Source organism: Capsicum annuum, chromosome 12 (assembly GCF_002878395.1).
Source record: "Capsicum annuum cultivar UCD-10X-F1 chromosome 12, UCD10Xv1.1, whole genome shotgun sequence".
Lineage (NCBI taxonomy): Eukaryota > Viridiplantae > Streptophyta > Magnoliopsida > Solanales > Solanaceae > Capsicum > Capsicum annuum.
The window spans coordinates 87,212,089-87,284,177 of record NC_061122.1 but is presented as its reverse complement, the minus strand read 5'-3'; the positions used below and the strand labels follow the sequence as shown (position 1 = coordinate 87,284,177).

General features: G+C 33.8%; 1 protein-coding gene and 1 pseudogene across 1 annotated transcript; both read right to left on the bottom strand.

Annotated features, from left to right (window-relative positions):
- Positions 1 to 27,478: 27,478 nt before the first annotated feature.
- Positions 27,479 to 40,097, bottom strand: LOC107851099 (DNA (cytosine-5)-methyltransferase 1B). The gene is made up of 12 exons (XM_016696016.2): positions 39,945 to 40,097; positions 32,089 to 33,592; positions 30,417 to 31,923; positions 30,064 to 30,228; positions 29,716 to 29,908; positions 29,529 to 29,640; positions 29,292 to 29,439; positions 29,021 to 29,218; positions 28,647 to 28,925; positions 28,327 to 28,488; positions 28,011 to 28,229; positions 27,479 to 27,761 (listed from the first exon to the last, which is right to left on the bottom strand). Exons 1-12 carry the CDS (start codon positions 39,976 to 39,978, stop codon positions 27,621 to 27,623), a joined length of 4,662 nt encoding a protein of 1,553 aa, XP_016551502.1. The 5' UTR covers positions 39,979 to 40,097; the 3' UTR covers positions 27,479 to 27,620.
- Positions 40,098 to 41,353: 1,256 nt separating this feature from the next.
- LOC107849018 lies at positions 41,354 to 43,916 on the bottom strand (annotated as a pseudogene).
- Positions 43,917 to 72,089: the final 28,173 nt, after the last annotated feature.

The following is a 72,089-nucleotide window of genomic DNA, read 5'->3' as shown; positions in this document are numbered from 1 at the left end:
TTATGGTGGTTATAGAAATTCCTTGTAGATTGTGAAAGGAAATGTTTAGATTTGCCAATAAGTTATAAGTAGACTCATTGTTGTTTGTGGAATTTGAAGGTAGTTTAAATGTATGCTTGGGTAAGTAAGTATGATATGAGAAAGTAGAATATGTAGATAAGATTGTATAGGGATATAATATAAGATTAAGGTTGACCATGTATATTATGTGACCTTAACCCCTTGACCTTCTTTTGTTTAGTAGTTGTAAACTAGTACTACTTGTGAGAAGGTATGTAGTAAATTTTGAGGTGTAGTAGTAATGTCATGGAGGTGATTTGGTTGTACGTAGTATCTAGGTGAAATGGGGTATTTGAGTAGAAATTCCCAATTTGATGGACTAGCATATTATGTTGCACTCTTCATTGGTGGTAGATGATTGATGCCAGACAATAGGCTTGAATTTTAGATATAGAATGTGGGGGTAAAAATAGTAGCTTAAGATTAATGACGTATGTTGTGTGGGAATGAATTAGTAGGCTTGATGTGATTTGTGAAAGAGCCTAGGTTGATAATTGATGAAAATTTTAAGTGGTAATTGTGGGGTATATGTGTATATGGGGACCAGTGTTAAAATGATGAATTGTGGGTGAGTCATTAAGTGGATAAGGGTGTAAGTATATAAGAATAAGTTGCACCCCCTGGTAGTTTGGCGTTACTGGTTAGGTAAGATTTTATGATATGAGTTATGCGATTAACAATCTAATGTTAGAAGGTTAAGTAGTGGGGAGTGAATTTTTATGTGATACGAAGTGAGGTTGTGTATGCTTGTGAGACTGCGTGTTGTAGGTTGATGACGATAGAGGATAACCAAAAATTAAGAGTAGCGTTCTGGAGAAGCAATGCCTTTAGAGCATACTTAAAAAGAAAAAGTTTAGCATTTATGTGGATAAGTGTTTTACGTACTTAGTTTGTGTTCTTAAAATTATAGTATGGAGAAGTCTGGTGAGTTATTGTTCGGTGTTCGTTAGAGTTGAATTGAGGAAATACTGCTAGGCAATATGAGGCCTGGGTATGATTTTACAAATTTTTTTAAGTTGTAAGTTAGGTGATTAGAGGTGTAATGCGAGTATTCTAAGGAGTTGAAGATAGAGTGTTTAGTGTTTGGAAGCGTGGATGCCCATGCCCATAATAGTATTAGTCATAAGTTGGTGACTTTGGGGGTTAGAGGAAGTTTCAATTAGTGTTCCTGAACGGATGTCCCAGAAAGAATTTAGTGTCCTCGTATTAGAAATAAATGAGAGGAGTTGTATTCATGTATATATTGATATCTCTTTTGTGATAAGGGGTGTGAATACGTACGCTCATGGGAGTGGGAGTTGTAGAGTGATGGCTATAGAGGTTAGCAAAAGTTAAGAGCTGCATTTTTTTTTTCGAAAGGCAAGGCCTTCAGAGTATAGTTCTCCAGGGAGAATTTAGAATTTAAGTATGTGGTGATGTATCTTTTATGTTGAGAGTTGTGGTTATAAAATTGGTAAGGGGATATGTCCGTAAGTCTAGGATTGTGACTTTGATCTAAGGGGGAGATGGAGAAGTAAGTTAGTTCCCAATTTTTTCTCAATGCGGGAAGGAGTCATAATGAACCTAATTCTACTCAAGCATAATCCTCCTACTTCAATTTACGAGAGTATCCTGCTAAATTCTTACGTCATCTATTCATCTCTTGATATGCCTAAAGTTTGAACTCTCTATGTAACTCATGTCATGTTCGGACCTCAAAACAAGAAGCAATAATGTCCCTCGGTGATTTAATATTTGGAGTATCCAAGCAATATGTCATGTTTTCTAAGATTGATTTGAGATCAGGTATCACCATTTGAGGATTAGAGCTTTGGATTGTCTATAGATGGTTTTGCAGACTCGATACAGTTATTGTGTGTTAATGGTCATGTCTCTTGAATTGACCAATGCCCCAAAAAATTTCATAGAGTTGATAAACCATGTGTATTGATTGTATTCCGACTCCTTTGTGATTGTATTTATAGATGACATCTTGGTTTATTCCAAGAATGAGGACGATCATGTGAGACATTTGAGGATTGTACTCAAAGGTTGCATGATGAGGAGTTGTATGCCAAGTTTTCCAAGTGTGAGTTTTGGTTGGATTTTATCTCTTTCTTGGTTATGTAGTGACCAAGGATGGTATTATGGTTGATCTATCCAAGGTAACAACAATTTATGATTAGACTAGACCTACTTCTCCTATCAAGATTCAGAGTTTTGTTGGTTTGCTAGGTTACTATCAACATTTTATAGAGGGTTTCTCATTGATTGTAGCTCCTTTGACCAAGTTGATTGATGAGTGAAAAATTTGCCACTCATCTATGTCTAAAATTTTGCACACTATAGTGAAATAATAGAATATATAAGACTAGTTCGTATAAAATGCACTAATTTTTAGTGTTTGTGATCTTACAGGTATATCTGAGGAAAAAAAGTTGAGGCAAAGCTAGAAGGGAAGGGAAATGACCAAATAATTGACAAAGGCTGAAGATAAGCTCCAAGTGATGACCCTCGGATATTGCTATCACAATCTGAGGTTCGCGATCGCGATCAATCAATGAAGTCAGAGAGTGGTGATCGCGAGATGACCTCTATGGTCAAAGGGGTCGCAAACGCGACCAAGAAGATGCGATCTCGACTATCGAGCAAGCTTTCAGGGGAAAACTTATCATTTAAGTTGCTCAGTCTCAAAATACAAAAGGCTCAATCTTCATGTTTTGAGCATCTAATTTTCCAATTTTTGAGAGAGAAATACATTGTTATTGAGTGAAGTCAATTTTTGGTGTTTCTTCCAAGAGAGATTTTTGTTTTTGTTTGAAATTGAAGTTTAGGATTATACTTATTTTGTTTATGATGGATGAATCGAATGCCAACTTAGGTATATTTCTTTCCTTTAATTTCATGAGTAGCCAAATTTAATCTCTTGGGGTTATGTTTGATTAGGTGGTGAATAATGTGTGGGTGTTGATTGCTAGTCCAATTAATTAATTAATTGTGAAGAATTTTGCTTTTATTCCATGTTTGAATTGAGAATTGGGAGTGAAAACTCCTATTGTGTTGGATCTCATATCATCCTTGAAAGAGGGATATGGGTGAGGAGTAATTGTGAACAACAACTTGAATTAGCTTAGTTCTTAGTATCATCTTAGAAATAAGGGTGTTATTTGAATTAGCTCTTGTCATAAGCATCATCTTAGAAATAAGGGTGCTAGTTTAGGTAGTGGATTGGTAGATTTGACATGCTCGTGGGGTGTTTGAAAGAATCCATGAGTGAGATTTGGAGTTTTGTTGAAAAATTGACACCAATACCCTAAATCTAGCCTACCCAAAACCCTTAGCGAAAATTTGGACTTACTATTGATTACCCATGCATGATTACCACCTAGGATAGCATAACCCCAAGGTCCTTCTCAACTTGGTAACACTTCTCAATTGTTGAATCTTGCAATAGCATCATTTATTATTGTGTTTGACATAGTTCACTTTATATCTCTCAATTTATTTTCATGTATTTTTTAAATTTTGCATTATGGGTTAATACTTAGTAACTCTCAACACACTTTGGCATTGAAAACTAAGTTTGCACTCCTCGAGGATTCGACCCCGACTCATAATTGGGTAATTATATTGATAACTTTTGCCTTGCACTTGATTTGATGTGTAAGTTCAATTGTCGGAGAGTGAAACTTAGTTTTCACTATTGTGGTGTTGTTAGTGAACTTGGGTTAGCCATAGCATTTTTGTTTACATTGTTTGTTGTTTTTGTTTTTCTTAGGTAGAGATAATAGCTTGCACGATACCATGAGCCAACACGGTAGTAATGCTGGCTCTTTTGATGGACTTGAAGACATAGACCATCTTAGAGATGCGGGCGAGAGAGTGCCATCCGTATCCTACTACTGAAGGGAATGGAATGTTTCATGTGACTAGCATAATGCTTCATCTACTTCAAATGAAGGGTTTATTTGGGGGCCAAGCCCATGAAGATGCGAACCTTCACTTGATAAATTTCATGATATGTTCTTTCCCATTGATATAGAGTCATTTTGGTTGAGTATTTTACTATTCTGTTTGACGGGAGAAGCGGTTTTATGGTTGAGGTCATTTCTCGCTTGATCCATCGCTTCATGGGCTAAGATTACTGAGGCTTTCTTGGATCGATATTTTCCTCCTTCCCGATTGTTACAACTAAGAGATGAAATCACCAACTTTCGCCAACTAAATGGAGAGCTATTGTACAAAGTGTGGAAATACTTTAATGATAAGTTGATGCAATGCCCAAATTATGAGGTCTGGGAGAAGATGTTTCTTCAAATATTTTATAGGGCATTGGACCAATTAAACAAAACGATGGTGGATAATGCATCCGATAGTTCTTTTGTTAAGTTGTCTTATGGAGTTGCGACAAATTTGCTTGATCAAGTGACAAAACAAAATAGAGGATGGCATATGAGGGACACCGAGGTAGCCATGGGGTCTCCCACAACATTTTTCATGAGCAAAGAGCAAAAGAAGAAGAATAAAGAAATGGATGAAAATATGGCCAAGGTATTGACCCAACTTGACCTTCTTATAAAACATGTGATGGGTTTCCCTCCTAAAACCATAATGTCATTGCTTCCAATAGTCCTAGGTCTTATGATGATGAAGAAGGGGCAAAGTTTGATGAGGAGATCAAATTTTTGTTAAAAAATTAGGAGGTTCCCACTCCATCTATCAACGGCAAGGCGGGAATCAAGGTTGGAAAAATTGTGATCGAGAGAGAGATTGAAGGGATAGAGACAGTGAAGGAGATCAAGAGTTGAGAGATAAAGAGAGAGAATACGATCGATATATCCCCCCTCATGATAGAACAAAAGGAAAGAAGTCAAGCTCCATTGATCCTGAAAAATTTAAGAATGGGGATGTCTTGGCTAGAATTCTAATGCGGGTAGAAGAGACTGACAAAATAGTCCAGAAAATGAAAAGTGACTTCTCGCATCTAAGCCTAATGGTGACCTCCCACCCAACCTCCATCAAATAATTGGAAACACAAGTTGGACAAATCTCAATGCAACTTAATGTTAGCCAAAAGGAGGTTTACCTAGTGATATAGTGGTCAACCCCAAAAATGATCCAAGTTGATTCCAAGTGGACGTCGTGCCGCAATGTTAAATCAAGCGTTGGATGGGATACAACCCATCATTACCATTAACTTGGTCTGTATCCTTTGAGTTTTGCTTGTTAGAATATTTTGTACTTTTATTTTTTATTAATCTATAAAATTGTGGCTCTGAAGGTGTATTTGAACAATTGAAAAAAAACAAATGGAATGGAATTAAGTTGGTGGTGAAATAGCTGAAAAATGGGGAAATTGAACTTAGTCTTAGGTATCGCGATCACGATCCAGAGGCTCAGGTTTTCCCAGCATAGCCTCAGGTATCGCGATCACAAAGCCAGACTGTGATCGCGACCCCTAGCTGATTGCGATTGCGGACTTAGCAGTTATAAAAAGGGAATCATCTCCAAAATGGCTCCCCTTGACAACCCCCCTTTACAACTCGAATTCCATCAAATTTTACATTTCCAAATGGTTTTGAAAGTTCTAGTCATCTGCATTTACATCCACACGTTAGGTATGCCCTTCAATCTTCCTTCTTAATGCTTGAATTTGAGCTTTAGAAGCATATTTAGGGTCATGGTTCTAATTTTTGATCTCTGTCCTTAATTAGTATTTAGATTAATATTTGTTGTATGGGTGATGTTATTGATTGGTGTGCATATCATTGGGGAAGTCTTTAGTACACAAAATTGTCAAAAATGAGTATGAAATTTAGGTGCACATCAAGTGTTTGGTAAAATGCCCAAATGAACTTATTAATAGTTTTCTATGAATTAGAGGGCATGGTTGAGTGTTTATGCAGCGTCTTCCATGTTTCTAGAGTTACTAATCTTTGATGAACACAAATTAGTGGGGAAATCAAAATTTCGATCTTGAAAAAGCCCGGGACTGAAGCCTCAGTATCGCGATCGCAACTCGCTAGAGTGCGATCGTGTGACCTGAGTCCTGTCTAACAAGACTTTCAGGTGTCGCGATCGTGAATCAGCTGAGTGCGATCACGAGATATGAGGCTTGTCTGACAGGCCTTTTAGGTATCGCGATCGTGACTTAACAAAGTGCGATCGTGATATCTAAGGACCGTCTAACAAGCATGTCCAAAATTTTGAATTTTTATTTTAAGCCCAAGTATGATCCATATGCCATCTCTTTAGCTTCTATCAGTCAGATAGCATTGTTTTCGTATGATGATCTTGATATTTAATGCTCGTGTGTTGTTTTCAGGTCTTTGAAAGATAAGAATGGCAGAATATGATCAAAATTATTTCCTCGTCATTGATTGTTGGATTGTGTACTATGAGGACCTAGTCAGGAGGAAGTCGCTCTCAGAGCGAGGCATTTTATTAGAACAAATGCCTAAGAAGATCTCGACCTTCTATGAGAGATTGGTGGCAATGGGCTAGAGATGCTTTGCCCCTGATCCATGCTGGGCCAATAAGCAATGGGTACGATAATTCTATACAAACCTCAGTGTTGTGAAAATCTTCAACCCAGTTATGAGGATTCGAGACAAGGATGTCCATTTTAGAGCTGAACAGATCAGTGAGGTGTACAGGCTATCGGATGTTGATTTGAGAGAGTTTGAGGCCAAGGACTGTGCTCCAGGAAGCTGGTTGGCTGCACAATTATGCCCAGGAAAAGAAGTCCCATAGGCGACCACAAAAATAGGGATAACATTGAATGAGTTCACGGTCGAAGCTCATATTTGGTTGACCATCATTTTTAGTTGTGTATCTTTGACCACTAACATAACACATGTCCTAATTATGCGAACCTTGATATTAGTTTGCCTCATGGACAACATTCTTTTGAATGTTGGATGCTTTGTGCTTGCGGAGCTTAGAAGTTACAAGAATAGAGGCGGTTGTGTTCCCCTATTTCCTTCTCTAATCACTGAGTTATGCAAGAGGGTTGAGGTTGAGGAATATTTAGGGTACAATTGGATATCCCCGAAGATACCTATTTACCCATCGAAGATGCGTAGTGAGGGCGCAGCTTCAAAGAGTAAAAAAAGGAAGATCAATTTGGGTAAGTCGGTAGATAATGATATTGATTCTTGTAGGCCATCCACAAGAGGGTAATTTGAGGATATCTCGAGCCAGATGTGAGTAGTGCGGGAGCTGTTGTCTAAGTTGCCCACAGGGCTGAGAGAATCTTCTATCAGTAATCACTCCTACATTGCCTAGAGTGATTCTGAGAGGTTCCTCGAAGATCAGAAGACACAGGGGCCACCATATCCAGTCTTGAGCGGGCCTACTCATTCTTATCATGATTTTATCGGGATCTGTTCAACTCCCAACACAAGATAAGGAGAAGGGAAAAGAAGAGATACAAGTTTTTCACCGCCATGTGGAAAGACGTGAAGGGCTTGTGGAAGGTCCTGAATCCCAAAGAGAGACTTCCCTCACCAAGAGTAGATGTTGATAATGAGATTCCAGCTAAATGGTCTGATGACGAATATCCAGATTTTGATAATGTCGATGAGGAGACAACGAGTGATAACAACACTTAATGCGGTTTCATGGAGCCCCTTAAACTCTTTCTATGCTTTCATGATATACAGTGAGGAAACTGAAAGCACTTTAGTTGGGGGTGCCCTTGTCTCCGTATTTATTTCATATTCGATATTGGGTCTGTATTATTTAGATATTTATTCGAATGTTTTATATTTTATTTGGATGATTTGATTTTTTTATTTGGATGGATAATTTGATGATTTGGGTTGTAATATTGGGTATCGTGATGGTGCCTATGTTTTTTGGATTAGTCATTTTTGTTTTTCATTTTTAGCATTTTATTTTTCGTTTCAATATTGATGTTGGATGAGCCTTTCCCTATGATAGATTGAGCGACGACATTCTTAAGGGAAAATCATTGTGTTGAGATGTTGGAGTGATAGATGTAGGAGAAGTCTGAGTATCCGTGGCATTACAAATTGGGATTGACATCGCAACTATGGTAAAGTCTGAGTAGTCATAAGTATTACCCTCATTAGATCCCAAATGTGAAATGGCAGTTTGATTGGTGCTAGCAATAGTTAATCTTGTATGGTGAAGTACAAAATGAAACCCCCCCCCCCCCTCCTCTAAATTTTTTTGTGAAAATTGAGCACATGAAAGTGAATGATTTTTTACAACGCTTTGCCTCTTTTTATGACTCAAAATTCTTTAGTTAGTTGTAGTGTGGTAAAGAACTCCTTTCGGACTTAAGTAGGAAATGCAATTGATCCTCCTAGAAAAGTTTGCATGCCATGTGTGGTGAGCTTTAGTTGACTGACTCTCATGCCTACTTGTGTTATCTAGAACTTATCTCGTTGGTCTTTTAAAGCTAATCTTGATTACACACAGATGGAGAAATGATCTTAGGCCATTTTTGTGATTACTGGAAACCACTTTGGCCTAAAAAGCCGACCCATGCTTGAATGATATCACTAGTCTCCCTTTTTGAGCCAATGCACCTTTCCTTGACAACTACATTACAAGACTTGAACCTTTTGAAAGATTACCCCTCTTTTGAACCTTACCCTCCTTGAACTTGAAAGTGCCAACTTAAGGCTAAAAGACTAAGTTAGAGATGATGGATCTTGAAAGAAGGTGATCATGGGTCATAGTCTAATAAGTGAGTGTTTAGGAGAAAATCATTGATGGCAATTAAAAGAGAAAAATGGTAGAAACGAAAGAAAGAAAATCATGAACTTACAAAAAGGAAAGAGATGAAAAGAGAATGCTTTCAAAAGATGAGTAAACTAATCTGGTAAAGATAGGCACATGTGTGATTGAGAAATGAATTAAGTGGCTAATGATCCAAAGTTTGATCTAAGTTAGTGTGTTATATGGAGTTTAAGGAGGGTGTAGTCACTTTCATTCTAAACGTTTATCATACTGTCACCGGAGCTTATATTAGAAGCTTGAGAAAGCCCTTCAATATCTCCAACCAAGTGTCTTTGAGTTAGTAGCAATTAAAAATAAGGCAAGCATATGGCCTGGTACTTATTTGCATTGAGAAATTCTTTGTGAGTGTGAGTGATTACACATTAGTCCCTTGTTGCATGATTGAAACTATGGTGTGTTGGGTCTTTTTTTTGTGAGGAGGTGTGTAAAATAATATAGTTTGGTGATATGGTCATGTTCCGAAAATGAGGCAAAGGAGTATAGTTGAGTCACTATTGATAGAGTCGCCTCTTGAGAGTTAGTTGTTGTTACTTGATTTTCATCAAAGTCCTTTGCGTCCTTGAAAATGTGATTGATTTTGAGGGGATTTTTTCGGATACCACTTCTCGTGCTTGTTGACTAATTGTAAGTGGTAATCAAGTTTGAAATCATGGTGATCATTCGGTTGAAAAGTGTAGGCTATAAAGTTGAATAGTCTCATTGAGTGAAGTAATGTTGCTTGAGGACAAGCAAGATCTTAAGTTGGGGGTATGGATGAGTGGAAAATTTTCCACTCATTTACGTCTAAATTCTTGCACACTATGGTGAAATGATTGAATATATGAGACTAGTTCTGTATAAAATGCACTAATTTCTAGTATTTGTGATTTTATAGGTAAATTTCATGAAAAGGAGGTGAGGCAAAACTGGAAAGGAAGGGAATTGACCAAGAGTTTGACAAAGGCTGAAGGTAAGCTCCAAGAGACGACCCTCAGATATTGCTATCGCAATTTAAGAGTCATGATCATGATCAGTCAACAAAGTCAGAGAGTGCCGATCGCGAGATGACCATTATGATCGCAGGGGTCGCGATCGTGACTAAGAGGGTGCGATCGCGACTATCGATCAAGATTTCAGGGGTAGACTTATCATTTCACGCTGTCCAGTCCCAAAATATAAAAGGGTCAAATCTTTATGACTTGAGCATCCAATTTTCCAATTTTTGAGAGAGAAATACATTGTTATTGAGTGGAGACAATTTTTTGTTCCAAGAGTAATTTTGGTTTTTGATTGAAATTAAAGTTTAGGATTATACTTATTTTGCTTATGATGGATGAATTGAATGCCAACTTGGGTATATTTCTTTTCTTTAATTTCATGAGTAGCTGAACTTAATCTCTTGGGGTTATGTTTGATTAGGTGTTGAATAATGTGTGGATGTTGATTGTTAGTCCAATTAATTAGTTAATTGTGATGGGTTTTGCTTTTATTCCATGTTTGAATTGAGAATTGAGAATGAAAACCCCAATTGTCTTATATCCCTTATCATTCTTGAAAGAGGAATGTGGGTGAGGATTAATTGTGAACAACAACTTGAATTAGCTTATTTCTTATCATCATCTTAGAAATAAGGGTGTTATTTGAATTAGTTCTTTTCCTAAGCATCATCTTAGAAATAAAGGTGCTAGCTAAGGTAGTGGATTGGTAGACTTTACATGATCATGAGGTTTTCGAAAGAATTCACAAGTAAGATTTGGTATTTTATTGAAAGATTAACACCAATACCCAAAATTTATCCTACCCAAACCCTTAGCTAAAATTTAGACTAACTATTGATTACCCATGCATGAATACCACCTAGTATAGCATAACCCCAAGGTCCTTCTTAACTTGGTAACACTTTTGAATTGTTCAATCTTGCAATAGCATTATTTAAAATTGTGTTTGACATAATTCACTCAAACCCCCAATTTATTTTCATGCATTGTTTGAATTTCACATTACGGGTTAACACTTAGTTAACTCTCAACATACTTAGGCATTGAAAACTAAATTTGTGCTCCTCGAGAATTCGACCCCGACTCATAATTGGGTAATTATATTGAAGTCTTTCTTGCACTTAATTTGACGTATAAGTTGAGCGTTATCATTGACTCAAAAAAGGTTATATTTCAGTGGTTAGATATTTGTGAGAATAACTTCCAAAAGCTCAAAGAGTTGTTGACTTCAACCCCTATCTTGACTTTTCCTAAGGAGGGTGTGGTTTTACCATATTTTGTGATGCTTTTGCTATTGGTTTGGGTGAGATGTTGATGCATAAGGGTAAGATGATTGCTTGTGCCTCTAATCAGTTGAAGCCTCATGAAATGAATTACCCTACCCATGATTTTAAGTTGACACTCGTAGTGTTTGTGTTGAAGTTGTGGTGATATTACTTGTATGGAGTTCCTTTTGAGATTTTCTCATATCATCATAGCCTTCAATACTTCTTCAATCAGCGACACCTAATATGAGACAACAGTGTTGGCTTGGGTTGCTTAAAGACTATGGTCTCACTATTCTTTATCATTCTGTAAGGCTAATATGGTTGCAGATGCTTTGAGCCAAAAGATGACTAGTATGGGGAGTTTAGCTCATCTCTTGACTCAAGAGTGGCATTTAGCCTTAGAGGTTCAGTCTTTAGCTATACAGATGATTAGGCTTGACATTTTAACACCCGAAGATGTTTTAGCCTTTGTTGATACCAGATCTTTTTTTATAGAGTATATTCAAGCTCACCAGTTTGACAATAATAGTTTGAGGGTGATTCAAGATAAGGTGTTGAGTGGCAAGGCTAAGGCGACATCTCTTGATTTTAATGGAATTTTAAGGATTGGTGGCCGAGTTTGTGTGTTGAGGGTTTATGTATGAGTGAGATTGATTTTGGTGGGGCGCATTGTTCCGTAGACTTTATCCACCCAAGGATGACCAGGATGTATCATTATTAGAATAGCATTACTATTGGGGTGGTATGAAGAAAGATGAGGCAAAATTCGTAGCTCGTTGCTTGTGTTAACAACAGGTGAAAGTCGAGCATCTGATTAAGTGGTTTGCTTCAGAGTAAAGGTGTCAATCAGGCCAGTTTGACCCGGCCCATTTAAACAACCCAGCCCGGTCAGCCCCCGAACTATAGGGTATTGGATCCCGAGCTGGGCCAATTTTAAAATTGGGCCTGGTTAACCTTGCCCGGACCAAAATCAGAAAATTGCATGTCATAGATCCAAATATGAGTGACTTTAAATATTTGACCCCAATAAGAAATATCTTTAAAGAATAACCTTTCTTACTTTCTAAGTATAGTACAAGTACCATTTTGCCCCTGTACACCTCAAATATATTTTTTAAACTTTCTATACTTATTTGTCTCTCAAATTTTATTTTTTATTATTTTCACTTTTTATTTTTCCTTTAATTTTATTATTCTATTTTTATTATTTTTAGTTTTTTATTTTTTTCTTTAATTTTATTATTCTATTTTTTTTATTATTTTCACTTTTTATTTTTTCCTTTAATTTTATTTTCATGTTTTAATTCATTTGTCTCAACCTTTATTTTTTTCTCAAGCATTATCTATTTCTTTTTTTTTTATTCATTTGTCTTTAACCTTTATTTTTCTTTTATTTTTGGTTTTTATCAGTTCTCTTTTTTTCCCTCATTTTTCTCAAACTTTATTTTTATTTTTTCCTCTCATTTTTTATTTTCTCAATTTTTTTAATTCTTCCCTTTTTTCTTAATCTTTTTTTTTGCCTTTTTTTTTGGTCACTCTATTTTTTATTTCTCTATTTTGTTTGATCATTTTTTTCTTTTTTTAGTTCTCTTTTTTTTCCTCATTTTTCTCAAACTTTATTTTTATTTTTCTCAATTTTTTTTAATTCTTCACTTTTTTGTTGATCTTTATTTTTTTTTTTTCATTTTTTTTTCTCAAACTATTTTTTATTTCTCTATTTTGTTTGATCAGTTTTTTTTCTCAACTTCTATTATATTTTACTAATTAATAAAAAAATTGAATAATCCGCAAAGGTATCTTCTTTTTTTGACATCAAAATAAATTTAAGGGCATAAATTATTGTTACAAATTCTTTAAAAATTCTTGAGATAAGTCGTGTCTCTAAGGCGAGAATTGTAAATATCTCATAAATAAAGGCATAATGTGGTAGTGTTAACTCTTACCCGTGGGGCATAATTTATTATTTGAAAGTCCTTTAGCTAAGTCTTGCCTCTAAGACAAGATTTGTAGAACATCCCATAAATGAAGACATAACGTGGTAATGTCAACTCTTGTCCGTGGGCCATAATTTGTAATTTGAAAGTCCATGAGCTAAGTCTTGCCTCTAAGGCAATAGTTGTAGAACATCTCATAAATATAAATATAATGTGGTAGAGTCAACTCTTGTCCATGGGGCATAATTTGTAGTTTGAAAGTCCTTGAGCTAATTAAGTCTTACATTTAAGGCAAGAGTTGTAGAACATATCATAAATGAAGACATAACGTGGTAGTGTCAACTCTTGCCCGTGGGGCATAATTTATTATTTAAAAGTCCTTGAGCTATGTCTTGCCTCTAAGGTAAGAGTTGTAGAACATCCCATAAATGAATACATAACGTGGTAGTGTCAACTCTTGCTCTTGGGGCATAATTTATAGTTTGAAAATCCATGAGCTAAGTCTTGCCTCTAAGGCGATAGTTGTAGAACATCTCATAAATAAAAATATAACGTGGTAGAGTCAACTTTTGCCCATGGGGCATAATTTATAGTTTGAAAGTCCTTGAGCTAATTAAGTTTTACCTCTAAGGCAAGTGTTGTAGAACGTCTCATAAATGAAGACATAACGTGGTAGTGTCAACTCTTGCCCGTGGGGTATAATTTGTAGTTTGAAAGTTCTTGGGCCGTGTTTTGCCTCTAAGGCATAGTTCTAGAACATCTCATAAATGAAGACATAACGTGGTAGTGTCAACTCTTTCCCGTGGGGCATAATTTGTAGTTTAAAAGTCCCTGAGTCAAGTCTTGCCTCTAAGGCAATAGTTGTAGAACATCTCATAAATAAAAACATAACGTGGTAGAGTCAACTCTTGCCTGTGGGGCATAATTGTAGTTTGAAAGTCCTTGAGCTAATTAAGTCTTGCCTCTAAAGCAAGAGTTGTAGAAAATCTCATAAATAAAAACATAACATGATAGTGTCAACTCTTGCCCATGGGGCATAATTTGCAGTTTGAAAGTCCATGAGGTAAGTCTTGCCTCTAAGGCAATAGTTGTGAACATCTCATAAATGAAAACATAATATGGTACAGTCAACTCTTGCCCATGGGGCATAATTTGTAGTTTGAAAGTCCTTGAGCTAATTAAGTCTTGCCTCTAAGGCAAGAGTTGTAAACTATCTTATAAATAAAGATATAACGTGGTAGTGTCAACTCTTGCCCGTGGGGCATAATTTATAGTTTGAAAGTCTTTGACCCAAGTCTTGCCTCTAAGGCAATAATTGTAGAACATCTCATAAATGAAGACATAACGTGGTAGTGTCAACTCTTGCCCGTGGGGCATAATTTATAGTTTGAAAGTCCTTGAGCCAAGTCTTTCCTCTAAGGTAATAGTTGTAGAACATCTCATAAATGAAAACATAACGTGGTAGAGTCAAATATTGCCCGTGGGGCATAGTTTGTAGTTTAAAAGTCCCTGAGCTAATTAAGTCTTGCCTCTAAGGCAAGAGTTGTAGAATATCTCATAAATGAAAACACTAATTGGTAGTATCAACTCTTGCCCATGGGGTATAATTTGTAGTTTGAAAGTCCTTGAGCTAATTAAGTCTTACCTCTAAGGCAATAGTTATAGAACATCTCATAAATGAAGACATAACGTGGTAGAGTCAACTCTTGCCCGTGGGGCATAAATTGTTGTTTGAAAGTCCTTGAGCTAAGTCTTGTCTCTAAGACAATAGTTGTAGAACATTGCATAAATCAAAATACAATGTGGTAGTGTCGACTCTTGCCCGTGGGGCATAATTTGTAGTTTGAAAGTTCTTGAGCTAATTAAGTTTTGCCTCTAAGGCAAGAGTTGTAGTACATCTCATAAATGAAAACATAACGTGGTAGTGTCAACTATTGCCTGTGGGGCATAATTTGTAGTTTGAAAGTCCTTGAGCTAAGTCTTGCCTATAAGAAAATAGCTGTAAAACATCTCATAAATAAAGATATAACGTGGTAAAGTCAACTCTTGCTCGTGGGGCATAATTTGTTGTTTGAAAGTCCTTGAGCTAAGTCTCGGCTCTAAGACAATAGTTGTAGAACATCCCATAAATCAAAATAAAATGTGGTAGTGTTGACTCTTGCCTATGAAACGTAACTTGTTGTTTGAAAGTCTTTGAGCTAAGTCTTGCCTCTAAGGAAATAGTTGTAGAACATCTCATAAATAAAAACATAACGTGGTAGAGTCAACTCTTGTCAGTGGGGCATCATTTGTTGTTTGAAAGTCCCTAAGATAAGTCTTTCCTCTAAGGTAAGAGTTATAAAACATCTCATAAATCAAAATACAATGTGGTAGTGTCGAATCTTGCCCATGAAACATAACTTGTTGTTTGAAAGTCATAAGACTTGCCTCTACAATGTAGTAATGTCAACTATTGCCCATGAAACGTAGTTTATTGTTCGAAAGTCATAAGTCTTGCCTTTATAATGTGATAGTGTCAACTCTTACTCATGAGATGTAACTTAAATTGAAGAAATCAAAGCAAAGAATAAAAATAATAAAATTGCGGAAATAAAAGAAAATAAAGAAAAATATTAAAAAAAAACAAAATTCACAAAAAATGTAAAAGTTGAGAGAGAATAGAAAGAAATAGAGGTTGTTTAAAAAAAGAAAGATTAAATAAAAATTAAGGTCGAGAAAAATTTAAAAAGAAAAAATTCAAAGAAAAAAATTGTAAAAGTAGACATTGAAAGGTGTAAAGAAAAAAAGTGAGGGTTGAGAAAAACTAAAAAGAACAAAAAAAAAGGAAAGAAAAAATAAAAAATAAAAAAATATAAATAAAAAAAGAAAAAAAAAGAAGTTGAGAGGAAAAAAAAAGAGTAAGGGTTGAGAAAATTAAAAATAAAAAGAGAAAAAAAACCAAATTAAAATTAAAAAGAGAAAAAAAAATTGAAAGATATTAATATGGAGTTGTTATGCATTATGAGGATCATTTATGAAATTTACTCCATTGATTAGGGGCAATTTTGTCTAAAAAAATATTAGTTAATCGGTAAAGGCTATTTTGAGGAAGCTTTTTTATTTGGGGCTAAAATTTGAAAGTCACCCCAAATTGGGTCTATTTTTTAGATTCACCCGACCAAAACCAGTCCAGGCCCGCCGGTTAACTGGCTCTGCCCGAAAACTTTTTTAAAAAAAAAAGTCAATTTTTGACCGTTGGGCCCAATGGCTATATGGCCGTTTTTGGGTCCAAACGGCTACTTAGCCCCTTTTAATTAAAAAAAAAATCATTGAAAATATTTTTTTAAACCCAAAAAAATTTCTATAAATACCCTACACTTTCAAATCATTTTCCACACAATTTTCATTCTTTCAAATCTCATTCTCTCTCAAATCTCAATTCTCAAAATTCAAATATTCTATATATTTCCTAAAGTGCTCAATTTATTTTTTTTATTTTGCGATTACAAAGTACGAGTGTAAGTTTCTCAAGTCGCAACTTTTGGATACTTCAAAAATTTGGTATTGTCGTTCCATCTCTCACTTTTAATTTTAATTAGTGTATTAATTGTTAAATATTTAATTTTATTATATTTGTGTATTTTGAATTTTTTTTAGTTTGATTTATATTATGGATAAATTAAGAAACCTCGCCACTAAAGTGTAAAATTTTTTTGTTCCGGAAGTGGTAGTAGTAGAAAAAAGTGAATTACTGGCGGTAGAAGTAGTTCAAGTAGTAGATATACCTGTGTGCCTCCGCCTCCGATACCGCTTAGACAACCTTTTGAGGAAAAAGTAGGTGTAAGTGCTCACGATATGAATTACGTAGATACTCAGGAAAATTACAGTATAGAAGAATAAAATGAAGCAGATGCGGTAGATTTAGATAAAGATGCTGAAAATATTGATGAGACACCCGCAGTAGAAAATGGTAACGTTAGATTTGAATCGGTTAATCGCCCTTCCCATGCCCCAAAAGCTCGTAGAACAACTAGTATTGCATGACAAATTTTTACACGTATAGGAGATATTGAGGTGCAATGCAATATTTGTCAACAAGTATATAAGCATAAAAGTGGAGGCAAGCAAGGGGATACGAGTATGCTAATGAGACATATAAATGATAATCACGAAAGAGAGTTATTTATTGCAAAAGTTGGTGAGGCTGTTGGTGGACCAACACAAACTAGAATGGACCCGGCAACCGGTCAGGTAATTAAGAATTATAATAAATATAGGGACCGGAAAGAAATAACAAAAATAGTAGTTGTGGGTTGTTTGCCTTTCAGTTTTCCTTATTCGAATACGTTTATTCATTATATTCAAGTAATTTATAATCCTATGTTTAATGGTATTCCTACAAGTACTTGTCGGGACGATATTTTTAGACTTCATTCACAATATGTTTTTTTATTTATCTACATTGTTAAAAAATATTCAATGTAGGATGGCTCTAACTTCTGATCTTGGTCGTGCTGTTAATAAAAATAATATTTTAACCATTACTTGTCACTGGATAGATAGTAATTATGCTATGCAAAAACGTATTCTTGATTTTTTGTATGATAAATATATTAGACATACTGGAGAATTTATTGCTGATTCGATTAGTAAAGTTGCAGAATTTTATGGTATTGAAAAAAAAGTCTTATGTATTGCTTTTGATAATGCTTCTAACAACAAGACTGTTATTACAAAGTTAGAAGTTAAGCTCTCTCCGCCGTTACCTGAAATATTTCATCTTAAGTGTGCTTGCCATATATATAATTTAATTATAAGAGATGGTCTTGAATTTTTTGAGCTTTATATTAAAAAAATTTGGCTTTCTATTGGCTTTATTCAAGAAAATAATCGAAGAAAAAGAATTAGAGAATTTAAAGTTAAATGTCAAGAAAATAGACTTAGGCCGATATTGATGCCTGAAGAATGTGATACTAGATGGAATGCTACGTATGATTATTTTAAAACTTTTCATGCTTATAGAGTTCTTATTACACTAAATTTTAACCAACATTGTGGTTCATTTGCTGATTCGATTGAATGTATGATACATGATTCTGATTGGGCTGTAATTGATGATCTTGTTAAGTTTTTGGAAAAAATTTATATAGCTACGATTGAATTTTTTGGTGCTTATTATCCTACTGTTTGTAATATTTTAGCATATATAGACGATATTTCTGGTTTGCTCAAAGAATATAAGAATAAAGAAGGTTACAAAGAAGCTTTTGGTGGTATGTTTGCAAAATTTTAAAAATATTTTTTCTGATTCCCCCTATTTACTTGGTTAGTGCTATACTAAATCCGTGTATGAAATATAATACTATGTGCCACTTTAGTACTCTTATTTATTCTAACTTAGAGATAAATACTAACAATGATTCTGATAATGAAGAAAAAGAACAACCAGATTTGTAGACGACTATGAGTGATGCGAACCTTTACATAGATAAATTATATAACCATTATGCTGATTTACTTAATTTATCTGTACCGACAAATATCACTCCAACTGTCGCTCCTCATCCTCCCGAGGAGCCATCATCTTCTAAAAGGCCGGCACATTGTGGTTTTCCTAATTACGTTTATGATTTAAATGTCAACAACTTCTCAGGAAGAGTTTAAGTATTATCTTCAAAAGCCGATAGAGGATTGTAGACGACGGATCAACGCGTTGGATTTGTGGAAGAACAATGAAACATAATATCCTGTGCTTTCAAGATTAGCTAGAGATATATTGAATGTTCCAATGTCAACTGTTGCATCAGAGGGCGATTTTAGTCAGGGACGACAACCGACACTCTTTGGGAAGCAATGCTATGAATGTTCTAGCTTGCCTTAGAGATTGGATTAGAGCGAAACGAAGAAATCAAGGAATGGAAGTGGAGCCGAAAGACGAACAAAATCTTGAAAAAATTATGACTTCGAGGGAGAACTCAACACAATCAAGTCCAATACATGGTTTTGCCCCCATTGACTTTGACTATCCTATGTAAGTTCCCGTTAATGTTAACATGGATGAGTTGGAAAAAATGATGAGAACTTTGTAGTTTTTTCATTCATGTACATTATAAGTTTTGAATCATTTTGCAATCAATAAAATATAACATTCATTCACTCCTTACTTTGTAATTTTTTTCATTTAATGATTTAAATTGAATTTCTAGTTTAAATTAAATACTTAGTTTTAATATATTACTAATTTACTATCAAGTATTATTAATTTATTATATTAAGTAGCATAATATATTTTTTTTAAAGTAGTACATATATATTGAATGGTACGTATATATGTGTATATATTTTCTATAGACTCTAAAGTAGTATATATTTAACGTATACATGTGTATATGTTTTATAGTGTGTGTGTATATTGTAGTATATGTTTTATTTAAAGTAGTAAATATATTGAATGGTACGTATATATGTGTATATAATTTCTATAGACTCTAAAGTAGTATATATTTAATGTATACATGTGTATATGTTTTATAAATTAGTATATATATATATATATATATATATATATATATATATATCATTATATTGTAGTATATATATTGTAGTATATGTTTTACTTCAAGTAGTACATATATATTGAATGGTGCGTATATATGTGTATATATTTTCTATAGACTCTAAAGTAGTATATATTTAACGTATACATGTGTATATGTTTTATAAATTAGTATATATATCATTATATTGTAGTAAATATCTTGTAGTATATGTTTTATTTAAAGTAGTACATATATTGAATCTTACGTATATATGTGTATATATTTTATATAGACTCTAAAGTGGTATATATTTAACGTATATATGTGTATATATTTTATAAATTAGTATATAACTATATATATAGTGTATGTATATATTGTAGTATATGTTTTATTTAAAGTAGTACATATATTGAATGGTATGTATATATGTGTATATATTTTCTATAGACTCTAAAGTAGTATATATTTAACATATACATGTGTATATATTTTATAAATTAGTATATAACTATATATATTTTGTGTGTATATATTGTAGTATATGTTTTATTTAAAGTAGTAAATATATTGAATGGTACGTATTATGTGTATATATTTTCTATAGACTCTAAAGTAGTATAAATTTAATGTATATATGTGTATATGTTTTATAAATTAGTATATATATCATTATATTGTAGTATATATCTTGTAGTGTATGTTTTATTTAAAGTAGTACATATATGTTGAATGGTACGTATATATGTGTATATATTTTCTATAGACTTTAAAGTGGTATATATTTAACGTATACATGTGTATATGTTTTATAAATTAGTATATAACTATATATAGTGTGTGTATATATTGTAGTATATATATTGTAGTATATGTTTTATTTAAAGTAGTACATATATGTTGAATTATACGTATATATGTGTATATATTTTCTATAGACTCTAAAGTAGTATATACTTAACGTTTACATGTGTATATGTTTTATAAATTAGTAAATATATTATAGTATATATCTAATAGTATATGTTCTATTTAAAGTAGTATATATATTTAACTAACGTTTAGTCGTATACACGATTACATGTGTAATTGTGTATATGTATATATGTTTTTTAAATTCTAATGTAGTATATACTATATATATAGTGTATATATATTATTTAACGTATTTAAAATGTATATAGGTGGGTATATATAGTGTATATTGGTGAAAAATATTTTAAGTTTTTTTTGGTTTTAATCGATTTTGACCGGATTTTGGATCGGTTTTGATCTGGTTTAGGCTGGTTGGACCTGGTTAGGTGTAGTTGGCCAGTCTCGGGTTATTTCTTAAGATTTTACTATAGGACCCAGAACCAAACCGGCCCATTTAAACTGGCCCAAAACTAGATCGGCCCATAAACCGTTTAAATGTGACGAGCCGATTCGGGTTGACCCGGCCTATCCCCGTTAACAGGCTTACTGTAATACCCCGCTATTTTCCTAGCTTAAACTCGTCCGAAATAAATGTCAAGGTTAGCTCTTAGAATAAATGATGTTTAATTTATGTGGAATTCTCTAGATTTGAACTTTCCATGGCGTAGAAAATTGAATAAGCTTTCCAATGATATAAGATTCGCCTAAATTCGATAACCGGGTAAGCAGTTATGGTTATTTTAAGTTCCAGTCGTAAATCACCATCAGTTGAACCCTTAGTGCATCACAGAGCAGTGAAAAATACCAATTGTCATTTTTCAATGGCCCTCCGCGATTGCACCACACGCGGAGAGGGCCAATTTCCCCTTTGCCAAATTCCAGTATGACCTCGCGATACTGGCGCGTCGCGCCACTGGTTAAAATGACAAACATAAGGGCTCCGCAATTGTGGCACGTTGCGGAGGGAGTCCATTTTCCATTCATCTAATTTTCAGTGATCCACCGCAATAGTGGCGCGTCGCGGTGGCCACCCAGGTCGTAAAATATTGCATTTTTCAATTTCGTTTGGAAGTTTAAAGAGGACATTTTGGTCATTCTCTCAGACCCTAGTCCATCTTAAACAACAAATTAAACCCCTCTAAACCACTTTGCATTCAATTTTCATCTATTTCTCTCAAAGCAAAAACCCTAGTTCATCAACTTCCTCCCCAAGAAACTCAAATTCCTCCATTAATCTTCCAAGGAAATTCAAGATTTAGAATTCCCAAGTCAAGTACTCCAAGAATTCATCCCCAAAGCATCAATAGAAATCCAAGATTCAAGTTTTCATCAAAGATCATCAATTCAAGGTATGTGGGCTTTGAACAAGGATATATCTTCCATCCTTGTGCCCAAAGTTATATTTTTCAAGAAATTTCTTATGATTTGAAATTGGAGTTTACACCCATTGTATCTTATTGGTGATTTTGAGTAAGATACGATTGAATTATGAAATCCCGTGTTTTTTTTTAGTTAAAGAATGCTCTTATATGATTTTGAATACCATGAGCATGATTTGAGATATTGTTTACAACTTTTCAATTGAATTGAGCATGATATTGTGATTTAAAATCATTATCTTGATACTATTGAAGCATAGACTATTATCCAAGATTGATTATTGTGATTTCAAGAAAGTTAGTGTTATAAGCATCTTAGGAGCAAGATTGTTTACAGTTTTTAGTACAACTTTGATCTTTTGATCATTGGTTTAGCTTTGGAATCCACACTATAGATTATTACAATTTACAGAAACTCAGAAAAGTTTTGTATACAAACTTACTAAAGTCAGTGCATAAATGGTTTTTCATATAAATCCTTATGCTAGTTTTAAGAAATGGATTTCCAATGGTTTTGAGCATATAGATCTTAAAGGAGTAGTATTTAGCACCGAGTGGAAAGTGTGGGATTAGCGTGCCCTATCTTCCACAGAACTACGTAGCCAACGTAGGTACAGACTCAGATTATTCCCATTTATATGGATTACAGATTTAGCTTGTGATCGATCACCTGGATTAGGTTATACTCCCTAGCAAGAGTATGACACCTCTCCCCAATGTGAGGTTTCCTTCTTGGGAGGTCAAGGCATTGGACTCCCTATAGCTCAAATGATTTATGTCAGTTAAAAGAACCTCCCTGCTAGTAAAAGATACACAACTTCACAGATAAAGTATTTTTTCCTAAAGTTTTGAAGAATCCCCTGACAAAATAAATTTTCAGATATGATTTGAGAATAAGAACATAATTCAGATTTTAGAACTAAGTGTAATAGCTCACAAGATTTAGATTACATATTTATTATTCATGATTTGACTTTCAGATTTCAGATTTACTCAAGCTATGTGAGTCATTTACATTTAGCATGCATGATTTGATAAACTGTGATGATATTATTTACTTATTGCATGCACCCCCATATACTCAGTACATTCTCAAAGTACTGATCCACATATACGTCTATGTGCTACATTATCTCATGATGTAGGTTCAGATGCTCAGTTTCAGCAGCGACAGTGATTTTTAAGCATCATTTCTACATCCATGCAATTGGTGAGTCCTCATAGTTCGAGGGCTTAGTTATTCAGATTTCCCATTTATTAGTAGATTTCTTCATTATTCATTTCGGACAGTTAGAGTCAGTTGGGGCCTGTCCTAGTGGCTCTCTAGATTCAGCTAGTAGAGACTTGTCAGACTACCAGATTCAGTCTTAGATCTCAGTTGTCATATTCAAACTTTTCAATATTTGTTTAATCGGATTGATGAGATTGGTACTTTCAGATATATTCAGATTATTCAGAAAAATTTCCATATTTTATCATGACTTTATACTTATATTTCTCCATGTTGAGATTCAGATATGTTAGAAGGCAGCCAGGGTTAGCTTAGTACTACTTGTAGTTCAGAGCACCATGTGGCATCCCAAAAACTAGATTTTGGGGCGTTACACTTACTTCAGAGGTTACCCATTCCTGAGTGAAAGTGGGAGCAGACTTTGTAGGTAGGTTGCTTGACAGCATTTGGATCATCATGGATTGATTGACCATATTTTCCCATTTCATACTTATCAGATTTCCTTCAGTGCCAGAGATTGACTCGTATCTATGTTATGAGATAGTTCATCTTCATGGGGTACCCGTGTCTGTTAATTCAGACGGAGGCTCAGCATTTATTTCTAGATTTTAGAGGATGTTTCAAGAGGATTTGGGTGCTCGGATTGACCTTAGCACAACCTTCCACCCCTAGATTGATGGTCAGTCGGAAGGACTATTCAGGTTTTGGTGGATATGCTCCATGCATGTATGGATTTTGGAGGTCAGTGAAAGCAACATTTAGCCTTAGTTGAGTTTACTCATAATAATAGCTACCATTTGAGTATTGAGATGGCACTTTTCGAGGTGTTGTATGGTAGGCATTATCAAATTTTGATTGGTTGGTTTGAGACTTTCGAAGTTAGACCCCTTGGTATCGAATTGCTTTGCAAGTCTTTGAAAAGAGTTTGAGTGATTCTGCATAGGCTTTAGGCAACCCAGAGTAGGCAAAAGAGTTATGGAAACCTCAGACGTCGTGCTTTAAAGTTTGGGATTGGTGATCAATTTTTTCTTCGTGTGTCTCCCTTGAAGGGCGTAGTAAGGTTCGAAAAGAGGGACAAGCTTAGCTCAAGGTTTATTGGACCTTTTAAGATACTTCGAACAATTGGGGGGCTGCTTATGAGTTGGCCTTACCTCTAGACTTTTCAGTTGTTCATTTAGTTCTTCATGTATCTATGCTTCGACGTTATATTTCAGATAAGTCTCACGATTTCATTAGGACTCGATTCAGTTGTATGAGAGGTTGACCTTTGTAGAGAAACCAGTATCCCTTTTAGCTAGAGATCTTAGACGTCTGGATTCTAGAGATATTCATGTGGTTAAGTGTAGAGACACGTTCCTATTGAGGAGGCAATTTGGAAGGTCGAGTCCAACATGCGTAGTAGTTACCCTCAGCTTTTTACTAATTCATGCATTTTCTTGCCTTTTAGTTCAAAGACAAACTAAAGTCTTAGTGGTAGCTACCGTAATGACCTAATTTGTCAAGTTTTGCTTTTTATGTGATTTGACTATTTTGCCCTTTTCTTTAGTTACTACATGTTAATTTTAGAGTGTGAGATGTTTGGCACAATTCCCAATGCCTTTAGGAGGGTTTTAGGAGAATTTAAGATTTTTAGGTGCTTTAAAAGTCCTATAGTTAACTTCAATCAACATTGATGTTTTGAGTACCTGATGGAGATTTGGACAATTCATTAGATCCAAAATATCAAATTTAGATTAGTATCGGAGCTGGTTCAGGTTTGAAATCTTTATTTACAATTCTTCGTTTGAAAACTAATGAAATTTGCCTAAAAGGGATCCCGGGGGTTAATTTATTGAAAACAATTCTTTTTTCGAAAATCCAACATTTCCATAGAGTCCAGAATATCAAAAGTAGTATGGTAGCATTTATAGTTTTTTCCAGTGGATTTGTGAACAAATTTTGAGGGCCCATTTGAAAACATTTCTTCACATGAAAAGTCTATTAGTGCAGCATTTTCTGGTGCATCAAGCCTTTTGTTGCGATCGTGTGTCCACGTGTTGCGATTGCGGGCCTCGATGACAACATTCATCGTGATCGCGTGGAGGTGGTACCACAATCGCGATGGGTTAATTGATAGATCGGGTCGGATTGACTTATTGCGGTCATGAGGCCCACCCATGTAACCTTGATGACCAGTCCAATTGTTGGTAAAGGTTAGGGGTACGCAATAGCGAGACACTATTCAGAGAACAGTAGAAATATTTATTTTTCGCGATTTTACTTCATTTTTGAACCTCTAAGCTTCGGAAAAGACAATTTTACTAGGGTTTCTCCATCCTTTTCGTGTGGGTAATTTCTAAACTTGTGTTTTAATTATTTCCTATGGATTATGTCTTCGAAAATACCTTTTAATCTTGAATTTGAAATGGATTTTTGAAGTTTTCATCGGTAAAGCTTAAAAATGAGTTTTCTTTGATTCAGACCTCGTTTTTATCTTATTTTTGCATGGGTTTTCAACTGTAGACTTCTATAACCTTTGAAAATGTGTTTCTAAAATAAAATTTTGGTTTTACCCCTTTCATTTTCAATCCTTTTTAACTCGTTTTGGACCCAACTTAAATATGGGCTATATGGGTATCATTAGCTTTCTTTTAACGCATAGATGTTATGTTTGTACATTTTAGTTGATTCCAAGGCCTTTTGAAAGGGGAAGGCTTCGAGTTGAGGACTATAGGCTTGGATTTCGACGCTTTAAGGCAGGTTATGGCTTAACTTTCTTCAGACTCGGTTAGGTAGTTAATAAATAAGTAAAGCATGCTATAGGTTGGGGGAAATAACTATGAGCATTACTTTTCGAGCTATTATATATTGTGCGATGCCCATGTGGGGGCTTATATTGTTGTTGTTATTGACTTGTGATATTATAAATTATGTGTTGCCCGTGTGGAGGCTTTATTTGATATCACTGGCCTTACTGGTGCATTTAAATGCCTTTATTCTTAATGTGATGCCCATGCGGGGGCTTGAATAGATATTATAAGTCTTATTGAGCATTGTTTGCCTTCATCATGATCGAGTTTTAGGTTGATATGATATTACTAATGTCGTACATAAATATTTAATCCAATGGTGCCAAACTAGCATCGATATCATGAAATATTGACATACTTAGTTGATTTTTGGACTCACTTATACACGTATTGAATGGATTTTTTATCTTTAAATTTATTTGATTGTGAGCATTATATCCTCATTTATGCATACACATTTATGAGATATCGATACCTTTGAGGACATTAATTTTTGAAAGAAAACGAGACACTTTTAAAATACCTAGATCGAAGGATGTGTCGGTCAGATAATTGAGTTATGAGATTGAGATAGGTGGAAACTTTGAGATAGTATACGGATTGAATCCCCTGTGGGTCCTATTTTGGGAGCATTGAGGTTCGATTGGTGTGTATACTGAAAGTCATATGATGACTTTCAAAACCATTCATTTCATCATCCCTTCTATTGCATGTGCATATGCATTTCATGTGTTCCTTTTATGTCTTACTTAATGTGTAATCAATTTCTATGTACTTTTGTGTATGTTGTTTCCCTTTGATTTTCATATATATATTAGAACTATTAGTGAAGACGATGTGAACTACCGTTTGGAAACTTTTCTATTTGCAGGTGACGTGCTCATAGTATTTCTTTTCTTGTATTATTTTTCTACTTTGCTCTGTATCTACTGAGCACAAATGGATCGTACTCACTCCTGTTGTTTCATTGCAGATCCTAGTGCGAGTACAATGCGCGGTGATTGATTTTGTGTGGATCTGAGTTGGTGATTTCGAGATGCTGGCACGCTCTAAGTCTTTCAGAGTTGACTCCAAGCCTCCTCTAATCTATTTTAATTTCTTTATTAGTTTTCGAAGACACAGAGTTGTTCTTTCGATATTTTGTGTGTATTTATCAGATGCCCTATACTTATGACACTAGATTTGAAAAAATTTATGTATTTTGTTCAAACTTCCGGAAAATTTGTATGTGTTGACCTGATTCATTTTTAGAAGTCTCGTCTTGTCTTATATAATTTTTGTTTTCGAATTTTCCTTGCTTTGGATGATTGGCTTAGCTAAAAAATTGAGTTGAGGTAGACGTCGTCATGACCTCAACTTTTGGGTCATGATAGATGCCCTTTCAACAACTAAGGCAGAATCTTTATTAATGCATATTTTTCGATTGCTTCTTATTGTTGCAAGGCTGCTACATTATATTCATTCGGTTTAACTCTACAGTTGCTCAGAACTGGTTGTCATAAGTAACCTTTGTCTTGCAGGTTGATATAGCATTTCCAACCGTAGTAATGTCCAAACCAGTTTCTTGATTTCTTTGACAGAATACTTGGCGATGCTGAAATAATACAAGGTCTAGTGGTGCAGAATATGATAAATTTGTTGTAAATGACTAGTAACTGCGCATGTGAAATTATATTTTAAGCTAATCTTGTAACATTTGCTCCTTTGTCAATGTGAATGTTGTATTGACATATATCTAAAATTGAAAGCTTAAGTTGAAGTACAGTCTGAAATTTTTTATTAAAAAGTTAAAGGGCTTCTAAATTGGCCTCTTCTTGCTCTCAACAGCTTCCTTAAGTTTCTTTCCAAGTGCATATGCCAAAGGAGGCGGAACAGCATTTCCTATTTGCCTGTGCTTGTGTAAAATGTTGCCAGCAAATTGGTAGCTGTCTGGGAAACCCTGCAATAGAAAATTATAGTATTGATTATAATCCCATCAAAGGCATCCATCTTTAGTGAATACAATACACTTTCCGCACCTATTCATCAATTTTGAGTTGTTTAATCTTTATGTTTGAAAATGATAACTCTTATATCCTTAGTTAGCTAGGCACAAGTCCCATATTGTCATGCATTGATGAGAAAACTACATTCATTTTCACTCAACATCTACAGATATTCTAAAATGTGTTAATTTTGTAAGACTTACTTGAGAACGTGCACATTCACGAACTGTAACAATCCTGTTTTGCTCTGGATGAAAGCACATCCCCACCTTACCCATCGGCTGGGGGTCTGTAATGGAAGTGGGGAAGTTGCCATCCCAATCCAACCTTCCAAAGAGCCCCTTCCACTGGTTGTGCCTCTTTGCAGTGTTAGGAAGGCACCATGGAATCAAATCAACTAGTTGACCATTAGATAGTTTAACCTGCAACACAAAACGCAAAAATCTTATAGACCTACTAAACCCTCAAAATCACATAGCATATTATTTCATCAAAAGCAATGTGTGACTGCCACAACACCTTTTCATCCTGAAGGTCACGCCAATCAGCTCCTGGCCGCTTGGGGATTCTTTGGCACCTGATTAGGTTAAGCTCGTTCATCTCTTTTGAAATGTGATCTGATAAAGTTATTGAGCTGCCACAAATTTTCTTTTGGAACCAGGATACTGGGTCACCTTGATACTGCATTAAGAGGGAACAGCATAAATAACAAAGTAAGAACTAGGCCGTGGAATGATAGGGTAGTCTATTGAAATAAACGCAGTGTCGCCCTTTCTTTCCAGTTCTCTAGTCAATTCCTGGAAAATGGGAAGGGGTTCAAAGAAATTCTAGTTTATTACCTCTATACAAGTCTTGCATGCACCATTGCCAACAGCAGGAAGATCTCCAATTGTGTCTCTGACAGTAAGTGCACGGAATGGAGCTCCACTAGCAGTACTTCTCACAGCTGCATAGTGTGAAGTTTCAGATAATGCGATTTTTAGCTCTGGGGCAGCAAAAACATGCATTGGTTCTGGCCACTCTGGAAGAAGCTCCTCTGGGGAGGCAGCCCAAATAAATGCTCTCTTTCTAGACTGGGGAACTCCAAATGCTCCAGCTTCAAGGATACCAAACCTAACCTGATCACAAGAAAATTAATTCAGTTTTGATAATTAGCAATATGTAGGCATATACATGTGTATATGCATGAGAGAGAGAGAGCAACAATATGTACCTGATAACCCATCTCAAGAAGGGAAGCAACAGTTAAGCGAAATGTTTGTTTTTGGTTGAACGACACGAAATTCCTAACATTCTCCAGGAGAAAGAACTTAGGCCGATAATAATCAGCAAAGGACAAAAATGCCAGAATCATCTCACACTGAACTTTACTCCAGGTGCTCTGATTAAATCTATTCATTCCAGAAAATCCCTGCAAAAGAACACACCATTTAAGCTACAGGTTTTACTAAACATCAGGGTAGATGTGAAAGAGCTTAACAAACCTGACAAGGAGGGCCTCCATTTATGAAATCAACTTGTCCAGGCAGTGGCAAACTATTCAGTTCGTTCTCATCCATTGCTGTAGCTAATTCAGAAGCCTCTAAAGTTGAGATACAGTCATCAGAATCTCCGCACTTCTGCATGACAGCCCTGAATTGAAACCATTATCGGGTCATTACTGCTATGTACTTACATATGTTCATAAAGGAAAGACTAAAGATCGTATACCAGAGACCTACCTCAGAATCACATTGCAATTATGTATGAACACCTTTGTCTTTGGATGATTAAGTCTAAATGCATCTCCAGCAGGCTCTTCATATTCAATTGCCCAATTTGTATCTGTGACACCTGAAAGAATGAAACTTTCAAACAAAAGTTCAACCTGCATCCTTAAAACTGCAAATAAACAGAGAAGGATGTTACCTGAATGCTGCAGCCCCTCAGACAAGCCACCACAACCAGCAAAGATATCTAGTGTGGCCAAACGGTTCTGTGGAGAAGCTTCATTTAGTTCCCCAACTTCATCCTCTCCTTCTTTGCCCTTCCCCTTCCTCTTCCTAGATGCTGCATCATCTAGCTTAATTTTTGAGAATTTCAGCTTTATCTGAGCTGTTAACTGCTCAAAAGTATAATCAACTTAGACTTCACAAGAATAACAAAATTCAAAAACAAATAGGGTAGATATATGAAAGGTAGAATGCATTGTACTAAAAGGACTTTGACCAATTGCTGTTAATAAGAATGCACGAGTATAAATTATGAAATGGGTACCTTTTTAAGGGATCCATTCGATGGATCGTACAAACATTCACAAAAGAAAATGTGGTCGAAAATGGCAGGGACATCTTCAGACGAAATATCATACTTCTTCCTCACTTCACATTTACCTTTGATGATTTCTACAGGAACTGTACGTATTTCCTCACTGTAATAGATCTGGAAGAGCAGCAATCAGAAAATCGCAAGTGCAGGAAGGTTTGCATTGGTAGATAAGTAAAATTCCCAAATAATTACCTAGCTGATTAAAACAAACTTCCTAACATGACATAGTAAAAGAATTATATATTTACAACTCTAACCAGCTATTAGTATGGAGACAAGTCATATTATTGCGTAGCATATACCTCCCGAATATCAGAAGAGTACGCCTTATCTGAAGAAATATCCTCTGGTCTGAAGAACCTCCTGACTTTGACGTTTGTAGAATCTACTTTAGCTTGTTTAGATCCCTTGGGACCAACAATTTCTAGTAATTGACAAACTACATAGGCCATCAACCCCACATTTCTTCCAGCTTTGAAAGTTCCACTTCCCACTCTTTCTGCAGCAAAGTGATCAGGACTTACATAAACAAAGTCATCAATTGAATACTCAGTTCCCAGATATACAAAACTGGAGTTGGACATATCCAACTTGAAGGATTCCTTTTCCCGATCAGTTCGCTGCAACTCACAGGAGTAACATAAACCATTACCAAGACCCATCTTATCAAACGGGAGTCTGAAGAAAGCACCTCTTTCAGGGCGATAAAAGCTTTTGCAATAAAATTGAGTTGGCAATCCATTCCTCCTCCTATCTTCTGCTTTTGCCCTATCAAGCTTATCAGCATCAGCATTTGCTTTTCTATGCTGGTGTCCCCAAGGCATCATTCTGATATTGACAGCTATACCTTCTTTGACATCCCCTAGTTGCAGATTCATGCATTCGTTAATCAAAAATACCTCTCTCTCATTAGCTGCATTTCCAAGTACAGTGTCAGATCCTCGTTGCATCATTCTTCCATGAAGCATTTTGCTACCATCCGATTTTTCAAACATGTATTCAACAAAGAAAATAGAAGGAAGTTCATCCGGTTCATCATGTTCCACTAGAACTGAATCCCCAACAGCAATCTCATTTCCACGAACTCTGGCCCTTTTAAACAAAAGCTCACCAGAAGCTGTTTTACCCATAGATTCCCCATCCCAGTTTATTTCTTTGCTGTCAGAACGTGACTTAATCTGCCTTCTTGTAGAGGAAGGTGTATGAGTTTTCTCTGGAACATCCAAGTTCTCCTCCGGAGCATCATCCTCTTCATTTTCCTCCTGCTCATTTGCTTCCTCATCATCCTTCACCTCAGAATCAACAACCTCCTTTGACACCTCAGGTGAGTAATTGGAATAGTATTCCCCCCATATTCTGTTGATTAGCCTTGTTGTAGTAGCCTGCATAGCTTTCCTTTGTACAGATGGTGCCATAGATGCTCTAGGGTTTAAATTCTGTTCATGTCTCTGCATCACCTTCTTCTTCTTAATCAACCATTTTGTATGGTGCCTCTCTTCCATTTTTTTTGAGAGACCCATTGCAAATGCACAATTCCTAATGCTTGGATCAGGAAATTCAGAAAACTGCTGCAGAATAATTTGCCCATGTACAACCACATATCTTTCCACCTCATTTACATTAGATGATATATAAGCAGGATGGCCTTTCTTGAACTCTGAAACCCTTTTAATAACATCTCCAAAAGAAAGTCTAGCCACACGACTCTGTTCCTTTAACAAAGTAATGATGCTGACTGCCAGCCTCGCGGTCTTTATGACTGGTTCATACCAAGGAGCATACTGCTTCGATGGCTTCCCAAGCCTATACCTGAAGAATAGTATAGCATCTAGAATAAATCCACCGAGCAAAATAACAGAAAGAAAAACAGACAAGTTTATCAGAATATAAATGATAGCAGTCCTAGCTATTGGCATAACAAAGGAAAGTACTTGCAAAATAATTCAATCACTTGAAAGGGGTTAATCATAATACCAGGCCATGTCAGTCCGAATAGATATAAAGATCATCGAGGACCCAAACTCAATCATCCATTCTTTTATTGCACTCAAGTAAATTGGCATTCCATCAATCTCATCTGATCTAGAACCACCACCTGAAGAGGAATGATTAGCATCAGTGTCAAAATTGTATCCAGACCCATCATCAGCAGTCATCGCTCCAGACCCAAAAACAGTTACATCAATATCAGCACATGGTTTCATTGGCAGGAGCTCTAAAGAAATTAGCCTTGAGTCCGAGTTGTACAATGCCCAATTATGAAGCATACTGCGAGGCAACTCATCAACATTGTATGTATCAACCTCACTGTCAAAGACAATATACTCATCAGTCTCTTCATAAGATGTTTTATAATATGCAGGTAAAGGGTAATCACTTGCAATCTCATCCTCATTTATCTTGATGTAAAATTTGCTGGATGAGGAAGATGTATTGCGGCCTTTCTTTTGCTTCAAGGAGCGCCAGTACTCCTCTTCATGCAACAATTTTGCCAACTTCAGATCGTCCTCTTCTTGCGCTGGATCATTAGTCAAACCAGATTGATCTATCTTGTTTTCTCCATTGCCTGCTTTTGGGCCTATACGTAGAGCCTTACCAGATGATATAGGCTCTGGTCGTGCAAGCATTTTCTGCTTGCTGCTTTCATCTCTAAGGGAAGCCAGGACAGGTAGCTCAACAAAAAGTTTATCAGTCTTCTTTGAGGTATCATCAAGACCAATAAGTTGCTTATAGATGAACTCGCCCTGAGTAATGACAAAGTCCCTGATGGATACACCACCTGAACAGCATTTTAAACCATTCATCGCTCGGACAACCCCTGCAAGCAACTCATCAAGGCTTAAATCAGGGTTTCCTCCAGATGACTTTGAAAGCTTCTTATAAACCACAACACAAGCTGTTGCCTTGGCCAAGAAGTGGTCATAAAAATTCTTATAACTACCCAAGGGCTTTATACAGTCATAATCAGCTGTCTCAGTTGAGATCCATACTACAGGAGTTCCATCTTCATAGCCAGAGATAGCCCATGCTTCAATACGTCCAAAACCTTCACATCTAATTCTTTTTGCTTTTTGCTTGTCAAGACTGTCCTCAAGTGGTAAAATGAGACCACTGATAAACAGATCATCAACCTCAGACATTCCAAAAGGTTGTGGTGTTCCTTCTGAGTTATGAAATACAAAATCCATCAGTCTTCTACAGGGTCGTTGAGACTCTTGCAGACCCGCAGTTAACCTAATAGCCACATCCTCTTCCTCTACACAATGGTCCTTCTTAGGTTCAATGACTGAAGAATTTTTTGATAAATGTACAGATTTCTCTTTAAAATCTGAACAGGCAGCAGCTCGCTTAGGCCTTTTACGTGCAGCAGTGGGCTCCTCAATAGTTTCAGAAACAGGCCGTTTCTTTTCCTTCTTTTCAGTTGCAGATGCCTTCCTTTTTGACACAGAATCATGTTTGCTTTGGTCCTTTTTGCATCCTGGTTAATCAGCGAAAAAACGGAGACGAATAAGCCATAGCAAGAAGACAAAAAGCTATCGTTCTCACAACAAAGACAAAGCACTCTTAAGGAAATTTTTGTACAGGGTGGACCAGAAGCTGAGAAAGAAGCTTTCTGAACTTCCCTGTGAGTGAGAAAGAGTCTTTATTGAAAAGCATGAAGTGGAAGTGAACACCAAAAGAAGCAGCAAAATTAAGAAAATGCAGCACTCAAAGTTAGGCCAATACATTAATATCATATGACATTTCATGCACATAATAAGCAAAAAGGCATAAATGCTAAGGTGAATGATATACACGTGGGAAAAAACACTACAAGCTTATGAAATGGCCATCTCATACAAGGTGCATTAAATATTTGCCATTTCAAGAAAGTAGACCATTTGGGCATAAGATTGTTTTTGCGGACTCTAAAAGCTGTCTGCACCATGCAAATTTGTTAAGCTTTTTAATGCACCTTAAGCATTATTTCTAAGACGCCCAATACATAGATATTGTGCATACAAGTAACAGAACAAGCAATCCTACCCTTAAAGCAAATTCTTAAGTATGGACATCACAAAGAATCAATGAGGATATTACTCCAAAACTCATAAGGCATCAACTAAGAGACGGGATTGTGGGTATCTATGTTTTAGAACTGAGGGTGTGAATATGGTGTATATCACAAACATAAATTTATCATACTTCGTTTATTTTATATGTTAGTACAAAGTTTAGGATGTGGAATAGCTTTATAAATTATGTTGGTGGTAGTGGAAGAACGTTTTAAGTTGTTAAAAAGACTAGTTTGATAAATATCACATCAAGGCATTTTAAGTTGTTAAGAAGACTAGTTTGATAAACATCACATCAAGTGTTTAAACATTGAATGGTTAAACGAACTTGAAACCTTAACAGTTGTAAAAGTTCAGAGAATAACTGAATAACAAATCAATGTGATGGTGTCAAGCATGTTGGTGTTTTCTAAAATAGGAAGAATGACATATCAATTGAAATAGATGAATTTAATGCAACTGTGAGGATTTTATTAGAAACAAGCTCAAACAGAACCTTTTGCTAGAGCTTATAATCCATCCACATCATAAAAAACTACTTACAAAGACAAAACAGCAAATAATCAATCTATGAAAGGGCAACTCCAATTTTGGTAGTTCAATTAAGTAATTCCTGCAACAATTCAGCAACTAACAAACACAAATAACACATTTAAGGCATGATAGTGTCAACATTGCATCAATTTTGAGTAGTTCGTACAATGTTTCAGCAACTAGTAAGAGCAAGTAAAATGTTCAAGGCATGATTGTGCAAACTAAGTCTACCAATTTCAAATGTGGACATACAATTTCCTAAAATACTAAAGTCTACCAATTTCAAAATCCCAATTATTATGTAAATTTAATATTTCATATTATTTGACTTTAATGTACATTTTTAATACCGTGTTCAGATCTCCAATCATTATTATAACATTTATCTAACATTACAACACTACAATTTAGTAAACACATTCTTTCAGACTCCCCGAAAGTTAAGTCAAGTCATACAAACAGAGTATATTAAACCCGCTAGCCCTTGAAGAATGTGGATATACAATGTAAACCATCCTAGAGATATGGAACTCAGTATAAAGATTAAAGGAGCACTTTAGAATTAAAGTACTCAAGCACATATAACAAATAGAACATTGTCACATCCTCATAAAATGTAGCGTAAACACAAAAACTCTGCAAATAATGCTGCCAAGTTAAAGACACATGCTAAATGATTTCTGCTAGAACATAAAACCAATATAGGCAATGTATAAAAACAATGCCAAAATAGATTACCAGCCATATGATAATAGTTGAGGATAAAACTCTTCTTGCAACTAAAGAAGATATTGGAGGTTTGTCAAATAGGAATACAATAGATTATGGACAGTTTACGAGGATGACTCTGTGAATTATAGTACAAACAAATTGAGATGAGATCGATTTAGGAAGAATTCCCAGTATGTGTTGTCGCCTGTCGGTGAGACTGGAAAAATTGTTGTAAAATTTGATCTTTGGCTTAACTCACACCCCAAAAGCTGGCTCAAAGGAAGGAGGATCGCCAAACCTTACAAAGCGACCACTCATCTCATTAACAACCAATTTGAGCCTTTTACTAATTTTAACACCCCACCTCACTTGGGCCTTTTACTAATTTTAACACCCTAGCAATTTTTAATTCGGGAGCCCAACATTGGGTGAGATGGGTCATGCTTTGATACCATATAAAATTAGGTTGGCCTAATTCACTCCCCAAAAGTTCGCTCAAAAGGAGGAATATTATCCAAGCCTTGTAAAAAGACCACTCATCTCATTAACCACCAATGTGGGACTTCTAATTCTTTAACAGCTGTTTATGCCGTAGCTACTTCACTAGAATATTGTATTGGGAAGGATGTTCCTCTTTGAATGAATTTGGTACAAGTGAGAATAGTTTTTAGAAAGAAAAAACTTAAAATTATAACACCCATAACTAGGAAAAATTAAAAATTAGGTGGATATAATAGTTAAATCAACCAATATTAGACCAGTCTCTAGTTCAAGATCTCCAAATGAGAAACAAACTTAGTCTTACCAACACTCCAACAGTTCATGAATCAAACTAAATCTTACCGATACTTTTTGTGTAGAGACAATAATTATGGATTTACTTAACCATACAAGCCTCCTATTAAGTTTTCCTACCACCCAACTCCAGCTTATTTAGCTAATAAGCATTCATAATAAAAGATTGAAGAGATTTGTTGTCCATTTCTGTGAGAAAGAGATTAAGAAGTTGATCCTGAAGATTCACTTTTAACTCTAGAAATCTTATATCGATACTTAACCATACAAGCCTCCTAGTAAGTCTTCCTACCACCCACCTCCAACTTATTCAACTAATAAGCATTCATAATAAGAGGTTGAAGAAATTTGTTGTCCATTTTTGTGAGAAAGAGATTAAAAAGTTGATCCTGAAGATTCATTTTTAACTCTAGAACTCTTATATCAAACAGCATGCTCAAATTAGAGGACCGGCCTAGAACTCTTATATCGAACAGCTTGCTCAAATTAGAGGACCAATCACCAATCACCAGAATGTATAGTCCAGCCTATACATGGGTGAGGCAGATTCTTTGGAAAGTAAAAGGAGTCAATACCCTCATCTTTTGTCATTGTGCATACACCAACAGGGTCCCCACACGTAGGACTTGGTAAGCAGCACATGGACCGTCATCCCATAAACAACAAATTTATTAATGCCAAATTAAGAAACCGATCCCCCCACAAGGTATTGACTCTTTTTCACATCATTGTGGCAGATTGTGTCCCTAAAAGGGACCTCGTGAGGTAAAGAGGGGAGGAAGCTTATATATTGTACAAGGCCCTCATCTTTGGTCGATGTGAGACAAGGTCCCATACACCAATAATGCCAATACATCAGAACTGACAGTCACAGCTTCAGCTATACAGTCAAGTAAACATCAAACATTTGAGAGCAAACTATACACCATGACCTCTTGGAAGTGTGTACTCTAACATCATTCAAAGCTCATAGAGAACTATGTTGAATAAAACTTCCCCTTTATTTCCAAAAAAACTTGCAAGAAGAAAGCTTCCATATAAACTCTCACAATGAGATCAAGCTCATAAAATGTGAATACTCATACAAATGTTGTTTTGATTTGAACATGAATTTTTTTCCTTTTTTTCTTTCAAAAATCCAAAGCAACATTTTATTATATTGTTGGATTGATTTTGAAATTATTTTTAAGATAAATTTCAAGTTTGAAAAAATAGTTTTGACCATTTTTATAAGTGAATTTTTTTTTCATTCACAAAAAATTTAACTTTTTATAAAGTTAAATCACATATCCAAACAACTTCAACTTACAAATACCTTTTTCAACATTCTTTCAAAATGTACTACTGTATTTTGAAATAACACATTTTTTATTTCCAAACACTAAGTGACTAGAAGTCTTTATTTTTTAAGGGTGGGCACTCAGTTTGGTTCTTCAATTTTTGATTTTGTAAAAATGAGAACCCAACACCGAACCAAACTAATTCAATTAGGTTTGAATTTTTAAATTTCAGCGTTTCTAAATCGGTTTTTTCGGTGCAAGTGAGAAACAAAATTATCAAAAATTTGAGAACATATCCTATTCCTAAACTAAAACTAGGCAATAGGTAGTAAAAGTAAACTAACATCACTACCGCACTAGGCAGTAGGCACTGCCTTAGGACATGTTTCAACCAAAACTAATATCATTGTTAGAAGGGTTAGAATTAGAGTGTACCTAAGTTGAGCCTAAAAGTAGTTAAACTTAATCCAGTTAGGGTTAATCATAGGTCTCAAGACTGTAGGCTTCTTTTCCCCTTCCTTACTACTATAATTTCTTAGTAAAAATTAAAAACAAAAATAAGAAACAAGAAAAGAATAAACATTTGATCCACATTTAGAATATTCTCAGTTTCTAGCTTAACTATGTTCAGAGGATAGAAAATAAATGGCTTGGAGTCATGCACTTGGATCTTTAATTCTTTATTGGGCCGACATATATAGGAGATTTGGTGTATTTATTTTTAGAAATTTAATGAACAAAAGTTCAATTCTTTTGTGCACTGAAGAACCATTACCCTTAACCAAACACCAAACCGGAGAACTAAAATACCGAAAAAGAAAAACCAAAACCAAACTGAAGAACCGAACTAATTCAATTTGGTTTGATTTTTCAATTCTCCAATTTTTATGCCCACCAAAAATTTTTTGCAATAATAATAGTACGCATAGTTTTCTAAATTATGACTTGTGTGTAAAAGTCTTTTTTATAATAGTAATATCACTTGTCATTTTCTTATCAACACCTAAGTCAGAGTCTATCAGAAACAGTCTTTCTACTTTACCTAAGGTAGTGGTATGATCTGCGTACACTCTACCCTACCCAAACCCCACTATGTGGGAATACACTGGGTATATTGTTGTTGATGTTGTTTTCTTACTAACATTTTAAACTTTCACCTTCAATTAGTACCCACAAACCCAAAATCTTGAATCTGCCGCTGCTACTAGTGAAGAAGCAAATTCTAATAAACCACTCTGTGGATTCCCTAGACTAGGTACAAAATGTTCCAAATCTCATTCATTTAGTATAAATAATTCAATACGGGAAATCTTAGTAACTCAATTGATTGATTATCTAAACTTTCACCTTATTGGTGAGGGCTCAATTCCCCACCTTGTAATCCACTCCTCTATTTCCCCTTCCCCTACCCCCAACTTTTTTCTAAAAAACATAATTCAAACTCTCAACAAACCAACAAACTTCCAACCTTGACATGTAATTATGGGAACCAATCATATGAGCTTCCTTAACTAATCAACTTAAAACTCTAAGGGCACTAAGGGCACATTTGATTGAGGAACAAGCTATCCTAACATAGCTTATCATGGGATTAGTAATCTTAACATTGTTGTTCCACCTTCAATGCAGGATAAAAATAACACTACCATCTCGAGATAAGTTTGCTCACAATTTTGTCTCAAACAAACATGAGATAAACTCATCCTAAATTATAAATCTCAAAATTAGTTATCACTTGTCCCTCATACCATACAAGCCCTAGATATTTTCATGGAAAGTTAAGTTGCAAAGGAATCCTAGTCTCCTACCATCAACAAGAGAAAAACACAGAAATGTTTCTCTGTCCTAAACCAATAACATAAACTTCCCCGTTTTTGTCCTCATTGAATCTTTAAATAAAAATCATTTCATGTAGCCAAAGTAGCATAACTACTGCTATTCCTTGAGGCGTAGCCACACATACTGTGAAGGGTAGTGGTCAACTAAACACCCAAATTAAATACTTCCTCTGTGCCAAATCAGTTCATGAAGTCAAACAATTTAAGTTTGACCATAAATTTGGGTAGAAAATTTTCAACATTTTAAAAAATAAAACTTATATATTTGAAAACTACATTAAAAAAATACTAAAGTCACAATTATTGACAATTTAAAATAATTTAAAAATAACAATTAAGGATAAATTTATTTGAATCTCAAAATTCAAAAAAAAAGACATAAATTATAACAAAGGGAGTACGTCACAAATTACTTTTTATACAAATAATAAATTAATTCTTGAATATCGTCAAGTGAAATTTCTGATTTCACCATCGACTCCACGTAAATCGTCCACCCCACCCGATTTCGAAATTAAAAAGAAGGCAGCATAGTGTATTAATCAGTTACTCTGATATCGAAATAGATGTTTAAAAAAAAAACAAAGAATGTGAAAGCAAAAGGATAAAGAAATTACCAGCATCGAGATCCAACGCCTTCAAAGAACCCATTTTCGGAGAAGAAATTTAATCTCTAACTTTTTCATGAAACAATTTATAGGTATATCCGTCAATGTATTTGGAGGGGAAAATAGAAAAAGTGAAGAGGCGGGAGTCAATTGGCGCCACTTGCAAAATCTTTGTATGTAAATTTATTTTTTTTAATTCAAATCTCTATCTCTGCTAATATATATTATTTTATTTATCAATTTATATGATATAAATAAAATTTAAATAATTAATTATATTTTTAATATATTTTAAATTATTAATTATTGTAATTTATAGTAATTTTTTTGACATTGTGATTTACTATTTAAAATTGTTAGCTATTATAATTAATAATATTATCTTTGTCTAAATTTTTATGGCATTGATAGTCAATTATATTTTTAAAATAATTTAAATTTTTAATTATTATAATTTCTAATATTTTTTCTTCTATTCCAATTTAAGTGGCACATATAAATTCAACAATCAACCAAATATTACGTTTGCAGTAGCAAAATAGACATGTCTTAAATTACTCATAATAACGTATTAGAAGTGATATAACAAAATTACTATAAAAATAGTCATGAAAAAAATTTAAATGAGTCTCATATAAAATGTCAAATTAATTTAAAACATCAATAGTTAATTTATCTTTTTTTATTTATTTTAATGATTTAAATAATTAATTAGTGATAGAATAGTAAAATTACGATTGAAGCAGCGAAAGCAGACATATCATAAATGTCTATATTATTTTTTTAATAAATATTATTAATTCTTTATATATAATAAATATACATTAAATCATTGATTGTATTCTTATTATGTACTTAAAACTTCTTAAAATTTGATATATCTTAAATTTTTCTTATTCTAACTCTTTTATATTTATTTCTAGATTTTTCAACTGTTCTTAAAGTAAAATTTAGTCGATTCACAATTTTTAAACTAATGAAAAAGATAGTAGTTGTCATTAATTCTGATGACTTCTAATAAGAAAAGGTTTTGCCATAAATATATTTAATAAAATTTCAACTCTTAAAGATTAGGAAAAAATTAGTGAAAAGATGATTTTATCTAAAGCAAAATTTGTTTAAGAAGGACAAAAAGTTTAAACAATATTTCTAAGACCCTTCACACTTTTAAGAGTAAACTCCTTAAACTGTCACTGAAGTTTTACAAACATTCCACTAATGTCATTTATGATTTTTTTTTGGACAATAATATCATTGAACTCTATAATTATTCCAAAAAACAAAAAACTAACAGAAATGTTAAAAACTTAACAGCATGACCTATTTGACTATATTTGACCCAACACTTAATTATCCATAACCCATAACCCATGACCCATTTGACCCCAACTTTACATTAAAGAAACTTTTTTTCTTCCTTATTCCATCATTAGAAAATACCATCGGTAGTAGTTCAGTATCTCCAAAAAACGAGGAAAGAATTGGACTGTATTAGTGTTGGACTCCTGCTCCACTAAAGTAACAATCTTGGGAGATAAGCTTTTAACTATCCTCAGAAGTTTGTCTCTTGCTATTTTAAGTTCCAATGCTCTCATTAGGCATATGGTGCAAAACGAGAGTCAGGCCGAGCATTAAGATGCTTGATCTCAACATCAGAACAAGAAGCAGCCACGGGATGAAATTCAAAAGGTATGTTGCAAGATGCAATAACGCTTGATAACCTCCGATCTACAATTTTAATCCCCCTTCCTCTAGCATAAGCTGATATGGAATCATCAGTCCCTGTGATACGGATTCGTGGGTTCCACCAGGGCCGGGCTGCAAGAGCATGGATTAAGGTGATCAATTGGCTACCCTGAGCAATGTGAAAATCGATTATATGAATTGAGTTGTCATTTTTCATGGCATCAACTAGTGCACCATTTGCTGATAAATATCCAAACTTAAAGTACGGACAGATTTCATAAAGCAAGTGTATGTACGAGAAGAGCTCAGCGCTAGTAGGCTTACTTTAGCACAAACAATTAGAACTTCCTTCAAGTCTCCTCTAGGCATGATCTCCATCATTTCGACTAATTTATCCGACTTCGACAAAATTTGATTGGCTGCAGTCACTAGATAGTATTATATGATTCCAAGCTTTTTGAATCCAGCCCCAGCTTTACAGTTTTAATTTTCCTTAACTTGTGCTTCAGATCAGTAACATCACTAGTGGATCAGGAATTGTTATCCGACGAGTGATATTTCATCAGGAGAATGATACATGTATGGACGACATCAATCAGAACCTTGATGCATCATGGGAGTTCCGTCAGCAAAGAAAGCAACAATAATAGGAGGTGAATTGGTAACAAGTTCACTCGAATTTTCAGTGGATGATTCAACATAGCAGTGTTGGTCGAGTTTTAAGGCAGAGACCTGTGTTTGCTGATCACGATCAGCATAAAAATCGGTTGCTGTTCGTGTATTTTCTAATGATGGAATAAGGAAGAAAAAACGTTTCTTTTAATCTAAAGTTGGGGTCAAATGGGTTATGGATAATTAAGTGTTGGATCAAATATAGTCAAATGGGTCATGCTGTTAAGTTTTTAACATTTCTGTTAGTTTTTTATTTTTTGGAATAATTATAGAGTTCAATGATATTATTGTCCAAAAAAAATCATAAGTGACATTAGTGGGATGTTTGTAAAACTTCAGTGACAGTTTAAGGAATTTACTCCACTTTTAATATATTATATATTATAGATTATAAATTATAGATATAGATATAAATTATAGATTATAAATATATATTATAGATATAAATATAGATTATATAGAGAGAGAAGAGAGAGAAAGAGATTATAGATATTAGGCCCCTAAAAAAATAACGCAGCAACTTCAAACCAAAAATATCTACGCCTGCAACATGATTTTCTCTCAGTTGGCTTTTTTTGGGAGGCTTTAAATTTTGTTATTCTCAACTTTGTTTATATAAGACTGTATAGCTCCTCACTATAAAATTATTCCTCAATATTATTGGTGATTCTCTATTCCAATATTGTTGCTATGAATTTGATATCTTCTCTTCTTGATGTTATGATGTATCTATATATAATTCTCTCTGTGTTTATTTATAACTAATAGAAAGTAGTTTGATGAGAAAAAAAATTAGTTATAATTTTATGTATTAATATTATTTGTTATAATTTTATGTATTAATGTTATCTGCTGTGTAGCAATTGTCAGTTTGCTCTCTCCTTCTCAATGAGGAATTATACATCCTTAACACTTTTTTCTATGTTATTTATCTAACAACTCAAATAAATATTTTTTCTTTTTTCCAGTATGGTTGTGCATCCGCAAAGAAAGACTTATGATATGTGACTGACCATTGACTTATTAGAATTAGGTTCAAGGTACGTATTAATTCTCATAATTATTTTTCACACAATATTATCTCTATGTTGATTGTCAAAGGCTCTTTCAAAAGGAATTTTCGTCCTTGACATGGTAGATCAGTTCAGAAAAAAGCTCTTTTAGAAGAGTCTTCGTCCTCAAACGACTATCCAAGCAATCGCCAGTGGGTGTTTCAAAAATCAATTAAGCTAATTTCAATTAAAATTCGTCTTTGTTGTAAGAGTTGTATAATTTTACAATGACACTACATTACCTACGAGACCCATTAAGTTATTTTAATGGACAAGTTATATTAAACGAAATACATAATGAATGAATAAAGAATTTAAAATTCTTTCCTAGTCTGCAAATAAGAATAGTTTTGCATTGCTTTTATTTGAATATGCTGTTACAGTAGTTAACATTTGTTTTCAATAATAGTTTGGATATAAATATAAGGTAGTTTGAGCAAATTTTGCATATCGACTTAGAAGTCCTAGGTTAACAAGTAAAATTTTTTGCATATATATATATATAGATATATATATGTTGTAGACCTCTTGGACGCTGATCTGTGTTGGTTCCGATTTGATCATCGGACATCCTTGTAAACTTAAACTTAACGCACATCAAGATCTTGACTACGATGATCTTAAAAAAATATTTCACAGAAAATATATAGAATATATATTTGGAGGATTTATTTGATTAATTTATTAATTATGACTTATCTGATAAAACTACATTTATATATTCTCCAAAATATTAGTTAGATGAATAACGTATAAAAATTATCAAAATATAAGGAATTAAAGCAACTAATATCTAAAAAAACATAAAGAATTAAAAATAAGGATAGAAAGACTACAATATAACATAATTGCCGGAGTTAGTAAAAACTCAATAAATGCACAAAAAGAAGAAATATCAAATTTAGAATCGACAATAGATAGTCTAGAATATACATACCAACATGATCTATTAATAATTAAATAAAAAATGAACAAAAGAAGAATTTATAATAGATGAAAAATATATAAAAACCATGAAGGATTAAAAATAAAAATAGTATTTTGTAATCTAAGAAGAAGGTATAAGAAAATAGGTAAACATTTATATTTAATGTTAGAAAAAGAAGAATTAAAATTATAAGATAAATTGACAACTATGGTAAGAATAGATTAAGAAAATGAAGAAATATATAGAAAAAAGGAAATAGAAAAAATAAAACAACAAACTACAGAAGAAATACAAAAAGTAGAAGAAACTAAAAATAGTAGGATTGCTGAATTAGAAAAAGAACTACAAATGCTAAAAGATTTGTATGAAAAAGGACAGAAAGAAAAAGAAGAAAAAAATAAAGAACAAAAATTATTAAATGAGATAAATCAATTTAAAGAAAAATTAGAAATAAGCAATAAAGAAATAAAAACCAGGGAATTAGAAATAAATACAATAGATGTTGAAGAAACAGATAATTATGATTCGAAAGATAGTGAAACATATACAGAAATCTTAACAAATACAAAAAATTTAGAAATCAATGAAAAACAAGAAGTAATTAATGAAGAAAACTTAGAAAATAGAAACACAGAAATAAATACTCTTGATAAAAAAAAAAAAAGATGAAAATCTAATACCTAGAACATCAGAAATAAGAAAACCTACATATTATAAGAATAAATTTAAAAGATATAATGTAAAAGATGAATATGACAAATAGACACCAAAACAAATAGTTAATAAAAATTAAAACTTTTTAGACTTAGATTGTGTTATAGATACAGAAAAAAATACAATTATGGATAGGATATATGACAAAACAATTATTAGATAATAATATAAACGTAACAGATGCACCAGAATATATAGAAAGAACACTAATAGGAACAGTGAAATTATGGTTTTCAAATCTAACTAAAAATAGTAAAAGGGTATTAAGAACGGACAAACCTACAGAAGAAACATTATCAACAACTACAACTAATTAACACCTATAGAATTATTAAAAAAAATATGAAATAGCTATAAAAAAACGAATTTAGCAGCATGACAACAACAGAAGAAGAACAAAATGAAGAGAAACATATAAATAAAAATTTAATGTTAAAATTAGCAATATGTAATATGTGTTACATAGATAAGTATACTTGCGCATTTAAAGAATATTATTATAAAGGAACATATAATACAGAAGAAAGTAAAGAAATAAGAAAATTATATTTTAATAAATTATCTGAACCATTTAGTTCAAAAATAATAAAAAGTTGGGATGAAACAAAAATAGTAGATATTTTAGGAGCAAGAATAAAATTTTTACAACAATGGTATAGAAACCTATGTGAAAAATATAGAGAAGAAATAAAAATGAAAAAAACATTAATAAGAAATTTAACATGTTGCAAAGATATAATAGCACCTCAATTGAATGCGAAGAAAGATATTATAAGAAAAGAAAAAGACATAAGAAATATAAGAAATACAAAAAATCAAAATATAAATATAAGAAACCAAGAAAAAGATATTATGTGAAAAATTATAAACATAAAAGACCATATAGGAAAAAGAAATCTATAAAAGAATGTACTTGTGATAATTGCGGAAAATTAGGACATTTAGCTAGAGATTGTAAATAACCTAAAAACCCAAAAAATAAACAAATATCAGAAATAAAAATAGAAAATACAGAATATATGCAGATAGATTATATAGATTACGAATTAGAAAGTGAAGATAGTATATACAGAATTTCAGAGAATGAAACAGATAATGAAATAGATAGTAAATTAGATGAATTAAATGACTGAAGAAGATATAAGAATAAACCAAATAACTGAAGAAGATATAAAAATAATAACAAAGGAAGAATATTTAAATGAAGAAGGAACAGATCAAAAAATAATATTTGATAGTCATATATTTGATGAAATAAAAGGAAAAGAATTAGATTTAAGTGTAGAAAAAATATTTAAAATACCAACAATAAAAAACATATTTAGTAGAAGAAAAGAAGAATACTACGTAGTAAGTCAAAAAGAACATGTAATAGATTGTAGATATGTAAAAGGAAGAACTAGTATACCACTAGTAACAAAAAGAATAATTAATAAAGAAATAAACGATATCAAAAGAAAAGACCCAATAAAATATGTACACCTTGGAGGAACAGAGATATTGATAAAAACATGTTTTGGAGAAGGAATAGATACACCAATAGAATTATACCTAGCAGATGATAGAATTATAAAACCTATAGAAAAAAGTATAATAACTGTCATAAAAGGAAATTTAATATAACAAAAATTTAAATTTATAATAAGTGCAAATTATTCAGTAGCAATAACAAATAAAAATATAGATAAATCATTAGTATTATATTGAAAAATATCAGGAATAAACTAACCCCAGGAAGTAAAATATTTACAGCAAGATGTAAAAATCTATATGTATTAACAACAAAATATAAAATAACGAGAAAAAATAAAATTAACAAAATATAAATAGAAAGTCCTTTCGAACAATTTATAAAAACAATTGATAATAATGATTATAGTTATAGAAACATAGAAATAGAAGAAAATTTAGAAATAATAAATGATAGAATAAGTACAATAAAAAGAATAGCTTATGAAAAATCAGTAATAAAAAAGAACAAGTTATGAAACAAGTTCAACAACTAATTTAAATCAATACTACATAACAGGAACAATAAATGAAAAAGAATATTTAATACTCTTAAATACAGGACAAAAAGAAAATTATATAGCAAGATATCTAATAAAAAATGAGGAAATAAAATCTGACAATAATATATGTCCAGATCTACCAAGAAGCTTAATAAACACTAAAAATATAGCAAAAAAAGAAATAACAATAGGAGTTAGAAAAATAAAAATAGAATTTGAAGTAAAGGAAGAAATGCAAAAGACAGACATAATATTAGGAATAAAATGGCTAGAACAAGTAAAACCATACAATATAGAATATACACAATTATCCATAATATACAACAGAGAGAAATTATTCTTAAGAAGAGTTTTAACATGATATGAAAATATATGTATTAATGAAGATAGTAGTAGAAGGGTATTACAATAGATATTATACGCCTATGATAGATACAGAAGCATAAACTAATTTATGTAGATATAACTGTTTACCAAAAAGTAAATGGGATAAATTAAAAACACCAATAATAGTTAAAGAATTTAATAACGAAGGAAGCTTAATTACTTATAAAGCTAAGAATGTAAAAACACAAGTATGAGATAAAATATTAACAATAGAAGAAATCTATAATTATGAACTAACATTAAAAGATATGCTTTTAGAATACCATTTTTAGATAAATTATACCTACATATAATAACTAGAACGGATTGGTGATTTACAACACCATGTAACCAGAAAGTAAGAGCAAAAAGAATTACTAATAAAATAAGAAAGAAAACTGATTGGATAGAAGGGAGTGAAAAAATTACACAAAAATTAAAAAATATAAAAAATACTGAAGATACAATAGAACTAGTCGTATTTTCAATAAATAAAAAGGAAATAACTATATTTGCAATAAATAAGATAGAAATAATTAAGAAAAAATTAGAACAATTATATAGCGAAGATCCATTAAAAGGATGGGAAAAATATAAAACTACTATAAAAATTGAATTGATAGATAAAAATAGCATAATAATTCGAAAACCATTAACATATAATTTTGATGATTTAAAAGAATTTAAAATGCACATAGAAGAATTATTAGAAAAACAATATATACAAAAAAGTAATAGTAAACATAATAGCCCAGCACATAGAAAAATTATTAGAAAAACAATATATACAAAAAAGTAATAGTAAACATAATAGCCTAGCATTTATACTAAATAAACATAGTGAACAAAAAAGAGGAGAAAGTAGGATGATTATTGATTATAGAAATTTAAATGCAAAAACTATGACATATAATTACCCAATACCAAATAAGATATTAAAAATAAGACAAATACAAGGATATAATGACTTTAGTAAATTTGATTGTAAATCAGGATTTTACCATTTAAAGTTAGAAAAAGAATCTAAGGAATTAACCACGTTTACGGTACCACAAGGATTTTATGAATGGAATGTACTACCATTTGGATATAAAAATGCACCAGGTAGATATCAACATTTTATGGATAGTTATTTTAAACAATTACCTAATTGTACATTATACATAGATGATATACTATTATTTACAAAAACTAAAAAAGAACATTTAAAATTATTAGAACAATTTACAGATATAATAGAAAAATCGGGAATAAGTCTTAGTGAAAAGAAAGCAGAAATTATGAAAAATCAGATAGATTTTTTAGGAATACAAATAGATAAAAGTGAAGTAAAAATGCAATAACATATAGTACAAAAAATAATAAATTCGAAAGAGGAATTAGATACAAAACAGAAATTACAATCATTTTTAGGATTAGTAAACCAAGTAAGAGAATATATACTAAAATTAGCAGAAAATCTAAAGCCTTTACAGAAAAAATAAAAAAAAGGATGTAGAATATAATTATAACGAAGAAGATAAAAAATAAGTTCAGAAAATAAAAATACTTTGTAAAGAATTACCAAAATTACAATTTCCAGACGAAAATAGAAATTTATATATATAATAGAAGCAGATGCTAGTGAATGTAGTTATGGAGGAGTACTTAAATATAGACATGAAGAAGAAAAATTAGAACATCATTGTAGATACTACTCAGGTACGTTTAATGAAACAAAAATAAAGTGGGAAATAAATAGAAAAGAATTATGTTCATTATATAAATATTTATTAGCATTTGAGCCATATATTGTATATAACAAGTTTATTGTACGAACAGATAATACACAGGTACGTTGATGGCTAACAAAGAAAATACAAAATTCAGTTACAACAAAAGAGATTCGAAGACTAGTCTTGAATATATTAAATTTCACATTTACAATTGAAGTAATTAGTACTAACAAAAATGTTATTGCAGATTACATATCAAGACAAAGCTATACAGACTGATATAATAGAAGAGGATACCCTAGAAAAAATATTCAATACCCTAACTACGCTTTCAATAAAAGTGGACAGTATGGGTAATGAAATAGAAAAGCTAAAGACTAATGAAGTTAAACTGAAGTCTATAACTATAAATCAGCTAACTCAGCAGTGTGCAGAGCTATGTCGATCAGAAGACATATAAATTTTAGAGCTAGAAGGAGACGTTGGGACACTCCATAAAACCCATAACGTTTATCAATCTACTTCTGCAGGTACAAGCAAAGGAGTTAGGAAAAACACAAATATGAACCTAAACAGGCTATTTGATAAACCATTTATTCCAAATACACCAAAACATCCTATGTTCATACCCCCACAACCACATACCGAGATAGTTTAAACCAAGACAAACAAACCTACAACTATACAGCCCGAACATACATAGAAAATATTTATAAAATACAAACCTTCTTAAATACCAATCCGAGAGCTATAAACATCCAAGAACCACATACGAATTACATAACCCAGAAGCTAACCGGATACAATAAGCTAATTGCTTTACCCAAAACCAAACCAAGTCTAGTTAAAACCTGTTATGAATATGGACTACTTAGTACCATATATACCTAAGACGGAAATGAAATATCCACTATACCAGAAATATATGACTCATTTAATATTTTTAAAAGAATAACCAAAGGTAACCTATTTTTTATAAAATTTTACACAGCACTAGCAGAGATATTGTATGGTGAAGTTAAATCACCTATACAAGTTGTAAAAATAGGAATGCCCGAGATATGATTATACTAGAATATATTACTCAACAACCAGAAATACCTAGAATTGAGATACCAAATTTGTATGCAAATAAGAGAATTATCGGACTATCCACGATTCTTCAAGAGTTAGCAAACACTTATCGCAACAGAAATCCTATATGGAGTTATTATTCAAGAGGTAATGTAATAGTATACTCAAATTCAAAGGAACTACGAGAAGCAGATATGGAAGACGTTAGGCAATGGATCTTGACGTTACTCAATCTAGAAAAGAAACCTATCGCCAGAGTTATTAGAGAAAAATTTATTTCAGATGAATTATTAACCAGATATTGCAAATTAATTGGACATAAATACCCAGACCATCAATGTTCAAATGTAATAGAGAAGATAACATTATCCCACATGTACAGCTAGAATGAAGATAAGCATGCCAGTTGAAAAAAAGACAGAAAAATAGCAGATACGGCAAAAGAAGATAGATACAGCAACAAAGAAAAATCAACCACGGATAAAGAAACGAAGACAAAGTTATCAAAAAATCAATAAAAGTCATTAAAGATATGAAAAAGGACATATGACTTATAGTTTTCAACATGTGAATTATTATAGCTTTTGATTTCTTTTACGTAAAAGACATTGTATAGTTAGTCTTTACTAGGTTAGGTACCATTATTAGCCTACTATAAGCTTTTTGACCTTTTTAAGTTTTTAAGACTTTAGCTAAAAGATTAGTCTTTTCTAAGAATAGTATGTAGATACGTGTAAAGTTAGAACAGTGTAAAATGTTCGATTTCAGTATTATAAATGGAAGAGCATTCACTCAGATGACGGACAAGCCTTCATACAATTGAAGCAAAAAAATCTCTCTTGTATACCAGAAATAATTTGATTATTAGGTATATTTCAATGGAAAAATCTATAGAGGAACAAAGCTTAGAATTATCAAAACTACCAGAACAGATATATTCATTTACTATTATGAATAGCTAAATTCATAAATTTCTAACAATCATGATATGATAAAATAAGTTCACATTAGTTGCTTTATAGTAGAATTATTCGAAAAATAGCATGCTAAGAAGTTTATTAGCAAAGTGGAAAAGGAGAAAAATCCCTAAGAACTATGCCATCCTAAAGGTAAAACCGGTGAGGCAAAAAAGCCATGATAGGGGAGTAACCAGAGTAGAGGCGCTGTTTAAGGGAAAAGTATCCATATTACCATGCTAATAGTGACCGAAGAATATGTTATTTAAGAATAATCTAGTATATAGCAATCTAAAGTGATCATATTTTTTTATGTGCATGATTGAAGGGAATATTTTGAAAATAGCAATTTTATGAAAAATGGATAATTATTTATCTGACGAAATGGTAGATAAATTTAAAATACTCTTTTTATATGTATTTAAGGATATAGAAATAGTAGATATAAGAAAAATCACATTGGAAAAAATATTTGATAGATATTTTATGACTAGAATTAATTATATACCACACCTACCAAACTACTCTTATAAATACTTACATACCAAACCCACATACTAATTATGATAAATTATGTATTTAGAATCTTGGAAAATAGATATAAAATACATACAATTTCTTAGTGAAAATATGGAAGAATTAATGAGATTAAAACAAACAACTAAAAAATATTATAATAAAGTATTTAACCAATTTTAAATGATAGATAATCTTAAAATATTAATCTTATATATACTTAGAGATATAGAAATTATAGATATTAAGAGAATAATATTAGAAAAAGTATTAGACTATGAAATTGAAACTATAAATTGGATAGAACAGTTATACCTGGATAATTACTCAGATGGATATCATTCAGATTAAGAAATGTTAGAATATATTAGAAAAACTAGAGAAAATCAAGATAATCTAAATGAAGAAATTAATTATAGAAACCGAATTAGAAAAATAATGGAGAATCTAAAAGAAAAATTAATATGGATAGAAGAAACCCTAAAAAATTTAGAAAAAAGTACATGTGATAGTTTATATAATTTAAAAAACTCGCTGCGAGAAGAACAACACAAAATAATAAATAGCATTGAAAATCTAGAATTAGATATACATTACAGTACAATTAGGATAAATTATTATACAAAATTTGTAACTCTGCAATTACTACAGGATAAAATAATAGACTATGAATATTTAAAATATTGGAGACAAAATATGGAAGAAATAATATTATTAGAAAAACTTAAGAAAGATAATCTAATTGGATATTTTGAAACAAAAGATATAGAATATTTATAATACCTTCAAAATAATATAGAAGAATTACAAAAACTAAGGGAAAAAAAAATAAAGAATACTATAGTAAAACATTTAACCAATTATCATATAATCACCCCCCAAGATATGAATATCGATAAAACTAACATAAATAAACTCAAAATAAAAATAAAAATAAAAATATTTAGAGAAGTTAAGAATATCCACGCAAAAATAAAAATAGATCCATTGTATTTATAATAGATCTATTTTACCACACAAGTTATCCGCACCCCTTACAATTGGTAAGACTTAATCTGATACATCAATCAAACAATCGATATACGGACGAAATCTATTCTTTATTAAATATTAATTATGAATATTACATTAATTGGGCCATAAGTAAAATAATAATTCTTACATTCTCCCACTTACATCAATAAACAAATAGTATTAATATTTAATGACATAAACATTAGTTGCACATAAAATAAATCTCTTCTATTATGCCCGTCATATATACAATAATGTGACAAATTACTAAATGTTAGTTATGGCAGTCATACATAATTTTATGCTACATATTCCTTCTAAGAGTACTATATTACCAACTTATCGTGCTAGGTTCCTAAGCTATAAAACATATAACATTATGGTTTTCAATAATCTCTCATTAAGACTTGTAACATCTCAAAAACATTAATGGGTACATCATTATGAGAAACATGATATTCAATATTGTATATCAGAAACACATAATTGAGCTCGGAGTGTCAAAACACCATAAATGCATCAATGATAAAAATAATCAAGACTCATTCTCTAAACATATTCTTAATGTCTTTGTTATATATCCTCATTAATTGGTGCAATAATAAGATCAATTCAAATAATCTCAAATGACACTCTTTGTTTTCGAAATCCTTCTCTGATGGTAAAGTACTTTAATTTCATATGTTTTACATTTTTTGAGTACTTATCATTCTTGAAGAAGAATACTGCTGCAACATTATTATAATAAATTTCCAGTGGTTTGATAATGGTGTCAATAGTCCAAAGTCATGAAATAAAGTTTTACAGACATAACATATGAATTATGGCTTCAAACATGTCACAAATTCTGCTTCTATTGTTGCTGTAGCAAATATAGATTGTTTAGCACTCTTCCACGATTGCTCTTTTGGGTAATAAAAATAAATAATCAAACACGAACTTTCTAGTGGCAGCACATCAAACAAAATCTAAATCCAAGTATTCAGTAAATTCCAAGTGATTGGATCTCATATACATGAACATATAATCGTTTATTCCTTTTAGGTACCTGAAGAATTACTCCGCAACTTTCCAATAATCAATTCCTAGGTTCCTCTGTAGCGTCCAACCAATAACCTAATATCGATCTTGTGCAAATTTGAACATATATTAAACTTTGACAATAGAAGAACACAAAATTGACTCCATTTATTTTTATTCCATATTATTTTTTGAATATTAAATGAGAAAAAAATGTTCCCTTATTAAATGAAAATATTTTCTGCTGAACAATTATTCATGTTAAATCTCTCTAGAACTCTTTTGATATAACCTTTCTGAGAGAGTCTCAATAATCCTTGTGATCTATCATAAATTATTTTTATCCCTATCACATAGCTCATCTATATAATTTAATTCAAAGTCCACAGAGAGTCTTTTGTCTTTTGTCTTTTGCAATATGCCTAAATCACTAGAAACAAGTAAAATATCATCAACATGTATGACTAAAATTATAAACTTACTCCCAGTTATCTTTTGTGTTGGAGTTCATAAAGTTTTAGTAATTGACAAAATAGCTGAAACATGTTAGTTGAAATGGTTCACTTAAGCCCAAGCAAAAGAAGGATAGTCCACAAAAAGATCACAGATATGTAAAGATAAGAGTGCTTGCATCTGAATGAAGAAGAGATAGTACAGTTGATAAACTGTACTTGATTATCACATGTGGAGATAAAAAGGTTGAGTTTGAATACAACACATGAAGATAAGAAGGTTGAGTTGAAGAAGAAGTTTTACTGATAATAAAACTCTAACAAGATAAGATTTTGAATTGATGAAAAAGTCTGATCTGATAAAGAATTCTTTGGAGAGTTGTGTTTAAATAGAGGCAGTTACTTGTACAGTTATTCTCACACTTATAAAGTAAAAAAATAATTGAAAAATTGACTTGTCAGTTTATATCTTGAAGATTGAAGGAACACGTAGCTGAACCTGGTTCTAATACTTAGAAAGTTAAGGAGTCTTAGTTTCTATATATTAAGTTTTGTTTTGAGTTGTAACCTTGAAGTAATTAAAGGTTCAGTGAAGTATTAACTAAATTAGGATTATTATTTTCAAGTTAGGGAAATTGAAGACTTGGGATCACATACCTTGGGAGGTTTGTGAGTTGTGTTTGATTAGGAGTTAGAGTTTATAATTTCTAGATTACCTAAGTCTTGTACTTTGTTGTTTGTCGAGGCTCAAAATTGTTTAGTAAAGTTTGGGGTGAAATCCTGTAGAGGTACATGTCGTATTTTTTTACACCTTTTTGAGTTAGGTGTTTTTCACGTGAAAATCACTATCTCATTTACTTATACTGTTTACCACATAGTTGAAACAGGTTAGATAACTTGTTTCACTCATAGGTTACTCTTAGTTGGAACATACATTAATTAGTAGGTTGCATACTCTATCAATTAGTATCAGAGCCAGGTTATCTTAAAAAGGATTAACTCCTAAGATAAGATCATCATGATTAACTCCGCACCACCTATTGGACACAGTAAAAGACAGTCAATCACTCGACCCCACTCTTTGATGGCTCACACTTTATTTGGTGGAAAGCTAGGATGAAAATGTATCTTCAAGTAGAAGATTATGAATTATGGGATAAGATTACTGTGGACCAATAATTCCTATGAAGACAATGGATGAAGAGCAAGTAAAACAGGTTAGATGTGAATTCACTCCTGAAGATCTCATTGCCTTAAGGAAAATGTAAAGGCCAAAAATATTTTGGTTTGTGGACTTGGTCCTGCTAAGTATAATATGGTGTCAACTTGTACAACTACCAAATAAATTTAGGATGCTTTGGTAAATGCACATGAAGGTACTACCCAAGTATGAAAGTTCAAAATTTCCCAACTTTTCACTGAATATGAGGCTTTCAAAATAAAAGAAAATGAGTGATTACAAAAAATGATAACTAGATTGACCTCTTTGGTGAATGGGCTGTCATCTTTTGGAAAATTTCTATCTATTGAAGAAAAGGTAAAAAAGGTTTTGAGAGTCTTGCCTAAGTCAAAATAAGATGTTATGGCTACAACTATAAAAGAAGCAAAAGGACCTCACGAGGATGTCTTTGGTTGAGATAGTTGGTAACCTAAAGACTAATGAAATGGAAGTTGATGAGTTGAAAAGGGATGAAGTGGCTAAGGAAAAATCACTGGCATTGAAAGTATCTGATAGTGATAAACCTGAACTATATAAGGAATAAGGAGCATTCATTTAAGAAAAAGAGTTCTGACAGGAAAAGAACTGTAATACCCCGCATGTTTCTAATCCTGTGATTCATACTTGAGTACATGACTTACAATGAATATACTAGTGATAGGATAGCTTATGATGCATTAAGCATGTTCATATGAGTCACTTAAGGTAATGCAAGCTAAGAGTTTTTGAATCCATCAAGTTTTAGTGTTTGATTTTGCAAGGGTCATCTTTGAACGAGTATAACTCGATGTTAATATGGTATTTTGGCTGATTTAGACCCACCAAATTGTAGAGAATCGAATTATATTTCCAAATATACCAATTTCACCTTAATCCAATACCCGAATAAAAAGTTATGCCCATTTTCGTGAGAGACAGTAAGCATAGGCGATTGGTTAGGCGCCGCCTAACCCAAGCATAGGCGATCACTTGGGCACCGCCTAAATCAATTCTAGGTGTCAAAAACACTCCGTCTTGAGTTATTTTAAAGGTAATTAAGTCTTTAAATACTCCTTACACCTCCCTAAACTTAACCCTATGAAATATATACCTTCTAAGCATACTGGAACCCTATTTTCATCTCAAAGCTCATTATCCAAGAGCACTAAAGGAGAAAAACAACTAAAAGATCCGATTTCAAGGAAATTCCTCTGTCAATCATCAAGAATCTTCCTTTTAAGGTATGCATAGTGTTCATCTATGGATTCAGTTCGTTCATAGAGTTCAAGAATCAATCTTTAAAATACAAAAGCTTGGTTGATTGTGGTGATATGATCATACCTATGTTGATGCTTGTTTGTTTTCCTCTTTTTCATTATAAAGTATGATTTCTATATCGTTGGGTGTTGATGATCATGTTGTAGATATTGGGTGATTCCCAAGATGAAATCTTTATATGTTTTTGTGAATTCATGATATCATATGAGTTGGAAACATGTAAATTTGGTTGTTCATGATGTATAATTTGATGAATTCACCTATGCTTAAGATGTGCATGTAAGGTATTTGATAAAATGCCTAAGGAACTAGAAATCATGCAATATAGCTAAATTGTGACTAAGTGAAGGATTCATGATATGCCCTTATGTTCTAATAACTTCTATGTTGTTAATGTGCCTTGTAAATGTTGTTGGAATACTCATGAACTTTTCTTATGAGATTATGCTATGTTTACTTGCAAATCCTACTTATGAACAAGATGTATGATAAACATGCAACTCACATGAACTTCCATGCTATTAGTATGTGTTGCCAATATGATTATGCAACGAACATGATATTAAGACTGTGCAAGTACTTCCATGTGATATGAAATCCTTTCCATGCAATACATTGTTGATAACCATGCATAGTATGAGATCCCTACTTATGATATTATATATTATGGACTCTACTCTTATGATCAAGTCAGTCATGTGCGTCAGTTTTCTTCCATCGAGTCCTGGGGGTACTTGTACCCGAAAACTATAGCTGTGTGCCCAGATCCATGTCATGTTTCACGATATCCGAACTCAAGCTATGATTCCATAGACTTCAGTCAGTCATGTGACTCAGGAAAACCTCATGATCTTAGTCAGTTGTCAGATACCAGTAATATTCTACCAGTCAACGAGATTCAGTAAGATTAAGTCATGTACAATCAATTATTCATGTCCAGTCCCTTCAGATGGGAGTAGAGGTTAGCACCGAGTAAACCCAAGGATGGGAACTCACCCGCCAGTTCAGGGTGTGATTCTTAGTAGAAATCCTTGTGTTCTAGAACTATGTAGCCAGTGTAGGTTGAGACATCTTAACCCGTCAGCTTAGGGTTAATAAGGTGGCTTAACCCATTAATTTAGGGTTCCCACCGTTCTCATTGAGTACCCACCAGATAAGGGTCACTTATAGCTGTCCTTATCAGTGGCGCGCTATTGACACCCCTCCAGTAGGGGCAGAGATTAGACCCCAGCTTAGCCATAACGGCATACATGAGGCATGTCGGTTAAGCACTACTTCCCATAGTTTCAATATCAGTCTCAGTAAAAGAACTCAGATCTTCAGATTTCATTATATGCAGGACTGTCAGATATAGTCATCCATGTTATTAGTTTCAGTATCAGTCAGGACAGTTATCAGTAAACCATGTATTAGCTTATAAGTCATACTATCACGTATTCACGGTCCCAGTTTCTATATATGTGTGTTTGCACTCCCACGTTCATATTAGTCAGTCAGTGTTGCTCATGCATGAAACCCTTTATGTTCAGCCTACCTTCCTCGTATACTCAGTACTCCAATTGTACTGACGCATTTACGCTATGGTGCTTTCTTTTCATGTTACACCATAGGTTCTGAGACATGAGCTCCAGCCCAGCAGTAGCGGTAGCGTTCCAGTCGCAGAGACATAGTGAGTCCTCATTGATTCGAGGACAATATGATTTGATTCATTTATTTATTCTTTAGTTCAGTTTTGTGGAGTTAGTTGGAGACATGTTTCTTCAACTCCTTATTCAGATGATTTAGAGGCTTTCAGATCTACTTTCAGATTTATGTTCAGATTGAGTTGTTTTGGGTATTTTTGCCCACATGATTGTATTTAGTTGAACCTTATGGACTTACAGTTCCATGTATTCCGCATTATTATATTATGATTTGCAGTATACAGGTACAAATATCAATCATGGGTTAGATTGTGGTCCCTCGGGGTCATGAGCACCGTGTAGCATTCCAGTTTAGCAAATCGGGGTGTTGCAAGCTTGGTATCAGAGCCTAAGGTTCAATAGAGTCCTAGTAAGTTTGAAAGCCGCATCTAGTAAAGTCTTGTACTTGGGTGTATTGCGTGCCACATGTATGTGCGGGAGGCTATAAGATGTTTTAGGAATAGTCCCCTTTCTTCATTATTCATGTCATGCTAGTGAGCATAATCACAAGTTAAACTCTCAGTCTTATCCATTCTTCTCTTATTCCAGACCATGGCCCCAAAGAGAAGAAACCAGCCAGCTCCTCAGCCTGAAGATCCTTTGGGCAAACATGTTTCCCATACAGAGTTTAGAGTCGCATTTACCACACTTGCTCAGTCCATGGCTGCATAGAATAAACGACCACCAGTCATTTCGGCTAATCCAGTGGCTACTCCCAAAGTAGCTAGGGTTTGAGACTTCACCCGGATGAACCCTCCATCTTTCCATGGGTCTAAGTCTGATGAGGACCCTCAGGAGTTTATTGACCAAGTCCAAAAGGTCATTGACATCATGGGTGCTACTTCTATTGAGAGTGCTGAGTTAGCCGCCTACCTGTTACAGGATGTTGCTCATGATTGGTACAAATAGTGAAAGTCTGAGAGGTTAGATGATACAGGCCCTATCGAGTAGGAGGAATTTGTCACAGCCTTCTTAAACAGATTCTTTCCCCAAGAGCTGAGGGAAGCCAAAGTTCTTGAGTTCATTAACCTTAGACAGGGGAATATGACAGTTAGGGAGTATTCTTTTAGATTTACTCAGCTAGCCAGGTATGCTCCTCATGTGGTTGCAGACAATAGAGCTAAGATGAGCAAGTTCGTGTCAAGGGTCAACGATAGCGTGGTAAATAAGTGTAGGTCTACGATGCTGATCGGTGATATGACCTTAGCAAGACTCATGACCCATTCCCAGAAAGTAGAAGAGCAGAAGTTTAAGACTAGGGAGAGGCAGAACAAGAGAGCAAGGTTAGGTAATTTCAACTTTGCTCACCCAAAGTTAGATGGAGGAAACCATTCACAGTTTTGCTCCAAGTCAGCCATTCCATCTCCTTCCTATGCCAGCGCTCTAGTGCTGAAGTTCAGAGATGGCAATAGAGACAAAGTGCCAGGCTCTAAATCTCAGGGCAGTGTTAGCAGTACCCGAACAAATCCCCTTTGTTAGACTTGTGGTAAGAACCACAAAGGCATTTGCAGAGCCGGTAGTGATTTCTATTTTGGTTGTGGCAAACCAGGACATAGAATTAGGGAGTGTCTGCAGTCAAGTCTTCAGAGTCAGTGAAATCATTCTAAAGCTCAGTCCAGTCGCCCGAACCAGTAGGGTGCCATTTCCAGTGCTACCAGTGGGCAACGTCCAAACAGACTCTATGCTCTTCAGTCCCAACAGGATCAGGAAAATTCTCCTGATGTCGTTACTGGTACATTATAGATTTTCCATGTTCATGTTTATGCTTTGCTAGACCCAGGTGCATCTTTGTCTTTTGTTACTCCATAAATAGCAGGCGATTTTGGAATCAGTCCCAAAGTCCTAGCAGAGCTCTTCTCAGTCTCTACCCCAGTGGGCAAAACCATCATAGCTCGACGGGTATACAGGAACTGCTCGGTTATGATATCTTAGAAATCCACATCAGCAGATTTAGTGGAGTTAGAGATGACTAATTTTGATGTCATTCTTGGAATGGATTGGCTTCATTCTTGCTATGAGACAGTCGACTGTAGAAATAGAATAGTATTGTTTCAGTTCTGGAATGAGCCCGTCCTAGAGTGGAAGGGTAGCATTTCAGCGTTCAGGGGTCAACTTGTTTCCTACCTTCGGGCAAGGAAGATGATTTCTAAGGGGTGTGTATCATCTCGTGCATGTTAAAGATTCTAGTTCTAAATATCCCAGCCTCGAAACAGTCCCTGTTGTTAATGAATACTCAGATGTCTTTCCCAAAGATCTTCCAAGCATTCCTCCCAAAAGGGAAATAGAATTCAACACAGACCTTCTTTCGGATACTCAACTTATTTCTATTCCGCCATACAGAATGGCACCAGCAAAACTCAAGGAACTGAAAGATCAGTTGAAGGATCTCTTAGATAAGGGATTCATCAGACCCAGCATTTCCCCATGGGGTGCGCCAATATTATTCGTGCGCAAGAAAGACGGTTCTCTCAGGATGTGTATTGATTATCGTTAACTCAACAAGGTCATGGTCAAGAACAGATATCCTCTTCCCAGGATTGATGATCTATTTGACCAACTTTAGGGTGCCAGTTACTTCTCCAAGATAGACCTTAGATCAGGCTATCATCAGCCCAGAGTTAGAGAATGTAACATTCCGAAGACAGTTTTCCATACTCGGTATAGTCACTTCGAATTTTTAGTCATATCATTTGGTCTTACCAATGACCCTGTAGCTTTTATGGATTTGATGAACCGTGTGTTCAAGCAGTACTTGGATATGTTTGTCATAGTCTTTATAGATGATATTCTGGTCTATTCTCGCATAGAGCGTGATCATGCAGACCATCTCAGGATTGTTCTTCAGACTCTCAGGGATCACCAATTATTCGCTAAGTTTAGAAAGTGTGAATTTTGGCTAATATCAGTAGCATTCCTTGGCCATATTATTTTTGGTGATGGCATTAGAGTAGATCCTCAAAAAACTGAGGCAGTAAAAAATTGGCCCAGACCCGTATCTCCATCAGATATTAGGAGTTTCTTAGGTTTGGCTGGCTATTGCAGATGGTTTGTCGAGGTATTTTATTCTATTGCATCTCCCATGTCCAGATTGACTCAGAAGAAGATTAAGTTTCAGTGGTCAGATTCACGCGAGAAGAGCTTTCAAGAGTTGAAGACTCGACTCACCTCCGCTCCAGCTTTAGCTATTCCAGATGGTTCAGACGGTTTTGTAGTCTATTGTGATGCATCCAAAGTGGGTTTAGGTTGTGTCCTTATGCAGTATGGTAAGGTCATAGCCTACGCCTCCAGACAGTTAAAGCCATATGAGAAGAATTATCTTGAGTTAGCAGCGGTAGTTTTTGCCTTGAAGATTTTGAGGCATTATCTCTATAGAGTTCATGTAGATGTCTTCACAGACCATAAAAGCCTCCAGTATGTCTTTTCCCAGAAAGATCTCAATCTTCGCCAGAAAAGGTGGTTAGAGCTCTTAAAGAATTACGACATGAGTGTTCTTTATCATCCGGGCAAGGCCAATATTATGGCCGACGCTCTCTGTCGACTCTCCCTGGGTAGTATTTCTCACATGGAGGATAGTAAGAAAAAGATGGCTCAGGAGATTCATCAGCTTGCCAGACTAGGCATTTGCTTAGTTGATTCTTCAGAGGGTGGTGTATGTGTTCATAGTAGTTCAGAGTCATCTTTAGTTTTCGAGTTGAAAGAGAAACAAGACAGGGATCCTAGCCTTGTCAAGCTCAAAGAGTCAGTTCAAAATCAGAAAGTTGAGGTTTTCTCCCAAGGGGGAGATGGTGTTCTTCGTTGTCAGGGTCGTTTATGTGTTCCAGGTGTAGATGAATTGAGGCAGCGAATACTTGCAGAAGCGCATGGTGCGCGATACTCTATTTATCCAGGGGCCACTAAGATGTACCACGACATGCGGGAGATCTACTGGTGGAGTGGGATGAAGAGAGATATTGCAGAGTTTGTGGCTAAGTGCTCTACATGTCAGCAGGTTAAGATAGAGTATCAGAAACCTAGTGATTCCATGCTAGAGTTCACCATTCCTACTTGGAAGTGGGAAGAAGTTAACATAGACTTCGTGACGGGTTTGCCTAGAAGACGTCATCAGTATGATTCAGTCTGGGTCATTATAGATAAAATAACCAAGTCAGCTCATTTCCTTCCTGTTCGTACTTCTTATTCCGCCGAGGATTATGCCAAACTCTATATCAGGGAGTTAGTCAAGTTACATGGTGTTCCACTATCTATCATCTCAGACAGAGGTACCCAGTTCACTTCTCACTTTTGAAAAGCATTCCGAAAGGGTCTCGGTACCCAAGTTTATCTCAGCATAGCATTTCATCCTCAGATAGATGGTCAAGCAGAGAGGACCATTCAGACTCTTGAAGATATGCTAAGGGCATGTGCAATTGACTTCAATGGAAGTTGGGACGATCACCTTTGATTGAGTTTGCATACAACAATCGCTATCATTCTAGTATTCAGATGGCTCAATTCGAAGCTCTCTATGGTAGGAGATGTAGATCTCCGATTGGTTGGTTTGAAGTTAGTGAGGCCTCAGTCATAGGTCCTGACTTAGTATTCGACACGTTAGAGAAAGTTCAGTTGATTAGAGAGAGACTCCGAGCTGCTCAGAGCTGATAAAAGTCCTATGCAGATGTTCGTAGAAAGGATCTCGAGTTCGAGGTCAATGACTATGTATATCTTAAGATCTCTCCAATGAAAAGAGTGAAGAGGTTTAGCAAGAAAGGAAAACTCAGTCCCCAGTATGTCGGTCCCTTCAGAATTCTTTGTCGCTTCGGCAAGGTAGCTTATGAGCTTGAGTTGCCTTCAGATCTAGCCTCAGTCCATCCAGTATTCCATGTCTCTTTGCTAAAGAAGTGCATAGGTGACCCAACAGTTGTTTTCCCTATTCAGAGCATCGACATTCAGAACAGCCTCTCTTATGAAGAGATTCCAATCAAAATCTTAGATTATCAGACTCCTAGATTGAGGAATAAAGAAGTCCCTCTAATCAAGGTTCTTTGGCAAAATTAGTCTCATGAGGGAGTTGCTTGGGAAGCAGATATGTGTACCAAGTATCCTCACCTCTTCCCCACCAATTCAGATCAAGCTCAAGGTAACAGTACTCCTTAAGCTTATTAAGTTTCACGTTTATGTTTCCAGTATAAACTTAGTACCTATTAACCGTTTCATACTCAGTCATGCATTCATGTATCAGCTATCTGTGCATCAGATATGCACGAGTTCAGTATGTTTAGCATGTCAGTCATGAGATCAAGTTTCAGTTCTTCATGTTCAGTTCAGGTTCTATTGTCTTATATTCCTTCTCAGTAAATTCTCATTCGAGGACGAATATTTCCAAGGGAGAGATATTGTAATACCCCGCATGTTTCTAATCCTATGATTCATACTTGAGTACATGACTTAAAATGAATATCCTAGTGATACGATAGCTTATGATGCATTAAGCATGTTCATATGAGTCACTTAAGGTAATGCAAGCTAAGAGTTTTTAAATCCATCAAGTTTTAGTGTTTGATTTTGCAAGGGTCATCTTTGAACAAGTATAAATCAATATCAATATGGTATTTTGGCTGATTTGGACCCATCGAATTGTAGAGAATCGAATTATATTTCCAACGATAGCAATTTCACCTTAATCCAAAACTCGAGCGAAAAGTTATGCCCATTTTCGTGAGAGACAGTAAGCATAGGCGATTGGTTAGGCGCCGCCTAACCCAAGCATAGGTGATTGGTTAGGCGCCGCCCAACCCAAGCATAGGCGATCACTTGGGCGCCACCTAATTCAATTCTAGGTGTCAAAAACACTCCGTCTTAAGTTATTTTAAAGGTAATTAAGTCTTTAAATACTCCTTACACCTCCCTAAACTTAACCCTACAAAATATATACCTTCTAAGCATACTGCAACACTAGTTTCATCTCAAAGCTCATCATCCAAGAGCGCTAAAGGAGAAAAACAACTAGGGTTGCATAAGTAAGCTTGAAGATCCGATTTCAAGGAAATTCCACCATCAATCATCAAGAATCTTCCTTCTAAGGTATGCGTAGTGTTCATCTATGGATTCAATTCGTTCATAGAGTTCAAAAATCAATCTTTAAAATACAAAAGCTTGGTTGGTTGTGGTGATATGATCATACCTATGTTGATTCTTGTTTGTTTTCCTCTTTTTCATTATAAAGTATGATTTCTATATCGTTGGGTGTTGATGATCATGTTGTAGATACTCGGTGATTCCAAAGATGGAATTTTTATATGTTTTTGTGAATTCATGATATCATATGAGTTGGAAACATGTAAATTTGGTTGTTCATGATGTATAATTTGATGAATTCACCTATGCTTAAGATGTGCATGTAAGGTGTTTGATAAAATGCCTAAGGAACTAGAAATCATGCAATATAGCTAAATTGTGACTAAGTGAAGGATTCATGATATGCCCTTATGTTCTAATGACTTCTATGTTGTTAATGTGCCTTGTAACTGTTGTTGGAGTACCCATGAACTTTTCTTATGAGATTATGCTATGTTTACTTGCAAATCCTACTTATGAACAAGATTTATGATAAGCATGCAACTCACATGAACTTCCATGCTATTAGTATGCGTTGCCAATATGATTATGCAACGAACATGATATTAAGACTGTGCAAGTACTTCCATGTGATATGAAATCCTTTCCATGCAATACATTGTTGATAACCATGCATAGTATGAGATCCCTACTTATGATATTATATATTATGGACTCTACTCTTATGATCAAGTCAGTCATGTGCGTCAGTTTCCTTCCATCGAGTCCTGGGGGTACTTATACTCGAAAACTATAGCTGTGTGCCTAGATCTATGTAATATTTCATGATATCCAAACTCAAGCTATGATTCCAAAGACTTCAGTCAGTCATGTGACTCAGGAAAACCTCATGTTCTTAGTCAGTTGTTATATATCAGTAACATTCCGCCAGTCAACGGAATTCAGTAAGATTAAGTCATGTACAGTCAGTTATTCATGTCCAGTCCCTCCAGATGGGAGTAGAGGTTAGCACCGAGTGAACCCAAGGATAGGAGCTCACCCGCCAGTTCAGGGTGTGATTCTTAGTAGAAATCCTTGTGTTCCAGAACTACGTAGCCAGCGTAGGTTGAGACATCTTAACCCGTCAGTTTAGGGTTCCCATAGTTCTTTTTGAGTACCCGCCAGATAAGGGTCACTCAGAGCTGTCCTTACCAGTGGCACAGATTGACACCCCTCCAGTCGGGGCAGAGATTAGACCCCAGCTTAGCCATAACGGCATACATGGGGCATGTCAGTTAAACACTACTTCCCACAGTTTCGGTATCAGTCACAGTAAAAGAACTCAGATAGTTCTTCAGATTTTAGTATTATAGGACTGTCAGATACAGTCATCCATGTTATCAATTTTAGTATCAGTCAGGACAGTTATCAGTAAACCATGTATTAGCTTACAAGTCATGCTATCATGTATTCACGGTCCCAATTTCTATATATGTGTGTTTGCACTCCCACGTTTATATTAATCAGTCAGTGTTGCTCATGCATGAAACCCTTTATGTTCAGCCTACCTTCCTCGTATACTCAGTACTCCAGTTGTACTAACGCATTTGATCTATGGTTCTTTCTTTTCATGTTACACCATAGGTTCCGAGACACGAGCTCCAGCCCAGCAGTAGCGGTAGCATTCCAGTCGCAGAGACATAGTGAGTCCTCATTGATTTCGAGGACAATATGATTTGATTCATTTATTTATTATTCAGTTCAGTTTTGTGGAGTTAGTTGGAGACATGTTCCTTCAACCCCTTATTCAAACGGTTTAGAGGCTTTCAGATCTACTTTCAGATTTACGTTCAGATTGAGTTGTTTTGGGTATTTTCGCCCACATGATTGTATTCAGTTGAAACTTATGGCCTTACAGTTCCATGTATTCCATATTATTATATTATGATTTGCAGTATACAGATACAGATATCAGTCATGGGTTAGCTTGTGGTCCCTCGGGGTCATGAGCACCTGTAGCATTCTGGTTCAGCAAATCGCAGTGTTACAAGAACAAGTAACAAAAAGCTATCCAATGATAATAATCAGTCTGGATACTACAAATATGATAAAACTAATCACCAAATTATCCTTTCTTTTTGGGAAGTTGAGTGGAGAAAGGATAGATCTGAAAATAAACTGAAGGAAAAGACCAAGAAAAATAAAAAGGAAGAGTACGCTATGGTAGCTGTTCGGGGGTTAGACTCAGAAAAAACAGATGATGAGGATGTTGATGAGATTGCTTTCATGGTCATTAGTGATTTTGACATAGAAGATGAAGATGCAAATTTTGAGGTAAGTATTCTTGACCTAAAATAAAAGTTGCATTTGTTTTCCAAAAGAAAACTTATTTCATTAATGAGTGCATTAATTAATGATTTTCAAAAACTAACCTCTGATTGGGATGGAATGTTCAGTAGTCCTTCAAGCTTAAAGTTTTATTATATTAAACTAGAAACTTGTAAGATCACTACTGAAAAAGACTGCACCCTAAAGGAATAGGTTAGCAAACTTATTCATCAAATCTGAAATTTTAAAGCTATCTCTTTCTGAAAAAGGCAAAAAAATTAAGAGTGAGGAACGAAAAAAAACAGAGCCAGAACTGATCAAGTATAAACATGACTATTCTTATGAAAAAGAAAAGGTGAGAAAATTAAATCAAGAGGTATACAAACTAAAAATGGATCTTGAGAGAGCTAACAGATGGACAAGTTCATCCAGAATTGTTCATAAGCTAAGTGAAAGAACTCATAATGAAAAAGCTGGATTAGGTTTTTACGAAAGTTCTAATACTATAAAAGATCTATGCTACATATGTGGAAATCTTAGACATCCAACTATTGAATGTTCAATTACTGTAAAAATCAGGGATAAAATCACAAATCTAGCAAAGAAACTGATTCCAAATCAACTCAGGCTAATAGAAAAGGAGTCAAAACTTCCCTAGATAGGCTAGAAGAAATCTTATTCATCATTTTTATTATAAGAAAGGACCCAAGCTTGTCTGGGTTCCTAAAACTAACCCTTAAATTATTTTACAGACAAGAGTGACAGGAGATAAGTGACATTGGTACATAGATAGTGCTTTCTCATGGAATATGACTTGAGATAAACAAAAATTCCTTTCACTCTCTACAATTAAAGAGGGGAATGTGTCATTGAAGATAGGAGAAAGGGTACAATCACTGGAGTTAGGAAAATTAACAAATCTGAATGAAGAGCATTAAAAGATGTCTATCATATGGAAGGATTGGAGCACAACTTGCTCAATATTTCACAATTATGTGACAAAAGAAATAAGGTAATCTTTACTTCTGCAGGTTGTAAGGTGAAGAGGCTGGATAAAAAGGAGACTGTCCTAACTGCTAAAAGGCACAAAACTATTTACAAAACTGATATCATGGGAATACCCAGTACAAAGCTAACATGCTTAAATGCTATTGAAAATGACCCCCTCCTTTGGTATAAAATACTTGGGCATATAAGTTTGAAACAATTAAACAAACTGAATTATAAGGACATGGTGGTGGGCTTAGCCAAAACTAAGTTCAAAGAAGAAAAGGTTTGTAGTGCTTGTGTAACATGGAAGTAGGTAAGGTCATATTTCAAATCAAAGAAACATGTCAGTACAACCAAGTGCTTTGACCTGGTCCGTATAGACCTTTGTGGACCAATGAACATACCAAATAGAGAAGGCAAAATATATGTTTTGTAATTATTGACAACTATTTCAGGTTCATTTGGACACTGTTTCTAACTTTCAAGGAAGATGCCTTTGATGTCTTCTCCATCTTCATTAAGAAAACAAAGAAGAAGCTAGGAACCTCACTAATTTCCATAAGATCTAACCATGGAACTGAAATTTAAAATACCAAATTCTTTGAATTTTGTTTAACCAATGGTATAGATCATAATTTCTCTACTCCTAGAACTCCACAAGAAAATAGAGTAGTGGAAAAAAAATAAAACCTTGAAATACATGGATAGAACAATGATGATTGTAGAAAATCTTGCAAAGAATCTTTAGGCTAAAGCCATAAGTACTGTATTCTACATTGTGCATAGATGTATGAGTAGTCCCATTCTTGAGAAGACTCCCTATGAATTACTCAAAGGCAGAAAACCTAATATTTCTCCTTTTAGGACCTTTGGTTGTAAATATTTTATTCATAATAATGGAATTGACAATTTGAGAAAATTTGCTACAAGAAGTGATTAGGGAATCTTCCTAGGATATTCTCACCATAGTAAAACTTATAGGATCTTAAATAAAAGAACAAACTCTGTTGAAGAGAGTGTGCATGTTATTTTTAATAAATCTTATGCCGAGACTAATATGTAGGATGAAAATAAAACTGAAGAACAGGAACAGGAACAAGTTGTACAACCTAGTCCAACTGAAGAGCAGACTGGAGGCACATTGCAAGGGGAACTGAACCACCAATAACTCCAACACAAGTCATTCATAGTGATTGTAGTAGCTCATAAGCATTGGTGCCAAAAAGTGACAAGTATTAGGGATCTCATCCAATTGAGAATGTTCTTACTGATCTCACTTTAAGGATCACCACAAGATCAGGATTAAAGAACCTGTGTGCTATCAAATCTTTTCTATCATTGATTGAACAAAAAAAGTGAATGAAGCACTTCTTGATACGGATTGGATCATTACCATACAAGAAGAGATTCATTAGTTTAAAAGAAGAAAAGTATGATAATTAGTACCACTACCATAATACAGGATTATGATTGGAACTAAGTGGGTGTATAGAAATAAAATAGATGAATATGGAACAGTTACAAGGAACAAGGTAAGGCTGGTAGTCTAAGGATACAATTAGGAGAAGGTCATAGACTATAATTCGCCCCTGTGGAAAGATCTAAAGTAATTAGGCTCTTTGTGGCTTTTGCTGCCTTTAAGAAATTTACTCTCTATCAAATAAATGTAAAGAGTGCATTCCTAAATGATTATCTAAAAGAGAAAGTTTATGTAAAGCAACCATCTAGATTTGAAGTGTAGAGTTTCCTGATCATGTGTACAAACTTGTCAAAACCTTGTATAGATTGAAACAAGCCCTAAGGGCTTAGTATGAAAAGTTGTCAAAATTTCTTCTTGAGCATGGACACACAAGAGGTAAAATTGACAAAACTCTCTTTTTAAAAACTAATAGCAAGGATTTGTTGATTGTATATGTTTATATGAATGACATCATCTTTGGATCTATAATATCAATATGAGTCGCAACTTTGCAAAACTCATGGGTAGTGAATTTGAGATGAGCATGATGAGAGAACTCAACTTCTTTTTGGGATTACAAATCAAACAAACTTATGCTGGAACACTAATTCACCAGCAAACGTATTTGAAGGAACTACTCAAAATTTTCTCCATGGAGGAAGTCAAAGTGATATGCACTCCTATTAGGATATATCTTTGACTTCCTCCAACTGTGGGTAAGTTTGAAACTTAGGTAAGGATTAATTACATAATTCTCCTTAAAATTTATGGTAAGATTTCATTATTTTCATGGTTGATTTCTCCTTTTTCATATAAAAATTCCAAAAGCTTGGTGACTTGATTTTAACACCAATATAGCTCCGAATTCACCCTTTTTAAAGATAAATGTTCTTTGAGCATAAAGAGATGTTGAGTTGGTTTTAGAAATGCGATTTCCATAAACGAGCTCCATATGGGATTTTTACATAATTTTGAACCCAAAGCATAGTAGTGTAATATGGGTATCATTGTTCTTGTTTTGATGAGTAGATTGTGATTTTGCTAGCATGACACCTTGTAGAAGATTTTCAGAAGGGGAAATCAGTGATTTAGCGGACTCTTTAGGCTTTCTTCGGTGCCCAGGTAGGCTAGGATTACCATCTTCATAAATTTAATTATCTCATAGTGTGATTATGATAATTTTCTAGATACGGGGTGGATTTAGGTGTTGGAAGTGTGAATGAGGATATTTGGTTTAATTGGACCCTTAGGCTACCTTGAAACCTTAGACTTGGAGTATTTAGCATAGTTAGTCACGATTTAGGTGAGTTGGAACTCACAGTATAAATTTAGAATGGATATGCCTTAGTTACTCAAGATAGATAAAATTTTCCTAGTCATTCATGTTAGAGCAAAATTTTCCTTAGTTGTTTAAGTTAAGGAAAATTACTTTAGTTGCTATCGTTTTAGGTAGAATTGCCTTAGTTGCTTATGTGTGGAAAGAATCACTATTTTAGAACTGATTATAGCTTACTCTATATCTAGGAATGAACTTAGATACCTTAGCCTAGTTCTGAGTAGAAGTTGCCTAAATAAATCTTGAGGATTAAAAGTGGGCCCCTCCAATCCACCTTAGCCAAGACTTGTGATAACTCGTAGACCCATTCACGTATGATATACTCTTATTAATGGTAGGTTTAGAACTAAAGGTTGAATATAATTATTGCGTATGTTAGTTGGATATTGGAGGATTGATGCTAATTCTGAATATTGCTAAAAAAATTTCTCGCATGCATGGGTACAAATATAATTTATAAGTGTGGTTATTGATATGACTTCCCGATATGATTAATTACTTGGCTTATTGTATGCTTAATACTATAGATATCGATGTGATGGATGGTGATTGACTTATAGATATGACATAGCTTATATGAGTGGTGTGGTTCATATATGGATATACTCTGGTTTATGAATATACTATAACTTATATACATTGTGTGGTTTAAATATAGATATAATATGGCTTATAGATATAATATGGATTTTATATATAATATGTCTCATAGATGTTATATGGATTATAATTATGATATGACTCATAGATAGAATATGACCTATAGATATAAGTAATGGCTTGTGGATATAATATGGCTCATAGATATGATATGGCTTATAGATATGATTAACAACCTATAGATATTATGGGTGGCCTATAGATATGGTTATTGATATAAATTCCAGATATGCTCAATAAAATTGCTTATGAATATTAGTATTGATATGGTTTCTGGATATGGCTAATAATATGGCTTATAGATGTAATTATGGTTGAGACTTATGACTGCGATTCTTGGTTCGATGTATAGATTAGTAAAGGGATGGTTTGTATCTATGATTTACTTGTGTAATCTATTGAGTTTAGCTTATTTAAATGGCTCACTCATATGATTCATTGATACGACTTATAAATATGAGTTTTGATTCAAGCTCGACAATTGTTGAGGGTATTGATAAAATAAATTTTGATTCAAGTCTGACAATTGGTGATAGTATTGATAATACGAGTTTTGGTTTGAGTTTGACATTGAGGGTTGATTATGATGTGGTAAGAGATGGATAGCTTCTTGGTTATGACATGGTAATCGATGAATTATGGTTTTGTAGTGGTTTACTTTTCATAATTGTACTCTCCAGGCTTATGGGGGCCTGCAATGGGTTATTTACTTTTTCACACTTATTCGCTTATGAGGGCTAATTTAGTAGTTATAAATGTATGATTTTTATGTTATCATTTTGGTTCTATTTATTTATATATGTATAACGGTGTTGGAAGTTACTTCTAGGTTTGCCCTTTTGCTTTGACTTAACTTATGATATCTTATATCTAATCATATTTATATCATGGTTTAGCTTAGTCGGTTGATGATGCCTATTGAGTACCCATGGTTTTGGTACTCATACTACGCTTTTATACCCTTTTAGTGTAAATCCAAGTACTAGTTGCCATCGCTGATTCGACGTTTGTGC

Coding starts and splice junctions, on each gene's coding strand:
- LOC107851099 (XM_016696016.2), bottom strand. CDS start 39,978: ATGGGTTCTTTGAAGGCGTTGGATCTCGATGCTG. Junction 29,909..30,063: donor CGAATGGATCCCTTAAAAAG/GTACCCATTTCA, acceptor ACTTTTGAGCAG/TTAACAGCTCAGATAAAGCT. Junction 29,641..29,715: donor TGAGGGGCTGCAGCATTCAG/GTAACATCCTTC, acceptor TCATTCTTTCAG/GTGTCACAGATACAAATTGG.